The sequence below is a fragment of the Juglans regia genome, chromosome 10, assembly GCF_001411555.2.
Source record: "Juglans regia cultivar Chandler chromosome 10, Walnut 2.0, whole genome shotgun sequence".
NCBI lineage: Eukaryota > Viridiplantae > Streptophyta > Magnoliopsida > Fagales > Juglandaceae > Juglans > Juglans regia.
This window is the reverse complement of record NC_049910.1, coordinates 10,578,661-10,637,855: the sequence shown is the minus strand read 5'-3', so window position 1 is coordinate 10,637,855 and position 59,195 is coordinate 10,578,661. Positions and strand designations below refer to the sequence as shown.

The 59,195-nt window shown below is 37.2% G+C and overlaps 2 protein-coding genes and 1 pseudogene across 2 annotated transcripts; 1 reads left to right on the top strand and 2 right to left on the bottom strand.

The window, feature by feature from the left end:
- Positions 1-19,520: 19,520 nt before the first annotated feature.
- Positions 19,521-20,998, top strand: LOC118349602 (annotated as a pseudogene).
- A 9,247-nt stretch (positions 20,999-30,245) lies between these two features.
- Positions 30,246-32,440, bottom strand: LOC109007615 (ras-related protein Rab11D-like). Its single transcript, XM_018987363.2, has 2 exons — positions 32,088-32,440; positions 30,246-31,099 (listed from the first exon to the last, which is right to left on the bottom strand). Exons 1-2 carry the CDS (start codon positions 32,312-32,314, stop codon positions 30,652-30,654), a joined length of 675 nt encoding a protein of 224 aa, XP_018842908.1. The 5' UTR covers positions 32,315-32,440; the 3' UTR covers positions 30,246-30,651.
- A 12,428-nt stretch (positions 32,441-44,868) lies between these two features.
- LOC109020850 lies at positions 44,869-45,330 on the bottom strand. The gene has a single exon (XM_019003374.1). It carries the CDS (start codon positions 45,328-45,330, stop codon positions 44,869-44,871), a length of 462 nt encoding a protein of 153 aa, XP_018858919.1.
- Positions 45,331-59,195: the final 13,865 nt, after the last annotated feature.

The window sequence follows — 59,195 nt, the reverse complement described above, 5'->3', positions numbered from 1 at the left end:
GGTTCTTGCAGGCAGTGTCCCTTGCATGGCCTTAGTCATGGTCGACTTCCTGATAGTGAAGACCCCGTCGTCATACAACACCATCATTGGGAGGCTCACCTTTAAAAGCTTGTGGGCTGTCACGTCGACCTACCACCTCAAGATGAAATTCCTGTCCCCCCGTAGAGTGAGAGAAATCTAAGATGAATAGGTCTTGGCAAGAAAATGCTACATCCAAGAGTTGAAACAGAAGGATGGGGGGATTACTCCGGATGACACCTCTAGGAGAGAGCAGGCCATGCATCGCTTGGAGGGCCCTAACAGGCCTTAGTCTATAACTTGCCCTATCGGGCTCGAAGGGGAGTGGGAGGGTGCATGGCCTTAGAGGCAAAGGCAGAACGAACGAAAGCTCCCTGGCCGAAGACTCTATTTCCCTTTATTTTGTAATGTATCATTTATTTATTGTAAATTCCTGCTATTTAATGGAAAAAAAAAAGATTTTCCAAGATAATACACACGTCTATTATGAGATTTTGTGTTATCAACAAAACACTAACAAGACGATCTACGATTAATGAAATCTGCAATGACAAAATCATCACCGAATTATTGTTTACCTTTCCTACGATGTCAACGGGTGGAAATGGTTTTAGTCCCAAACTGTCTGAACAATGTACCTCCAGCGGGGTCAAAGGGAAGGGTTAGGCCGAAGGCCACTCTATTCCTTCCATGATGGAAAGCGGGTCCTGCCCCCCCTTGGGGCGGCCTGAACAACCTACCCCGACCCCAATCGCAGCGAAGAGCGGACTAGTCACATCATTGTTCATTTAAGTTACCTCCCCTGCAGAATACCAAAGGGAAAGATGGGCCAAAATGTTGCCTTATCCCTCCTGCGGCGGAGTGTGGGTTAGCCCTCGACTGCTCAAAGACAAAGAAGACAAAGACTTACCTTCCTTGAGAGCGTCAACAGGCGTAAGCGGGTCTAGTCTCAAACTGCTCGAAAACCGTACCTCCCACGGGATTAAATGGAAGAGCTAGGCTGAAGGTCTCTCTACGCCTTTTGCGATGGAGAGCAGGTAGAGCGGCCCCCCCCTCCCCCCCACGGACGGCTCGAACACCTTACCTCGACCTCGACCATCAACGAAGAGTGGGATTAGTGCTAGCTTGACCCAACACTTACCTTTCCTGCAATGTCAACGGGTGGGAGTGGGTCCAGTCTCAAATTCCCGGAACATCGTACCTCCCACGGGATCAAGGGGAGAGATAGGCTGAAGACTATTCTACCTCTCCCGCGATAGAGAGCGGGTCATGCTGCCCCGGCGGACCAGCAACGACGCTGTCCGAATTACCTCCCTCGCGATATAACATAGGGATAAGTAGGCCAAAAGGTTACCTTATCCCTCATGTGGTGGAGTGTGGGTCAGTCCTCAGCTACCTTAAGACAAAAAGAGTGTGGATCCAGCCCCGAGGACGGTTCTAGTACTTACCCCGACCTCCGCTGTGAACAAAGAGTAGGTTCAGCGTTAGCCTGACCTAAATATTACATTTCCCTACGGTGTCAACGAGAGGGAACAAGTCTAGTCTCAAATTGCCCGAACGAATTACCTTCATGTGGGGTAAAAGGGACGAGTTGAGCCAGAGGCCGCTCAGACCCTCCTGCGGAGGAGATTGGGTCCAGCCTTTTGGTTGCCCGAACACTTACCCAGACTCCCATTGCGTCGAGAGAGCAGGCCGGCCCCATGTTCGTTTGAAGAAGTTACCTCCTTAGGGAACTAAGGGGTGGGTTTGGCTTGATGCATCTCGACCGCTCCCTGATGCATCTCGACTGCTCCCTAATGGAGTGCGAGCTTAGTCTTTCGACTACCCAAAGTGATCAAAGTTTACCAAGATAAAGCATCAGGGCGACGGACGAACCACCTCGAAGGAAAAATAATGGACTACACGATATCAATGAGTGGAAGTGGGTTCAGTCTCAAACTGCCTGAACAAACTACCTTCCATCGGAATAACATGGGAGAGTTGAGCCAGAGGCCGCTCGGACCCTCCCACAGAGGAGAGTGTGCCTAGCCTTTCGGCTACCAGAACACTTACCCCGACTCCCATTGCAAAAAAAAGCAAGCTAGCCCGGGCCGCCCATTGAAATTACCTCATTAGGGGTTAAAAGGGATAGGTGCCGGCGTCCTGACCCCTCCCCCATGGAGAGTGGGCCAGGTCCTTCGACCGCTCGAATACTGCACCAAAGAACACGGGAGTCAGCAACATGGCAAAAAACAACAAGCACGTTGCAACATCGACCAAAAGGAACCGATATCGGCTGGTTCGGCATCGGTTCGAACCTGGTTCAAACCGCGTTGAATCTGCTGACTAAATAAACTAATTTTTTTTAATATATTCTCTACTTAAAACGACGCCGTTCTACTTAACTTAAAGTGGAACGATGTCGTTTTAAGCCTTAGTTGTATTTTAAACATATCTTAAAAGACGTCGTTTGGTATTAAACCAAACGGCGTCGTTTAATTCATAATGAATAAAAAAAAATTTAAGTGGAACGACGCAGTTTTTAAACCAAACGGCATCGTTTCAAAATAACTTCGTCTTCCTCCTTGCATCTTCTTCCTTGCGTTCTTCCCAGTTCTCATCCTCTCTCTCTCTCTCTCTCTCTCTCCTCTACAACATTCTCTCTCTCTCTACTCTCTCAGAGGAAGCTCGGTCTGGGAATCAACTGTGAACCGCCAAAGAAATGAAGCAACGATTTCGGCTGGTGTTTCTCCTCCCTGTCGACTGGTTTTGGTTGGTTTTCTCCCCCATAAATTAAGTTTCGGTCAGCGTCGCTTTTGCCCAAAAACTGAACCGAAGGGGTCGGTTTTCACTGCTACTTGCAACCAAGGAATAGATACGCAATGCTAATGATGAGAGCGGGTCTAATTCCAAACTGCCCGAACAGCTTACCTCTCCGTGGACCAAGGAGACTAGTCGAGTGAGAGTCATCTTTGTCTCCCCACGGTGGAAAGCGAGAACAGCCCCACAGCTACTTGAAAAAACTCGTCTCGACCTTTATTGCGAAAGAGAGCAACCTGATCTACTTATATTCAACTTCGCGGCCGTGGTGCCACTTGGGAGAGGCATAGAGGAAGGTTAGTGAAGCACTGCCTAGCCTCTCCCCCGGCGAGGCAGTGGAAATTTCCTTGGCATGACTTAACTCTTAGGGGAGGATTCCCATCCCCCCTAGGCTGGCGACAGTGGGCAAAGGCCAACGAATACTGACAACACCTACGTTCTTTCCTTTTAGCTACGTGCCAATGTAAAGCACAACAACATAAAAATGGAAGAACAAAGGGACTAGGTGGGGTAAAGCGCACTCAGAAGGCAAACAGTGAAAAGAAGAAATCAGCATAGGAAAAAGACGGAAAGGCATTAACCTTGTCAAACAAAGTTGCAAAAAGCCTCGTGGGAATGACTACTTAAACAGAGGCGAACAAAAGTAATACGGGCAGGAGAGCTGTCAGCCTACGGGGTCATCAGGAATAGGCTAGGAGCTTGCGGGGTGGACCGTGAGGCCCTGAATGGCGACAACACCCCCCCGCCTAACGCCAAGCCCGTAATTTCCCCTCAGGTTGGACAAAAAAAAAAAGGAATGAGAAAACAACAGAGAAAAATACGCAGAGACAAATAGCTGGGCACAATCCATAAAGGGTGATATCATCAACTATCGTAAGCTACAACATGAAGCCGCATAGTTACAAAGAACGCGTTACAACATAAAGCTGCAGAGTTACAAAAAACAAGTTACAACATAAAGCAGCATAGCTACAAGAAACAAGTTACAACATAAAACGACTCATTACAATAACATACAACAAAAGTCAGCTAGGTATGTAGAGAGTTGTGAGACGCAGCAAACCAAAGCCCGATCAGATCATATTCCAGTATAAGCGGCAGACAGAGATCTCCATCACTACGACGTGCCGATAACACCTGAGGTTATCACTAAAAAATCAACAGGGATGTAATGAGGTAATTAATCGAGTTGTATGGTGACAATAATTGCAAAATGCCGCTAGGAGCTGCTCACCCGTCGAGGATGGAAGCGAGGAACTGTCAGAGGAGGTGATGACAGGAGGGCGAGATGAAGATAGGCTGGTAATTTTTGAACTTAAGAAAAAGGGTTGTGTGCTGGAGCGTGCGAAAGTGAAGGCGAGGATGGGAAGTAGGACATGAATCGCCTTGAAGACAAGCTCAATAAACAAAAAGGTCGTGTACTCTTGAGTGCAAAAGGCTAGTTAATCTAGGGAGCAAAGGAAGAATTCCCCTTGAACCTATCCAAGGGAATTGGCAGGGTAACTGTAAGGGTATTTTCCCCACTTCACAAGTCCACTAGGCCTCGGCCCAATTCCCGGCCCTAGGGTCCAAGATCACCCATGAAGCAAGAGGTCTACAAGGAAAAATAATTGAGCGACTGATGGGACGAAAATGATTGACATCACTTGGCCACACTTCAATCTTGGGAACTTGTACAAGGCAGAACATAAAATACGAAGAACCCTCGATCCTCTGACATGGGAACATCAAAAGACCACCGAAGATAAAGCAAGGTCAGGGAACTAAGCTGCATTAATGGCGCCACTGCCCGAGCTATACACCACATTAATGACGTTGTCGTAGAGCCACACTACATTAAAAAAACTTTGGCAAAAGGAACAGTACGAAGGGCATGGACTCCATAAGGGCATACAAGATCTGTTCCCTTCCTAAACCCCCGTATAAATAGCAACTCTCATGTACGAGAAACTCTCTGTGATCCCTAGACTCTCTATCTTATTTACAAACTTCTAAGAAAATTTACTAACTTTGACATCAGAGACTCCCCGGCCCCAAGGCCACCCTTTCCCAGTTGTCTTCTCTATTTTCGCAGGCCCAGATTCTGAAGACCTGAGTTGCTTAAACCTGGCCCAAAAATGTACAAAAAATGGCATTAACACTGACAATCGTAGGTTTTTGGAGAATATTAATTTTTCATAATATAATCAAGGGCTATTATCCTTTCATATCATATATAAATCAATTATGATAGAGTAGTACTTATAATATGAGTCTTGCATTTTCCCTACAAATGACATCAATTTCTCATGTGAAATAAGCTGGTCTACTATTTTATTGTTTACAATACTCCTAAATCCTACAATTTTGAAGTTAATAAGTCAAGAAAAAATTATTTTATTTTATTTTTTCCATATTCCCAAATAAAGTCAAGAAGAATGCTGCATTATTGCAACAATACTAGTACTGAGATACATTGTAACTTATGTATATCAAACTAGGATTCAAATGTCAGTACTTTATATATAGTTGAGAAATGTCATCCTTAGTCATATATATATATATATATATATATATATGTTAGAAAACATAGCAGAAAATACCTCAAGCACAGCTTACTAAGTTGCTCCACAAGTTTATCTAGTTTAGCAAACCTCAAGCATCTCCTCTTAGTGGCGAAATATATTATGTAGTATAGACTAGAGTATCACTCAACACATCCACAACCTAAATACTATTTCAAGAGAGAATAAAAGGAGAGAGAGCTTTCTGTTTTCAGATTAACTAAAAAACCAATTGAGGGGGGCTATATATAGCCCACCCCACATGGCTCGAAGGCCAGCCTTCAATTGCCATTTAAATGGTAGTAACCCATGTGTTACAATCAAATGCGTTACACACAGGAGAGGAGGGGGTCAGCCCCACGTGGGCGCCCCTCCATTTAACATCTCCCACTCGCACATAGTGGGCATGACTCCAAGTCTTCATATCTCTAATGTTCTCAATCTCGTGTGTACTAGTAAATAGGTCGTGCGACCATCAAGCACATTTATAAAAGAATGGTAGGAGTACTACACCAAATCTCTCCTTGAGAAGACTAGCATAGTAACATCCCTAATATGTCTCGTCATGTCCTAGACTCATTCGATCGCATCAGATCAATCATTTTCAAACCCTCTTGAGTTCAAAAAACTCTTAACAATGCTTGACTATTTCCAAATCATTTCAATGTGTTCATAACCTTAGTCGCTACCAATGTGTAGCGTCATAGTTCGATGTTGGCAAATACAATCAAAGATACGATGTCAAATAGTTTTCCCTTTGCCCTTATGTCATTCAATTTTGGTTGAACCGCTTTCCCAGCAATGCCTTTTTGGATCGTATCAATCATGGTCATAGACAGCATGCTAAAGTAGCAAATATCACAACCTCCATCTTATGACATAGTAAAAAGTAAATAAATGACACTTAAAAAATATGAGACTCACACAGTGAGAAAGAAGAGAACCATTTACTCACTTTCTCATTTGGTTGAATAAGCACATGTAGTATGAATACATGCTACGGTAGATTTCTCTTTCTTAAAAAGCATATGTCTGTATGAATACCGTACAGATCTTAGTCTAGCCGCTTTTTAAGCATCTAAACCAAGTTTCTCCATTTACTCGCCTCCAAGGTATCACAGATGATCTCGCATCTGGCTAACCACAGACTACATAGATGGTGGGGTAATCCATGCATAGTCTTCACAGTAGATCCCATCTTAGCTTCCACTAAGGTGACATATCTTTGTGTCAACCAACTTACCATTTTGGACAAGTACCTTGGGACACAATGTCTCATCTTTAGTCGCTACTCAAGTGCTAGAGGCGATCGCTCGTGTGAGTTAGCCGACTAAGCCTGTTGACATATCTTGTGTGTGTATTAGAAAAAAAATACGACAAAGACAAGAACTGAATCATATTGTATTAATATCCCAAAGGAAAGGTTGCATCTCAATGTCAATGTCACTTGAAACACAAATTACATTTATAATCTACGTAGTCTTAGATTCCTAACATGAGCCTCAAAAACATTTCTTGCTATAGGCTTTGTTAAGGAATCAGCAACCATGCGATTTGTAGAAAGGTGTTTCAGGACCATTTCCTTTTGCGCTATCATGTCTCTGATGTAATGATATCTGATATCTATGTGTTTGGTTCTTCCATAATACTTTGAGTCCTTAAGATATGCGAGAACTGTCATGCTATAGAAGAATATCGTCACTGGATCTGAAGTATCCGTGTCAATTTTCTAAATGCTTGAGGAACCTCCATAACCAAACAGCTTATTGAATTGCTGCTAATAATAGCTTCTTGAACCTCTGTAACCAAGCTATGTATTCCTCCTCCATGGTGGATAAGGTTATACAAGGTTGTTTCTTACTGCTCCATGTAATGACTCCATTATTGAGCAAATAGACAAACCTAGTGGTTGATTTGCGCTCATCTAGGTCACATCCTCAATCAGCATCGCTGCAACTTCTCAGCTGCAAATCCAAACCTTGATAGCACTACACATAGTCTGCAGTTTCCTTGAGATATCTCATAATCCTCTTAACTATTTTCCAGTGAGCTAGTCCGGGGTTAGATTGGAACCTACTCACCAAACCAACTGCATATCATACGTATAACTGTGTACACATCATTGCATACATTAGGTTACCCACAACATTAGCATAAGGGACACGGGCCATCTTTTCCATTTCTCTTTGAATCTTAGGACACAACTCTTTGGACAAGTTATCGCTTCTTGCAATAGGGGTGTCAATGAGTTTACATTTACTCATTTGCAAGCGCTCGAGAACTTTCTTTATGTAAGTCTGTTGGGATAGACACAAAAATCCCTTTGAGCGATCTTTGTAGATTTTAACTCACATAATGTATTTTGCCTCACCCATATCCTTCATCTCAAAATTGAAGGATAACCACTATTTTGTGGCGATTATCAACCCTTTATCATTTCTAGCCAGTAGTATGTCGTTAACATACGATGATAACATAATGAAACTCTTCTTGGACCTTTTGACATAGACACAATGGTCCTTCGTGATCATCGTAAACCCATTTGAGAGAATGACTCGATGGAATTTGAGATACCATTGTCTAGATGATTAAGTCATATATAGATCGTTTGAGCTTGCACACTTTGCGCTCTTGACCTTTGACCACAAAGCCCATTGGTTGATCCATATAGATCTCCTCATCTAGTTCTTCATTGAGAAATGATGTCTTAACGTCCATCTGGTAGAGTTCCAAATCCATGTATGCTACAGTAATTAGAATCAGGCGAATTGAGGCAAATCTCACCACTAGTGAAAAAGTTTCCTCATAGTCTATACCTTCCTGTTGGGTATATCCTTTCGCCATTAAGCAAGTTTTGTACCTTTCTAGTGATCCATCCTACTTGCGCTTGACATTTAGAACCCATTTGTTCCCAATAGCCTTGCGCCCTGATGGTAGATCTACCAGATCCTAGACCTAATTTGTCCTCATAGACATTATCTCATCTTTTAGAGCTTTCATCCACTCATTTTGAGTAGAAGACGAGAGAGTCTCTTGAATTGTTCTAAGCTCATCATCTTGCAGAGCTACCACAAAAGCTTCCCATTCAATCTCAAAATGACGACGAAGAACACTTTCACGCGTGCTTCTACACAGCTGAGGCTGTTGTGGTTCATATATAAGTGGTCTGCTCCCACTCAGAGACAAGTCACTCTTACAATTTGTAAGAGTTTGAGGAATTTCTTCCTTATTCTCAACTAAACCTCTTAGAGTGTCTTCTTCTTGACCCAGAATCTCATGGAGTTCCAAACTCCTATCAACCTCACAGCTACTTGGAAACTCATCCTCAATGAAATCTACATCTCGTGACTCAGTCTCAGTAATAGTTCTGTCAGATTGTTCACCTATTAGCACATGCCATTTTGAGTGTTCTGAGTACCTTATAAAGATACACTTGTTTCCTCTAGGGCCTAACTTCCCATATTTATGAGTAACATCGTGAACAAAACCCATTGAACCCCATGGTCGCAAGTTACTCAAATTGGGTTTCTTGCCGGTCTGTAGTTCATATGGGGTGGAAGATACTGATATGGAGGGTACTCAGTTAAGAATATAGGCAGTAGTCAAACATTCATCCCCCTAAAAAGAAATTGGTAGGTTTGCTTGCGCCATCATTGACCTAACCATCTCAAACAGTGTTCGATTTCTCATTTCTGTCATGCCATTTTGCTGTGGCGTACTTGGCATATCCAATTGTTTTTTTATTCATTTTTCATCTCAGAACCTTTTAAGTTACTCAAAGAGATATTCTCGTACTCGGTCAGTTCTTAGAGTTTTTAAGCTCTTGTCTAATTGATTCTCATCCATTTTGAGATATCGCCTAAAGTACTCTAATGCTTCAGACTTATGGGAGATTAAGTAGACATGATCATAACGTGAAGAATAATCTATAAATGTGATAAAGTAGACACCTCCGTGTCTTGCCCTCACACTTATTAGACCACAGATGTTTGAGTAGACTAATTGCAATGGAAAACATGCTCTAGTGCATTTTCCAAACATTTTTCTCTTGATTTTTCTCATAAGACAATGTTCACATGTGAACAAGATGACCTTAGTGAGATTGCCTATTAGACCTTCTCTAGCTACCGAGTCATTCTATCTTGCCTATATATGGCCAAGCTTAGCATGTCATTTATATGAATCCAAATTATTAGATGCAGAAAGAAAATTAATAGACTCATTCATATTTGAATAATCCAAATCCAATATTATAAAACAGTCTGATAAAAAAGCACAACCATAAAACACATTGCCTAAATAAAAGGAAATACAATTATTTTCAAATACAATCTGAAAACCAAGTCTTAATAAACTAACTATAGAAAGTAAGTTTCGTCAAATCTCGAGAGCGCATAGCACATTGTGGAGAAATAGAGTGCGGCTACCCCGCAAGTCCAGCTTGTAGGTACCAAATCTCAATACCTCCACGCTAGCTCCATTCCCCACATTGATATCACGACTCCCAACTGGTATTTGACGATAATCCACAAAGCTAACTCGATCTCGCACTATGTGTTCAGTCGCACCTGAATCAACAGTCCACACAGAATTGGAATGAGTAACCATCACATAGCTAATTATGAAAACAATGTGAGAAAAGTCAGAGTGTACCTTCTTCGGCTTAGTGCAGTCACGAGCGAAGTGGCATTTCTTTCCGCAGTTGAAGCACTTTAATTTTAATTTGTTCTTCCTGCGCTTGCCCCTTGCTTGCTGCCCTGAGAAGTTCTTGACACTTTCTTAACTTGTCCAGCAGCTACCCATATCTTGGACTTTTTGCACTTAGGCCTAGATGTCTTGCACGAACTAGACTCAGTCATATAGGCTGAAAGTTTGGGCTTAGCAGCCTTTAGGCGCTCAGGCTTCAGCTCCAGGTGGCGGGAGACATCATCAAAGTCTTTTATATTCTCATTATGCATCAGATTCTGACTCATATTCTCTCAAGAATTCAGTAGAGATTGTATCATTGCCTGGATTAGTTGTTCATCAGTCAAGTTGTTTCCTGCCTTCCTAAGTTAGCGAATTGTGGTTGACATAGCCCTAAGATGCTGCTTCATAGTGTGGTCAGAGCACATCTTATAGGAGTCAAACCACATGGTTAATCCATGTAACCTCGTGGTTGAAGTTCTCCCCAAACTTCATCTTCAAAGCTTGCCACATGCTTTAGGCAGTGTCATAGGTGTCGAACTCACACATGAGATCATTGTGCATGCTGCTCAACATGATTATGCACGCACACCGATTTTTCTTAGCCCATTCAATATAGGATAGATGCTCTATCTTGTGTTGTTTTGAGTCCCCTCCTTCTGGCGTAGTATGGGAGTGAGATAAGGCCTCCAAGACCTCTTGTTCATCTAAGACATATTAGATCTTACGATGCCAAATGTCATAGTTCTTCACATCCAATTTCTTCCATTTGTTTAAATTAGCAACTATACTCTTGGATGTCGTTTTACTACAATACACAAAGAATGGATATTATACACATACCTAAGAATATGCCGTGTCCAACCAAGTTAGAAAAAAAAATAATTTAGACATGTTGTAAGATCGAAAAATTGCTAGGCTTCGTAATCGTTTCTTGCGCCACAATATCTAATTATTAAATTTCTAACCTAATTCTCGCGCAAATTTAAAACAAATATGGGAGATCAAATCCTCTAGAATCTCAACTATACTCCCACTATCTTAAGTAGTCATCTAGCTCTAGTCACATGTAAAGACATAACCTACCAAAACCACAGTAACCTTTTGGGCTAGTCTACAAGGATAGCTACTTAGAGTACAACAGCCTACTAGGCTAGTCTACAAGGATAGCTATTCAGACTACAACAACCTAATGGGTCAGTCTACAAAGATGGTTCTCTTAAGACCATTACAGTCCATTTTTTTTGTTCCATTAGTGCATTTACAGTTTTTACTGGGGCCACTGCAATTCTTTCAGCCTATCATTCACACTGAAAATACTAACTAAGACTACTTAGTGAGAATTATCTATTTTATCACTAAAGGAAATCAAGGCTAATGTCTAAACATTCAAACCTAACTTACATAAATGATAAAATAATCACATATCCACATGTTCAATTTACAAATACATGTAATCACATTTAATCTAAAACATTAAATAAAAAAATCAAATGTAATATAACATTATGGAATAAAACAAATAACATGAATTTAACCATATATTCACATGTAATCACATTTAATCTGAAACATTAAATAAAAGATCGCATGTAATATAACAATATATCTAAGCATATATTAAATCATGCATTTTTTTTATAATACAAAATAAATGTATAATAAACACATTTAAAACTCCACCTAAACTAAAGGAAAGTTGCAACCCAATGGTGCGCGCTACCCTTGTTTAGTTGGTGATCCTAGATTCGAATCCCAGGGGTGCCACTTCCATCCCTTATATTTTATTTTGTGTTAAAAAAAATGGGCTCATACAATACTGGGCCATGAAAATGGCCTAGACCACCTTTTTTTTTTTTAACACATAAGGGCCAAATGGCCTAGCCCAAATGTTTTTAAAAAAAAAAAAAAAACTAATGGGCTGGAGGGCCCAAACCTAGCCCAAATTACTAGCCCAAATGACTTAAAAGTCATCTTCAACCTCTCGGTAGGGCATTGTTGGAATAGTGCCACTCCTTGTAGCAAGGCAACTGCCGTCGCCATAGGCAATCACTATCACCATCTCAGCCACAGAAAAAATTGCGGACAACCGCATTTGCAGTTTACCTCATCTTGAGCCACCCATATATGGCATTATTCAGAGAAAACAAAGGTGGCACCACACCACATCTTTGGTGCATGCAGCACCACTATGGTGCGCGTTGAACCCTGCTTGGTGCGAGCTTGTTAAAACCCTAGAAAAGTAGCCCCGGGTCAAGCCTTGACACTGCCCTTGGAAGGCAAGGGCAGCACCATGGCTGGCCTACACATGCCTTGGCCCGCGCATTGACATGCACGGGGCACCCAACATGCGGGCCAACGAGGCTAGCAGTTGCGCGCCGCACATTGCATGGCTTGGCATGCGCAAGCGCATGTGCATGCCTAGGCAAACAGCCCTGCACCCCCCTTACTCAGCCCAGCGCGCACACCTGCGCACGCCCTTGTAGCCTGGGCCATTCAGCACTCACCCATGACTGGGCCATGCAGCACGCACCCATGACTCACATCAGCAGACCTTGCATTGCACCAGGCCATGCCCATCAATAGGCCTGTGCATAGCACCATGCCATGCCCATCAGCAAGTCATGTGGTGCCACCTAGCCATGGACCAACCCGAAGACCATCATGCACCATTCTAGCCCACCATGGGCTTATGCATGCCACTGCCAAGCTTGGTCAATGCCACTATCTTATTTCTTTATTTTATTATTATTTATTTCCAATAGACCTATTGGGGGTTTCCAATTTGTAACTCTTATAAATAGGACCCTTAGTCTTTTCTTTTACATCTTTTGACAATTTCCTTTTGGGACGATTTTGTTCTTGAAATCAATAACTTCGGTGCTTGGCACTTGGGCTCTTTGGAGTGCAATTCATGAATAAGTGTGATCCGGTTTATCAATCTTATGAGTAATTTTCATCCATCATCATGTCTTCCATTTACTATCCATTGTTCTTATTAATTTGTGAACTTTGTTATTAAAGTGTTCTTTGATTGTTCTTGAGATTGTTTGTGTTCATTTTATGTTCATGTTGAGACCATCATAGTGCCTCATTTGATCCATTTAAACACCTAAGTGTCGCCCCCTTGAGTGTTTTCCCTAGCCGAAACACACTCTCATTTGAATTCAAATCCAATTTTCGGCCATCACTTGCCTTAATTGGATTTGCCCTAGCCACCCACCTCCCTTTCCATATTGGAGTTCCAATAATTTAGGAACCCTAGTTGACCATATCCTTTCCCATAACCGGCCATATCCTTTCCTTATTGAAGTTCCAAGATTTTAGGAATCCTTCCTAAAATCTCTCAACCCATAAATCAAACCATCACTTGTGGTTGTCCAACCCTAGCCGCCCAACATCAAACCCTAATCCCATCTTCCATCATGCAACCCTAAACCTAAACCCTATGTGGCGCCAACCCTAATTGCCACCATTGTCGTGCGCCTCCTTCATCCATTGTAGCCCACATACTCCATCATCTTTCCCAACATTCCACACGCCAATTCGAACCTAAACACCTAACATCACCTTAACAAAGTTGCCATCTTTGTGATATTTGTTCAATAACCAAGCAAGAGAGGAATGGGCACTCGTTCATCACAAGGAGATTCTAGGTGTGAAGATCATAGTGTTTAGGGACCTAACCAGAGTCCCTAACAGAGCTGCACCTCGAGTGGTGAGGCAACACCTTGTTTGGTGCGTGCAGCACCTCACGATGGTGCGCGCAGTACTTCATTGCTCATGGCGGCTCATCCCATATTTTCAAAAACTGTGGCAACCCCACTGGTGTGCACATACTGAACGACCTTTTTTTTTTTTTTTAATAGAGGACAAAAAATGGCACCCAAAATTCAAGCATATGCAAGAAAAAATATAAACTGGGATCAACTAAAAAATAGCTCTGATACCAATGTTAGAAAACACAGAGAAAATTACCTCAAGCACAACTTACTAAGTTGCTCCACAAGTTTATTCAGTTTAGCAAACCTCAAGCGTCTCCTCTTAGTGGCGAAGTGTACTACGTAGTATAGACTAGAGTAACTCTCAACACATTTACAGCCTAAATACTATTTCAAAAAAAGAACAAAAGGAGAGAGAGTTTTGTGTTTTCAGATGATAAAAAAAACCATTTGAGGAGGGCTATCTATAGCCCACCCCACACGGCATGCCAGCCTTCAATTGCCATTTAAATGATAGTAATGCTTGGCCTTTAAGCCATGTGTTACAAGCAAGTAATCCACGGCTTAAAGCCATGCGTTACACACAGAAGAGGAGGGGGTCAGCCCCACGTGGGCTCCCCTCCATTTTAACAATATAAATATATATATATATATATAAAATAACTAACTAACACATTATATTCTAAATGATTTTCATTCAAGTGATTGATCAGAGATCGATATGAGTCACTTCAATCAGAATGACGGAAGATGATAAGATCAAGAATGAAGAGTAATATTGCTCATTAATTTGATCTATATAGTTTACAAAAGTAGGCCAAAATACATTTGCAATGTAATTCCAAATTAAAGTTTTGATACCAACCCCTGATCATGTCACCCTCCTAGTATCTAGTTCGAAAAATTAAAAGAACTAAGAATGTGATACGTTCTAAGCAACTTTCTTCTGGTCGGTCAATAATCATCACATCATGCATCAGCTCCCACCCAGCTAGGATGAAGAAAATTATACAAAAATCTTTCCTTCCGAAATATATATGCATGGCCGGTGCAATAAAATATTATGCCATCAATAAAGTGGTCCACATTAGGATGAACTCCCACCACTTCTGAGTTATGATATATATATATATATATATATATATATATATATATATATCAGTTGTATGACGCGCGTGTTATTCAATAATTATATGATCTCTATTCGATTGCTTACAATGGTCAGACCAACTTCTTAGTTATGTGTGAAGGGGATATGGAATATCTAACACATTAGCTTAATTCCAAATAGACCAATTGAATAACTCTATATATTCTCAAGTCTTGTATATAACACACACACACAAAGTAACATTTATATATATATATATATATAACATAATTTGATTTGAAAGATAAATTTTAAAATTTAAATCTTACATATTAAATTATATATATAACATTTCTCGATCTAATTTTATGGAAGTTTAATTGATAGCAAATAAACTATACTCTTAGTGGTATGTTTGGATAGATGGATTTGGGGAGAAATTTTTAATTTGAGTCTTTAAAATCTAAAAGAAAAAATATTTGCAACCGTGAATTATGCAACGCCGCATAATCGTTTTGAAAAAAATGATAAAAACATGAGATCTACATAAAAAAAATTTTATTTTTTAATAGTAGACCCCATTCATTTTTAAAACGATTACTCGATGTTTATGCATTTCATAATTGTATGTAGAATTATTCAAAATCAAAATCGATATCCTTCATTTAGATCATGTTTAAAATCAAAGGCAAAACAAATTACTTTTTAAAATTCGAACTCCAACCCAAATACAAATTCTTTTATTCAAGAATAGCAACGTAAATGAATTATTATTGTCCATGATCGATCCGGCAATGCCTTTGATGTTGTTGTCCACTTTTCGACCTTTGGTAATGATATCTTCGGCTAGGGTCTAAAATATTATAAAAAAAATCTTACATCATATATTTTTATTTAATTAATGTGTGATTTATTATTTTTATAATTCTAAATATATATATTTTAAGAGAAAATATTAAAAATAATAAATGACATATTAATTACATAAATATATGGTATAAGGCTTCTAGAATCTGTCATCTAATTCTAACTAGCTAATTATATTTACTTTGAGCCCGAAAATGGAAAACATGGGTCGGCCAAGCATTGGATCAGCACCCCGGAATACTTCAAGAGATCAGAGGCAGATTGAAGAACAATTCTCTTTTGAGTTTTAACTTTTACCGCCCAACTTGAATGGTTCATGCAGCAATAATTTGCCACGTAGGCAAACCTTTTTGGATAAGAGATCCCCAATAAATAAAGTCACCGATATTGGACTTGTCCGTATCCTATAAAGGAAACAATCAGTTTTCTTTTTGTTTGTCAACTCACCAGCTTTCCCCTCATAAAGCTTTTGTGTCGGGCGGAAAGATAAAAGAAAATAACATAATCGCTCATGAGATATCCCACTATTTTAAAAGGAAAATTGAAAAAAATGGGTCGAACAGTCACAAAGCACGATATGGAAAAGGGCAAAGATTCCACGTGAATGAGTTTAAAATCTAATTTTATACCTAATTAATAGATGAACGACACGTAAGCACTATAAGAAAATGAAGGTTGACCCCGCCTACATCCAATTTCGCTCTCCTTTTTCCATCTCTACACTCAAGCTTTTTTCAAAAAAAAAAAAAAAAAAAACCCCACGACTCACGACGACGAACCATTTATAAATAGATTGTTAGTTTATTACTACTGCTCTAAAATGAATACATTGAACTTTTTATGAAGATTGAATTGAGTCTCTTATAAAATGATGTCTCACTAAACACATGCACCCCTACAAACTCAACGGTAGGGTAGTGGTGATGAGGTTGGACTGTACGTAAGAGGACAAAACAAGGAGAATGCAAAGGTTTCGTAAGGACATCTGCAAGCTAGTCTTTCATAGAAAGGTTGTGCACAAGCGGCTGTTTAGAAGCAACTGATCTATCACAGACGAAGTTAAAATTGAATCGGATATGTTTTGTTTGTGCAGATGCTGGATTGGAAGTGAAGTAAAGTGATGGTGGTTGAGGAAGAAAAACACCAAATTCACCAAGATGACTTCTGCAACTGTTTGTTTTGATTCCGTGTTTGAGTTTGCTGCTTTCCAGAGGAACAAGACGACTCAATTATATGACATCGTCATGAGTCATAGAGTTATTTTTCTAGGTGAAGCTCAAGTGCAGAGATGGGGAGGGAGAGCAAAATTGGGTGTACGCGGCTTCAGCTTTCATTTTCTTGGAGTAGCTATGTGTCGTCTATCTATTGGTTAGGTGTGAAATTGGGTTTTAAACCCATCCGTTTGGAAGCTTTTCCCTATAGAAAAGACTTTCGACCTAGTTGAATGAGAGTTTTTTCTTCTACTGTAATAAAAGTATTGGGATATAGTTAAGGATATATAAATCTGATAAAAGAGTATATAGCAACTACAACCATCTCCAACATTATAAACGTCACACCAAGAAGTTTCTTTAAAGCACAAAGAGGACTAAGATAAGGCAATCCGATTTTGCCATTTCTCTTCATACTAGTCACAGATGTATTATCAATAATTCTGTTAAAAGCTTAAGCGCAAGGTACTCTTGAAGGAATAAAAATCAATAGAAACAGTCCACCCATCTCGCACCTACTCTTCGCAGATGACAATTATTTTTGCAAAAGCGACAGAAAGATATACTCAAGTTATCTCTTAAAGTTTAGCAAAGTATCAGTAGTGGTTAAGACAAAAAATAAACTTGAGCAAATCCTTGATCTTCATCACAAAGAATACAAATCCAGCAACCAAATCAACCATAACTCAATGGCTTCCTTACAAAGCATCTTCGACGAGAATGAAATATTTGGGCTTGCTAACTTCCTTTAGTAAGAACAAAAAAGAAGACTATAAAGAAATGCTGAGTAAAGTGGGGAAAAAACTGGAAGATTGAAAATAAAAACTTTTATCACAAGCAGGAAGAACAATAATGATCAGATCAGTAGCAAGCACTGTCCCATCTTACCATCTGACCTCTTTTCAACTCTCAAAATCAGTATGCAAGGCTCTCGACACTAGCTTCAAAAATTTTTGGTAGGGATTCCCAAAAAGCAAAACCCACAACTTGACTCTAAAATCATTGAAATCAATATGTTAACCAGAAAAATAAGGAGGGATTGGACTCATACTGATAGAAAAAATGAATAAAGCTTTATTAAGCAAAAAAAAAGATGAGAAATAAGTGAAAATGGTCTATGGTAGGGGTGCTACCAACACTGCACCCCTTCCTTGCCCCCCACCCCACACCATGTGGGGGGGAAAGTTTCCAACCCCGTCCCGGTACAGGGGGTTGGGGTTGACACCGCCCTCCGTCCTGCCCCCGGCTCAACCCAATAAAGCATCTTCGACGAGAATAAAATATTTGGGCTTGCTAACTTCCTTTAGTAAGAATAAAAAAGAAGACTACAAAGAAATGCTGAGTAAAGTGGGAAAAAAACTGAAAGATTGGAAATCAAAACTTTTATCACAAGCAGGGAGAACAATGTTGATCAGATCAGTAGTAAGCACTGTCCCATCTTACCATATGATCTCTTTTCAACTCTCAAAATTAGTATGCAAGGCTCTTGACACTAGCTTCAAAATTTTTTTGTGGGGATTCCCAAAAGACAAAACCCCCAACTTGACTCTAAAATCATTGAAATCAATATGTTAACCAGAAAAATCAAAAGGGCTCGGACTCATACTGATGAAAAAAATGAATCAAGCTTTATTAGCAAAAACATGATGAAAAATAAGTGAAAATGGTCTATGGTAGGGGTGCTACCAGCACTGCACCCCCTCCTCGCCCCCCGCCCCACACCATGTTGGGGAGATTCCAGGGTTGGGGTTGACACTGCACTTCGTCCTGCCCCCGGCTCAACCCAATAACCTATTGGTTCTATAAATTCATTGAAGTTGTATTTTGGATTACTTTGACTCCCTAAACCAACTTTTATATAAGAAGTTAATGCAATACAATAGTCATACTTAAGCAATATGTGACTTACTGTATGATTATTGTATTGTCCTGACCTCCTATATAAAGGTTAGCCTAAAAGATCAAGACAATCTATTAACTTGAATTCAATTTCAAGTTTTTAACAAATTGTATATATCTATATATAATATATTTATATAAATATTAAAAATATAATTTTTTATATTAAATATATATTGATATTATATATTTTAACTAGTTATCAATTTAAATAATTGATGTGCAAAATAATTTAAAATATGTTACATCAACATAATTGATTAGAAATGATAAAATTTAAGATAAAAAATAAAGTGCTTTGTATATAACTCATGTAAAAATAGTTTAAAAAAAAAGTAAAAATATATTTATTGAATATATTCTATTGGGAAAAGAACTGACGAGATTTATTTATTCATGTATTTATTCATTTGTGCAATGCGATATATCTGTCTGGGTAGTAATTGACTTATTACTCTATTACTATTTATTTATTATTCATAGTTCATTTCTAATTTTTTTTATTTATTTATCATTTTTTTACATATTTTTTTAACATTTTTAATTATTAAAAAAAATTAAAAAAGTATATAATTTTATTAATAATTAACTGTTAAGTAAAAAATATTAAAATAAATAAAAATAATAATAAATAAATAGTAAGAACCTGTCATTTTCTTATCCGGAATAAACCCAAACCAAAACCCTGACCTGAACCCAGCGGCAGCAACTCACGGTGTGCAAAATGGGAGGTAAAGGAAGAGCTCGCACGCAGAGAATGCATTTCAAGGAGAGTAGAGAGAACGTTTGGAAGCGCCACAATTCAGACCCGTCGTCCGACAACAGCAAAAACCCAAACAACAACAATGACAATGAGAATTCGAATAGGCAGGCAGCCCTTCGCCACCCAAAACCCGCATTTGATGCATACTATAAGGTACTATCTCTTTACTTTGTGGGTGTTATTCATTTATTCAAAACGGGTTCTGGTCGTGATATCATTTATTAGCTCTTTCTGTCGTTTTGTTTTCGGAGATGAGATGAGATGAGATAAAATTAAAGTTAAAAAATAAAATAAAATATTATTAGAGTATATTTTTTAATATTATTTTTATTTTGAGATTTGAAAAAGTTGAATTATTTATTTTATTTTATATTGAAAGTTAGGAAAGTTGTAATGATGAGATGAGATGAGATGAGATGTTTGGAGAATATGAATACTTGCCTTTCTCCCTTCTTTTGGGTGATGGTAGGAACAAGGGATACTGTCCCCTGAGGAGTGGGACTCCTTCATGGAAGTTCTTCGGAAACCATTACTTAATAAAAAATAAAAATAAAACAATCTTCGGAAACTATTGGTGCTGCTTTTAGAATCAATTCAAGGTAATTTTAAAATTGGTGTGTTTTGATATTCTATTAACAATGGCCATTGAAGTGATTTATATCAGATAGCAGAGAAGTTGGAATCTCTGTATTCGTTTAATTGTGCTGTTATAGGCCTGTTTTCTACTATATAAAAACTGTAGAGAATGTTTGCTAAGTGGTCGAAAACAAGTAGCCGGCAATGCATGTAAGCAGCCAACATCCACCGAAGCCTTTCAAAGAGTTAAAATTCAGGTTAAGATACCCCTCCTCCTCCATCCCCCACACCACATTTATAGGAAATATAATAAAATATATGTTATATGACAGTGGGGCTCCTGCCTCTAATGAGACCAAAAAAATTAAAAGAGTGGAAGTCTTTTGCCTTTTCCCATGCTATGCAAAATCTTTTGGAATCATGATTAATCTTACAAGATTCCATTAACATTTATTTGATGACCAGGTCATATTTTTCCATACGTTTACGTTTTGCAGTAGCCAGTTTTTTTCAGACATCCGATCACAGTTAGAAAATGACTTCATGAAATCTCTTCAAGCTTTGAGGCGCATAATTAACTTTGCAATTGTAGTGCAGTGATGGATGACCTTGCTACCATTGTTGGTCATTATTTTTGTCACAAGCTGCTGTGTTTCTTTTAATTTTCATTCTTTAAGGTCACTGATGGCAAAGTGGAGGCTATTAAACATTGCCTTGGTACCTCAATAGTTTAGACATTGAGGCCTCCTGCGCACATGCAATATTATATCTATGGAAATCCTTCCTTGAGGGTATTTTCGTCGCACAATAACTCATGCCAGAATCTAGTCCTAGTGTATTCACTCACTCCAAGCCTATTATGACTATAAAATCTATAATTTAAGTGCGCTTTGTCTTTCTTGTCTGTCTTTGCTACAGTATATGTTAAATTTTAGCAGGAATTGGTTTCTTCCAAACTTAGGTTCTGCAATAAATTCAGTAACGACTGACTTTATTTTTTCTCTTTTCATGATAAGAAGTATATTCAATGTATAGAGACTACTCAACACAGAACTTCTGACATTAAGCAATGGAGAATTCTATATACTACATTGCCATCCCACTTTCATCCCACTATATTTCTTTTTTTTTTTTAATTTTTTTTTATAGGTAATCAAGAAATTTTATTCATAGAAGTAGGCTAAGCCCAAGTACACAGAGTGTATACATGAGAAAAAACCTGATTAGAGTTTATTATCAGAAAAAGGAGATCATGGACATTTAGCCCATTACAAACAATAGCCCCTGCCCATAAGAACAAAGTTTTAAAAAAGAAAGCTTTAAGCTCATCCATTGTTCTCTCACAATTTTCGAAGCTTCTATCATTTCTCTCCCGCCAAATGCACCAGCACATGCATATAGGAACCATGTTCACAGCATCGCCCACCTTGGCATCCGTCTACTCAAGACCAGCTCATTTGATCTATATGCTTTCTCAGATGTTGACTGAGTTGGTTGCCCTTCCACCCATCGGTCCACCACCGGGTTTTGCACCTTGGCAGGAACTGCATCTCCTTGAATGCTAAGAAACATGCCACTATTGCTCATTCTAGTGCTGAAGCTGCCGTTCCATGGCCTTTGTAGCTGTTGAGCTCACTTGGCTTTCCTTCATCCTTTGTGACCTCGACATCTTCCTTCCTCGGCCCCCCAATCCTTCACTGTGATAACATCAGTGCTTTACATGTCTGTTAATCCCGTATTTCATGCCTGGACTAAACATATCGAGCTCGACTATCATTTTGTTTGTGAAAAATTTTCCCTTGGCACTTTTGAGACTCGCTATGTACCATCATCTCATCAACTCACTGACATTTTTACAAAGCTATTTTTTGTGACTTACAATTCAAACTTGGCCTTTGTCCATCTCCCTAGACAAGTTTGAGGGGGAGTAATAATCATTCTTCTCAAGATGACGGCATACGCCACCAAAAACCTGTCTAATTTTCTGAAATTCTGCTGCATCCCTTATTTACAGCTTGTAATCATTTTATTCTTGGCATGTACAACTTTGTTTTTGCTTGTATAACTCATTCCTTTTTTTGTAAGTAAACGTGTAATACTCTTCTATAAAATAAAAGATGCTCTCTTTGTTCCATCGTGAGACAGAGTTTTCTCAAAATTCTTTACGGCCTGCGAGTTGATCAGAATTGCAGTTAAGTCATGAAGTAGCCTCACCCGAAACCATGTCTAGTTTTCTTAAGTGTAGAAACAATCACCTCTTTCTTATTTAGAAACCATTTTCCAGATTGCTGCCACTTGTGAGTTGCCTCGGAGGCCTCACCAATTTTCTAGGAAATCCATCAGTCTAAGAGGCATGACCCATAACAATCCAGTTCTCGCGAAAAAATCACCCCACATGGTCCTGGCCACCTCACAGTGTAAAAACAAATGATCTACTGATTCACCATTCTTCTTACAAATACAACACCAGTCCAACACCATTACCCAAAGTTTCCTTAAGTTATCTATAATGAGTATCTTGTCCAGAGATGTTGTCCCTACGAAAAATGTTGCATGTACAAGATTCTCTCCAAAGTTTTGGCGAATCGATTGAGCAAGGTGATGGAGAATTTAATATTGAAGCCCCAAAATGTCTTTGTCAAAGGTAGGGATAAATGACGAGTTGAAACTTCACCTGGTGAAATGGGCCACAATATGTCCTCCACTTCAAGAAGCAGGATTGGGTATTGGAACTTGCAATCTTTCAACAAAGACTTGCTTGGCAAATAGCTATGAAGATACCACAATGAATGGGGGGGCCTTGTGGAGGATATTTATCGAATTGAAGCATGGAGAACCATGAGGAGGATGGTGCTCCAATGAGTTGAGTGGGCCTTATGGAGTGGGTTTATGGAAGAATATAACTTATAAGAAGAGGGTGAGACACATATTCAAGAAATTTTCGCTTTATAGTGGGTGATGGATCCAAAATTAAATTTTGGCATGATGTATTGTGTGGCGATAGGGCATTTAAGAAAACTTAGGCCTTGTTTGTTTTCACAGATGAGATGAGATAAGTTGAGTTGATTTAAGTTGAGATTAATGTTAAAAGTTGAATAAAATATTGTTAGAATATATTTTTTAATATTATTTTTGTTTTGAGATTTAAAAAAATTGAATTGTTTATTTTATTTTGTGTGAAAATTTGAAAAAGTTATAATGATTAGATGAGATGAGACGGGTTGAGAGGAGTTATGAAAATGAACGAGGCCTTATTCATAAGTTTATGATATATCAAGAGTGAAAGAAGCTTGGATTGTGGACTTATTAATCATCTCTAATGGTATTCCCCAATTGAATGTTACATTTTTTTAGAGATGCACAAGATTGAGAAATTGACGTTTTTTCGAAGTTCAATGGCATAGTGTACTCAATTCGCTTGTTGGGGGGAGTGGAAGACAAGATTTCTTGGTGCCCTTCTAACTAAGGTAAATTCACAGTCTGCTCTTCTACCAAGCCATGACAATGCACAACACAAATCCATTTCCATAGAAAAGTATTTAGAATAAAAAGACACCTTTAAAGGTAACATTTTTTGTATGGACACAAATCCATTTCCATAGAAAAGTATTTAGAATAAAAAGACACCTTTAAAGGTAACATTTTTTGTATGGACAGCACCTTGTGGAAGATGCTCACTCTAGACAACTTAAGGACATGTCAAATCATAGTTATGGATTAGTGTTGTATGTGCAAGAAGAGCGGAGAGTCAATTGACCATCTACTATTTCATTGTGAGATTGCCATGAAATTGTAGAATGAAGTCTTTTTCTTAGATGAGTTAGCTTGGGTGATGCTGAGAAGGGTAATCGACCTCCTAACTTGTTGGAGAGGCATTCGGGACAATTCTTAAATTGCTTCGATATGGAATATGGTTCCAATATGTTTATGGTAGCAATGTTTTAAATTTCGTTTCGATGTTCATTTCGGTTTAGAGCAATGCTATATAACCTCCCAACCTCCACATTCTACATTTTTTTAAAATTTTAATTTTTTTTGAATTTATTTTTTTTAAACTAATTCAATTCTTCTATTTATTATTTATATATTAAATATTTGATAAAAAAAATAATAAAAAATTAAAAAAATGTGGTGTGTGGAGGTTGTGTAGATTTTTTCATGTTGATATAGTGGTGGAATATGTAAGTATCGCACAATCCTTTTGAAAAATAGTGATCTATCATTAAAAAATTAATTTCTTTTACATATTTCACATATTTGCTCATTTTTTTCGTCAAAAAAATTGCGCGATGCATATTAAATATTATTTCTCTAACTATATAGATATATATTATATATATAATGATAACTAATAATATAAATACATAATATTATTAAAATAAATGCATCATATTATTACTGTTAACTTTAAAATAGAATAAGTCATGGTATCATTGATTCATTACTATCAACAATTTTTATTTTTACTTTCATTAAATGGTGGGAGTAGATGGGTAACTTTAACATTTGTTGTTGGGACTAGACATGCGTGCTGCCCAATGCGGTGATGGAGATGTTGCATTTATGCAGATAAATATGAGAAGTCGGATGTGATTAATAAAATGGTAATGTTATGTATAGTCGTAGAATATGTAAGTATTATATAGTTATTTTAAAAAAGAATAGATCTATTATTTAAAAATTAATTTTTTTTTGTGAGTTTTATATTTATTTATTTTTTTTAAAATGACTGCACGTTACTTACGCACTCACGACTGCAAGTATCATTTCTCTTAATAAAAATGATAATGTTTAAGCCCCGTTGGGGCTTTTGCTGGGAGTTCTCGTTGGAGGTATGGTGTTATTTTATATGTATTTTATTTAAGTAATTTTTTATATAAATTTTTTATTATTTTAAAATATTTAAAAAAAATAAATTTAAAATATCATTAAGAAAATACTTTTTTAATCAGAAAGTAAAAAAATATATATTAAAAAATATTTTCTTAATCATGAAGTAAAATAAAAAATATTTTTAAAAAAATAAAAAATATTTTTAAAAAATAAAATAAATTTAAAACATTATTAAAAATATTTCCTTAATTAAAAAGTAAAAAAACAATCATTAAAAAATATTTTTTAACTACAAAGTAAAATAAAAAATTATTTTTTATGATTTTTTATTTTATTTCGTGATTAAAAAAATATTTTTTAATAATATTTTGAATTTATTTTAATTTTTTAAAAATATTAAAAATTATAAAAAAAATTTATATTAAAAATAACTTAAAACAAAAACACATAAAAAATACATTACTAATCCCAGCGAGAGATATAACATTTCTCTAATAGTAAAAAGAAAAAAAAAGGCCCAGGTTTCCTTTCTCACTCACTGACACAGCTCTGAACATTGAAAGGAAATTGAAGAATTGCAACTTTGACATGATTGGAGACGTCTGCCACTGCCAGCAAATGGAGGAAGTAGGAAATTGAGTAAATTACGAAAATGCCATCAGATTCAGATTGTTTAAAAAAATGCCATGGTTTACGGTTTCGGATCGAAATAGCCGTTCCGGCCGGAATGACCTGAAATGCACCGAGATGATCAGAATTTCATCCGGTACGAAATATTCACCCACACTGTACTGGTTACTGTTTCAGCCGGAACGGATTAAAAACTTAGTATGATAGTGTATTTGGAGGAAGATGAATAAAAAAAGTTTTGAAAATCAAGAGCGGTCAATGGATGTATTTAGAAACTTATTTTTCAGTACTTTATTCTATTAGTCAATGGAAAAATATTTGCATCAGCCCCACACCAGCACACACTCAACCTATTGAGTGTAAAAAAAAAAAAAAAAAAAAAAGTGATGTGAAGTGTGTGCTGGTGTGGGGCTGATGCATAGCATTTTCCCTAGTCAATTGTAATCAATTTTCATGGCATGACATTTCATGAATTCCTTATATCACTAAATTAGCACGCTTAGGCGTTACTCATGTCTATGTCTCGCAAACTTGGACTCTTGCCTATTCTTATGATCAATAAAATCTTGTTTACCAATCAGTAAAATAATCTAGTAGATGAAGTTAATGGTGAAATTGAATATGGTGCATAATGGAAGCTTGCCTTTCTAATTAAATTTAGAGGATCTTGTTCTACTCTTAGTTTTGTCCATTCTTTTCAATTGCCTTTTTTTATGGATTTGGTGCAATGACCAGCAATTTAGTCTACTAGAACCTTTATTTTTTGGACGGGAAAATGTTTGCATTGGTTATATCGATAGGTTAATATTGAAGTTGTTGCTTTTGGCATGTGATCGCTTGTTATAAAATCAATTGAAAATTTTCGAATTAATAAAAAAAAAATTAATCCTTTAGAAAGTTAGTATGAAGCAAGTGATGTTGTACATGACAATTGACTGGGTTCAAATTGGATATTTACCTGGAAAATAGCTTCCTCTACCCAAATCAAGAGCAAGAAATTGTTAACCTTGCATGATTGCAAGGCAACGATATAAGAATGTGGTCTAGCTTGGCTATCTGCATGCTGCTTTCAAATATGAGTCTTCGTTCATTCACTTGGACATGCTGGTAAGTGACAGGGAGGGGCACCTAGTTAGTATCCTACAAAGATGTCCCCTTGTACCGCAGAAGTGTGATTATTCCCAGCATGTTTCCTTCTGGCAGAAGTTTTGTGGAGTGAAATGAGAACAACCATGATACAGAATTGGGAGAAAAGCTTGAGAATGGTGGTAATAGAAATTCTGAAGATGGGTTCCAGCCGTTAAGAGGATCCTGTAGCTCTGACTGATGACTTGGATGAGGAAGTTTGTAATTTTACTCTTGACTGCTGCATGAGGATAATGCCTCATGATCAAAACAGTAGAGCATTTTTTTATTGCCGTCTTCCACAAACTTTCCCCTCTTCCAGGTAACTTCAGATGGTATCAGGCCATCAGTTTTTAGATCCAAGATATTTGAGGTATCAGCATTGGTATACAAAAGTGATAGAATGCATGTGCCTTACGGGGAAATGGATGTTGCGTCTTCTCTGTTTTGCTTTGTTTTTATGAGGAGAAGATGATTGTCTTGATACCCTTTCGTAAATGCAACATGTTATATGATATGTTAGTTTTTTAAATTTATGATTTGCATCTGGAGTAATTCTTGTGCTCTACATTCTGTTTTTTATTTCCTCGGATGATTACTTTGCGATATTTTTTCCCCCCACAGCTATGCAGGAGAAGCCCAATGTCCGCTAGGAGCTAGCCATGCGTAAAACTACCGAATCAGCTTATTGAATATACCAATGGGGCGGGGGTTATTTCAGGAAGAGGATGAGAAATGGTACAGATGAACCCGATCGGGTTGCTGTGGAAACTTTACAGCTCATAAGACGATACCCAACTTTAGAGGCAAAAGAAAGTTACAGATTCAAGGCAAGTGCAAAGGGGTTGATTCTGTTGTTTTCTTCAAAGAATAATCCATCATCAATAGTGTTAGTGTAAAAATAATATGTTGGCATGTTTTTATGACAAAACTTAGTCCAATTGAGTTATAAATATGTTTAAGTAGAGTTTAGGTTGCAATTGGAACAAAAGGTGTAACTATTGCAAATTCGTAAGACTTGATGAGATCGATCTAGCCTGATTAAATCAGTCATAAATTTTGATTTCAATATCGAATTGAGGTGATATTGGTGTTGTTGGAACGCTAACTCAATTATCTACAAATCCATGTTTCATAAGAATCTTCAAATGCCAATATTTACGGGGTCAAAAGAGCTTGACAATGTCACAACCAAAAAATCGAACAAAAAGTTTGTTTGAGTGAAAATCTCGAGAATCACTTTTTCACTAGAGTTTGGACTTTCTAAGTGGTCTACTCAAATCCTAAGTATATATATAAAACAATATGTATGACTTCATCATATTGTGCTCGTGTTCAAGTGTTGTTGAGTCCATTGGTGTGAACTAGACATAATGAAATTTGATTTCGGATTGTGGTGTATTGGGTGTAGGGAGGAGAAATTTATAATTTGAAAATATGTGGCTAAAATATGAAGGCTTTGAGGAGCAAGAAAATATAATGTTGGTCATCATATACATTCCAAGCAACTCCTAGTCATGTTTTGGAATGTAAACTAAAAGCATTGAAGTTGGATTTTAAGAAATGGGATGAGGAGGTGTTTTATGATATAGGAAGAACAAAGAAAGATCTTATGGAAGGTTGAAAAAACATGAACGACAATCATCCAGAGAAGGTAGATCCGCATTCCGGGTATCTTCTTAAGGATTATCACCGACTCCCCTACAGTACAAACAGATCCTGTACTCAGCCTTAGTGGACTTCAAGCATCTTCTGCAATATAAAACTATTAAATTTGATGATTTTGTTGATGCCGAGTTTGGACAGAAGGGATCAAACCTAATGCTAGGCTATTGTGTTATTGTTTTGGGCTAAGGTATACATTACCAAGTTGTCAAAATGATCAGTGTTCCTTTACGTGAGTGCCTAACGGTAACTTTTCTTCCTGTAGGTCCCAAAGCCTCATTGGATTCTACCCAAGTGGACGAGTCAGCAATAGCCACTGGATGCTGGAAGGGTAGAAGCAGTTTATCTGTAATGGTCACTGCAACTGACTGCCAAGAACTACTTGAAAGGCTCTTAATTCACATGGAGGCTGGAAATGGCTCGAAATAGTATGTTGAGATAGAAACTAGCAAACTTGCATCTGAGAGTTGAAGTTATTTAATTTAGAAACTAGCAAACTTGCATCTGAGAGTTGAAGTTATTTAATTTATTTTTCTTTCTGTATTATATTATAATTGTGTAATCTAATATTGGATATTATCATGATCATTCTGGTAAAGTTCTTTATTTTGCTAGTTTAGATAAACTGATTCTTTTTCATTGTGGACTCCGATTTTCCTTGCCATGTCATGCTAACGCAATTCCCTAGAACAAGTAATTACAAGTTTGTTGCTGAAAATTATTAGTCTAGAAATAATTCTACATACCATATTCCTGGATGTTTGTCATAGTTTTGCAGCACAAAGCATTATACGTGGCCTCTTATTGAGATGGCATGGAATTTGGAACTTGTTTGAAAAACAACGCGATTCTAGAAGAACTTCATAAATCCAGCATTTGGGATATAATCTACGACCTGGTCCATCACAGAATTCGAGTTGATCTTTGTCGCAATACTCTGACTAGATGTTGAAAGTCCTAGAAGAATAACTTCACAACTAAAGAAACAGTTGAAGATTGTTACGATCTCACATCGACTAAGTATGAGATTGGTTGGTGGTTTGTAAACCTCTAGGCATCATTCTCTTGTAAGCCAGTTTTCACGGGTGAATTCTACCTAGTGAGTTCATAACAAATTGTATTAGAACCACCCCATGTATGCAATCTATGTTGACACGGTTGCAATCGTGCAGTACGAGAGATGATGCTGGCACGACAGGTTCGTCCGGAGCTAGAAAAGACCTAGCGCACAGCCAGCCCATGTGAGCGCTGGGACAGCCGTGGACGTCGGCTGCGGAGCGTGATGGTTGTTATGATCCTACATCAACTAAGTATGAGATTGATTAGTGGTTTATAAGTCCCTAGATACCATTTTCTTATAAGCCGGTTTTCAAGAATGAATTCTACCTACTGAGTTCATAACAAAGATGAATGAGAATATTTTATGTTATGCTAACAAAAGTAATACACTGAAGTTAAAAAAAAAAAACTATTTATTGTTTCTTGATATGGCATCAAATTATTAGTAAATAAATAGAAAATAACTAAGAATAAATCTTTACAACTTCATAACACTCCATATTTTTTTTAATTTTTATTATTTTTTTCTTTTATCAAATACTTATTATATGAATAATGAATAGAAAATTTGAAATAATTTAAAAAGAATAAACTCAAAAAAAAAATTTAAAAATTTAAAAATTTAAAAATTTAAAAAAATATAGAGTGTGGTGGAGGTCGTGTAGCAAAACTCAATAACTAATACTTGTTCAATCATTTGATGCCACGTAAAAAATAATGATGAAAAAGACAATGAATGACATTACTGTGGATGGTATATCATGGAAGAGTTGGAAAGTCGCTTTCTATATTATTCACTACGATGCTTGAGTATCAAACTGTCAATGTAATTTTGGAGCCACTCCCTATGGAAACTAAATAAACAGTATAAATGGCAATGGGGTAATAGCTGCCATATGTTAGCGCTAACCCTCTGGCCTCCATGAACAGGTACTTCCCATCCCCAGCAACTTTCTCAGACAACAAATGGGTAACAAGCAATCTGCAACTAGGCTTATCTTAAGTTCTTTCTCCCATTTCACAACATGCGAGTAATCAGCTGCCTGTGCAAACACACGGAAGCACTGCAAAATATACAAGAGATACACCAGACACCCCCTAAAAAAATCTCTGTGATGAACACAGGACGAAGATTCCCATATTTTGAAGCCTCAACTCAATCAAATCACAATAATCTACAGCACGTACTGCTCTTAGTTGGGATCTCTTGTGCAGGACCAGGGATAATGATCTTCTTGCCAGCAAGGGATGTAGGGTTCCCATTACTTCGGTTTTCATCTGCAACTAGGCTTTTCTTGTTCACAATGTTGAAGATCTCGGTCAACACAGTTAAGAAGGCAGATTCAACATTGGTTGCTTCCAGCGCTGAGGTCTCCAAGAAAAACAGACCTTCATTTTGAGCAAATTCTTTGGCATCCTCTGTGGGGACTGCACGCTGATGCTCAAGATCACTTTTGTTCCCTATCAGAATGATGACAATGTTCTTGTCCGCATGGCTACGCAGCTCTTCCAGCCAACGAGGTATGTGATCAAATGTCTGGCGTTTGGTTATGTCGTAAACCAGCATTGCTCCAACAGCTCCCCTGTAGTATGCACTTGTAACCGCTCTGTAGCTGCTCAATCCACCAAAAGACATGATCAGATTATCGTCAGTTGAATTAAGGCCTCGGTTTATTCAAAATAACTTAACAGAGGATTCAATCATGATCCATACAAAGCCTACTCACAATAAAAATACCGCAACAAAGTTTGCAAAGGGCCCCGCTCATTGAACTGAAGAGTATAAAGCTAAGCAATCTGGAGTCTACTAACGATCCAATTTCTTCGGCAATTGTGTTGCTATTATGTTCTTAGTGGAAAAAAAATACATCCTTAAACCATACCAAAAGACATATGGGAGGCATGTACCAGAGAATGGCGTAGGAAGGATTCACACACACTATACACAGCCGTTGTTCATATAGGAAATATAATTAACTCTTCAAATAATATATCTGCACAAATGTCGAACATATTTTGGGCATTTGAATTCTATCCCTCAAAAAGGAATATTGAAGTTGAAAAATGTAATCACCTAAACACCCCAACTTCCAAATATAAAATGTAGCCTTAGTAGAGGGGACTGCTTTTGCATTCAAAAAGATTAATCAGATATGATAAATTATAATACACCCCAATTATATAACCGACGGTCAACCCACTTCTCTAAACACCAATTTCTCAACTACAAACATCTTATTTTCTTTCGATCCTTTTCTTTCATGTACAAAAAATATGCAACGATCTTGATTCTGATCGGGAATTTAAGCACCTAACATGAGTAACAAATTTTTTCGAACTTCCTATGTATTGGGTTGCGCCTTTCGCACTTAATAATAAAGATTCATAAAACTCGACGTGGAAATAGAAGTGATGATTGGAATTGCATTCCATACACAAACCAGTATTATCAAAAAAGAATATGCACAAATTAGTAAACTCAAGAACCAAGTCTCAAAAGCAAGATCGATCTCGAGCGAACACTATCGGTGAACTAAATCAGAATTCTAGGAAGCTAGAAAAGTTGAAAGCGGAAGTTTCTAGAGAGAGAGAGTTGAGCACCGTTCTTGGCCGGCGGTGTCCCAGATCTGGGCCTTGACGCTCTTGTGCTGGATAACGAGGGTGCGAGTCTGGAACTCGACCCCGATGGTGGCCTTGGACTCGAGGCTAAACTCGTTGCGAGCGAACCGGGCCAGAATTTGAGACTTCCCCACCGCCGAGTCCCCTATCAGCACCATCTTGAACACATAGTCTATCTTCTGGCTCGCATCGCCATACGCACTCGCCATTCTGTCTCTGTGTCTTTGAAAACGATGAAGGAGATCGATGTGAAAAAAGGTTGAGAGATTTTATGATCTGGTTGGAAAAATATTTTGAAGACGAAATTTTATGGGATGCGGTGAAAGTTGTGAGCTCCAAGGAAAATACGTAAGATGTTTTAATTAATATTTTATTATTAATTTTTTATCACTTTTTTATTATTATTTACAGTAGAGATGGGCATCGAAAGATTCGAAACCTCGCAATCTGTTGTACCCCTGCATGGGCGGGGCGGGGCTCCATGCAGCTAGATGTGGGGCGTGGGTGGCCCCGTCAACATCTGGGGCCTTTAGCTGAGATGAGGGTTGGAGAGGGCCAAGCCTGCCGTTTTTTCCCCACCCTGTATATATATATATATATATATATATATATATATATATTATTTATATTATATATGTTATATAAGAAAAAAAAACCTCAGCTATAGACGACGTCGTTTTATGGTTTAGATTTTTTTATAAAACAACACCCCATACCAAAACGACGCCGTTTTATTTTTGCACGACTCCCTTTACCTCATTCTCTGTTCCCTCAGCCTCTGAAAACTCTCTCTCTCTCTCATCTCCATCGTCGTTCATTCATCGTACGCATTACGCCATTGTCATTCGCCTGCATCTCCATCGCCGAAAGTAAGTTAATCGAATCCGAACTCCGAATTATTATTATTATTATTTTTTTTTGAGTTATGGAGATTGGAAAAATATTGGGATTAAATGGAAGAGTTGGAAGATGATATTGTGTCTTTATGAATTGTGTGCTATGGAGATTTGATTTGTGCATATATTTTGATATTTGTATTAATTTTTTTGTGTATTTTGATGACTTTAAGATTTCATATTAGAATCCTAAATCAGTTTAGGATGCCAATCGAAAATTCTTAATTATGTAAGGAGTTTCAAGATTATTGACATGATCTAGCTAGCCTACAACATTCATTATCTGCAACAACTTCTAAAACGTTGTTGATTACAATGGCAACAACTAGTAGGTGGTAAAAACAGTAAAAGAATGATGAGGATTAAGCTGCTTTTTCTTATTATTCCACTTTAGTTTTTTTTTTTTCTTTTTCCTTATTTTCATCCCTTTTTTGTCATCTTGGATCGTGGGTATCCTAAAAAGTTTTTCCTTTCAAAAGCTATAGGGTTTTGCACAGGATAAATTAAGTTTTTTCCTATAAAAAAGTTGGGTATCCTAAAAAGTAGGATAAATCAAGTTTTTCGGTCAGCATAGGATCGTGGGGTATCCTAAAACGTTTTTCCCTTTCAAAAAGGATTTCTGTCACTTCCTTTATAAATTAATTTAGAGATTTTAAGATTAAAAATTGAAATTCTTAAATTAATTTATAGAATAAGTTATAGAATGAGTCATAGAATGAGTTATAAAAAGTTTCAATGCTATAAAATATAAAGAATTTTGATCATTATGAGAATTGGATATCTTTACAAGAAATGGTGACTTTTATTGCAATTTTTTTTTGAACTAATTGTTGGAAATCTTTTTTATTGCAATGGTGACTTTTATTACATGAAATTGTGACTTTTATCAATCTATTTTATCTAAAAGTTGGTAATCTTTTTTATTGCAATTGATTGATAGATCATGATCTTTTTCACTTCAATTATAAAGCTTTCACCTCTGGTTTAAAATTAGAATGATGCATGAGAGGTTGGGACGGATGGAATGCTTTTTTAATTGCTGAAAATTGATGAGTATACATTTGAATCATTGATATTAGTGGCTGTGAATCTGTTTATATTAGTGGTCGTGAATCATTGATGTTATGTCATTATGTGAATCCTTGGTGTTGTGTGAATCTGTGGTGTTGATTGTTGATGTTAGTGACATGTTTTCATTTCTGATTTTTGACTGTTTTGGGGAATCAGTAATGTCTAGTTCGGTAGATTTTAATGATAGCTCTCCTACTCCTACCCCAATACCTAACCTTACACCTGGCACTGACCCCACGGACCCTAGTCCTAACCATACGGAGATGGAACTTTGCCCTTTCCCCAAGCCCACACAAACCAAGAAACTTGTTTCCATAGTTTGGTCTCACTTTACCAAACTAGAGGTGGTGACCTCAATAACCTCCAAGCAAAGTGTAACCATTGTGGTAAACTCTATGAATGTCACACTAGGAAACATGATAGATCACAATTAAAGGTCCACTTATAAGAACAATGTAAGAAGAGTCTAATATTAAAATCATTACAAGAGAAGAGTCAATCTAGACTAGAGATTGGATAAAAAAAAAATGTTAGATGGGAGTAGTGGAGGTTCAACATTGAAGGGGTATACTAAGTATGATTCCGACGAGTGTAGAAGAAAGTTAACTCGTATGGTTATCACGGAAGAGCTACCTTTTCGGTTTGTGGAGGGGAGATGGTTCCAAGAATATTCTAATTGCTTGAAACCTAGATTTAATCTTTCTTCTTAGCACATAGTGGAAAAGGATATTAAAAAACATTACAAGAAAGAAAAAGACTTGTTGAGGGGAAAATTGGCGGGTCAAGTAGTTTGTCTCACTACTGATATTTGTCTCACTACTGATACTTGGACATTCGTTCAAAATTATAATTACATGTATTTGACTGTATTTCATTGATTGTGATTAGACATTGCACAAAAAAAATTGTGAAGTTTTGTCAAATTTTCGATCACAAGAGCGAGATGGTTGGGAAGACATTGGAGACCGCAATAAATGAGTAGAGGTTGACACGGGTTTTGAAAGTTATAGTTGATAATGACTCATCTAACGATGTCGCATTAGGATATCTTAAGACCTATCTTAGAGAGGGAAATAAGACAATCTTAGATGGTGACTGTTTGCATGTTAGATGTGCTGCACATATTTTGAATTTAATTGTGACTGATGAGTTGAAAGATGTTGATGACTCGGTTGCACGAGTCAGAACGACTGTGTGATTTGTGAGATTTTCTCTTGCTAGATTGGAGAAATTTAAGGTTGCTATGAGAAATGCTGGCATAACATCCAAGAATGGTCTTTGTACTGATGTTCCTAAAAGATGGAACTCAACCTTCTTGATGTTGGATGAGGCTCAAGAATATAAGACAACCTTTAAATTATTGAGTGATAAAAATATTCAATATGTCAAATATTTTGATGAGCACAAGGGATCAATATGTCAATATGTCAAATATGTTAATTGGGAGGTTGTTACTACTTTTGTAGATTTTTTTTTGCTTTTCTATGAGGTCACATTGAGGTTATCTGATTCTTTGTACCATACATCCAATGATTTTTGTTAACAAATATGTAGGGTGAAAGCAGAATTGGATGAAATGTGTAGGGGTGACCGTATTAGGATGCGGGAGATCGCATTGATGATGATGGTCAGATATAACAAGTATTTGGGAGATTTGAGTAGGCTAAATATTTTATTATATGTGGCTGTTGCTCTTGACCCTCAGATCAAGATTGATGGCATGATATATGGTTTGAGACTTGCGCACTGGAACACATGAGCTGAGCTTATTGGGACAAGGGTTAGAGAAACCCTTTGTAAATTGTTTGATGAATTTACAGTGATCAGGGGTGGTAATGCATCAACACCTACATCTACCCCACCACCTCCTCCAGAAGCCGGGGCACGGAAAAAGTATAGGTTGGCGTGGGGTGAGAGCCCCTCATAGAACCCCTTACTAGTCCGTCAATCTTCTGAAGCGAAGCCAAAGGTAGACATATATTTGGCAGGGGATCTTCTCCCATATACACGAGAATTTGATATATTAGCATTGTGGAAGACCAATGTTGTGAAATATCTCGTCCTTGGAGAGATAGCCTGTAGTATTTTGGTCTTCCTTATTAGCATTGTTGCCTCAAAGTCAGCCTTTAGTACTGGAGGACGCATATTAATATCTCGTCCTTGGAGAGATAGCCCGCAGTATTTTGGTCATCCTTATTAGTACCGTTGCCTTAAAGTCAACCTTTAGTACCAGAGGGCGTATATTGGATTTATTCTGGAGTTCATTGTCTGCTACCATTGTTGAGGCATTGATTTGCACACATAATTGGATCAACATAATGAAAATTCATGTTTCAGATGTTCTTGACTTTAAGGAGATAGAGGAGGAAATGGTGGTGATCAGCCTGGATTTGGTAATCGTTGATTTTATTTTATTATTTTGATTTATTTATATTTATTTTATCAGTATTAATTTCAAATTTAATTGTTGTAGTAATATATGAGACGACGTCTACCTCCGCTGCAGTATAACTTCATGGTATTGGACCCACCATTGCCATTTTCCATAGGTTTGTACAATTTGTATTGTCCTTTAATTATTTTTTGTGTTTATATAATTTTTGATATTTAGTTATTTTTCTTGTATTTTTTTAGCTTTTATAAGTTTATTGTCATATTCGCAGCTCAAGCCTAAAGTCTCAAGCCTTAAGCCTCAAGCCTAAATCCTAATCAGAAGCCCAATGACCAAAATTCAAATGATCTATTCTCATATATTCTCATCTTGATCCCCATCTCATCTTGGTTAGTCAGATTTTAGTTTTTAATTTTTTCATTTCTAATATGTGTTTGTAATTTTAATTTCTTGTTTATAATTCTAATTTATTTTCATATTAAAGTGTTAATATTTCAGATTTTATGATCTCACAATAGGCATAACTAATTACATGTCTTTTCACCCTAGGCCACCCGCCCCAAATGTCAAACAGCTCACTTAGTTCAGTTGTATTCAGTGATTTAGTTATTTGTAATGTTGATACAATGTCATATGTTTGTAATCTTGATTAATTACACTCTGCCTCCTCGAACTTTCACTCAATTCATAATGTGCATCCGAAACTAATAATTGCATCAAAGTGGAATCTCGAACTTTCAAAACTTCCCAATGCCCTTTTCCGTCTACAGTAGTGTCAAATCTAACAGAAATTCACTGTAAATATGTAATTTTCATCTAATTTATTATCATTGACCATATAAAATATAAAATAATATATGTTATCAATTAATAATAAATCATTACTCATTAACCATATATAAAATTATTTTATACTTAAGTTGCAAGCAAGTATGAATAATCTATGTACACAATGAAATTATTTGATATTAATTAACCATATATAAATTAATAAAAAAATTCTTTAATAATTTATTATTTATTATTAATTGATAACATATATTTTATATGGTTAATGATAAAAATTAGATGAAAATTACATCTTTGCAATGAATGTTATGTACATGAGCAGTATGTGCAGTGAATTTCCTTAGATTTACTGCTGTAGTGTAATTAACCCTTGTAATTTTGTAATTGTTTTATCTTAATTTGTATTATTGAAATAGCTTAGTTATTATTATTAATTTATTAGGTAGTAGTACTTCATTTTTTCTTAATTTGTAAATTATTTTTATTACTATAAATCCATTTTTTTTGTTATTTGTTTTTTTTTTTGGGTTAATTTCTGGACCCAAAATGGCCCAGGGCCATTTCAGCTGTTTTTGGGCCCATAATCATGTTCTGGGCCGATTGCCCATTTGGGGGGAGGGTGTCTGCCCTAGCACCCCGGTACCCGGACGGGTACCTTGCCCTCGCACACAGAGTGCGGATTCTGAGGTGGAAAACCCCACCACCCCGGTGCCCATACGGGGGCGGGGAGGGGGCTACCCCACCCCGTAGGGTGCAGGTAACACCCCTAATTCACAGATCATCTAAGATCACCTTACTACTCAAACATAGTTTTAGTTACATGTTACCATTTAAAGTTACCGCTCTAGTATTTTAATTTTTTATTTATTTACCTAGTAATTAAAGAAGTAAGTATTAGTAAAGTTGCATATTTTTAAATTTTTTTTAAAGATTAAGGATGTTAAAACAATATTTAAAAGAAATGAAATAAAAGGAACAACAAATTTGTACTAGCGGTATGCCCAGCGGTAAATGGTGGGCAGCACACTAGCACAGTCCTTGTATTTATTTTTTCTTTGAAAAAGGGAAAAAAAGAAAATCTAATTTGATAAACTCTAATTTAGAACAAAATTAAAAAATATGATTAAGGTGCAATGGTTGGGCGGCATCAAGCTCCCCACCTAGTGACTTACCAGAATCGGTGGGTGGCAGACGGGCCGACCCTTGGGGAGATCTAAATCGGATAGCTTGAGGGGTGTTGATAGGACGTAATCCAAGGATCAAAAAATTAGAATCGGGTAAGGACAAATTCAATGAATCGGACGATTCATGAAAATTTTGAGTTGGAAATTTCAATATTGACAAAAAGTATTAAAAATCATATTTGATGCAATTTACTCATCTTATATCATGTATAAAAGAGTATAAAATATAAATTCATTGACTAGTTTCAATAAAAATATGATATTAATCTAAATAGTTTCAATAAATATGTAATTTATGTATTTAACCTTAGTTGTCGACATTTTGTTTGTCTAGTACATGAAAAAAATAAATACCATTAAGTTATAAACAAATGGCAAATGTAGTATTTTATTTACAACCATAAATTTAATGTAAAATACTTGTTAATACCGTAATTTGCACAACACACTGGAAGGGAGGAAAGAATCATCCCTGGACCACAATGGTGATGCGGGCTCTCAATACAATGATCTTCTCGTTCATCCATGAAAGTAAATAATAAATAAGTAAATAGAAATAAATAAAGGGAGACACAAGGATTTACATGGATTTGCATAAAAGCCTACATCCACAGGTTGTTTGGGGTAAAATCCACTATGATGGGTGATTTTACTATCTCTCATAGCTTCACATATCTCTCAATACAACTGAGAAATTTAGGGAAGATCCTTTGGAGTCACTATGTATGGTGGAGTTTGAATGTATGGAGCTTTTGTTGAGAGCCTGTAATATTTGTGTGGATCTCCTCCTTATATAGAGGTTTATTTACTTGGAGTGATTGAGTCCAACTTGCCTTGAGATACTCTTTCCTCTCAGGAGTTTGAGTCAACTTACCTTATCTCTCCTTAGCCTTATCTCTTGACATGATTTTCAGTATTATCCCAGGGCTAAATTATAGGCTATTTATATGACTGCCAACAGATGCCCGCGATTCCAAACGTCGATTTGCTCACAATAAGAAGACATTGAGAATCTTTAAGTCAATAATTTGCAAAATAAATTTTGAAAATTGTTTCTTGTTTTCTGTTTGTTTTGTGCTAAGCAGTGAAGAGCTCAACTTGGAGAGATAGGCAAGGGATGTGCTCGACTACGTTAGTTGCGAGTGCAAAGCTCTGCTTTGGTGAGAGATGTACTCGACCACATTAGGTGCGAGTGTGGAGCTTGACTTTGAGTTTGTTTATTTGCATGAATGTTTGCTTGAGAGATTGTTTATTGTTAGCGAATAGTGCATATTCCCATGATTAATTTTTTGTGTGTATTTTTTGTGATTATTTTTGCTATTGTTGGTAGTAGTGGATTTTCTACGCCTCGGTATAAATCGTTTTGATGTTCCCATCTTGGAGTTTATGTTAGAGTTTGTTTATAGTAACCCTCGCTTAAGTGGTCAGGAAGCCTATCGACTTCCTGGATCCATCTTAGGCAGTTGCCGAGCCTGTTGACTAGTTTCTGAAGGAAACCTGCGTGAGGTTGTTTTGGAGCTCGAAAGCTCTTTCCTGAAGGTACCGCTAGCACGGTTGTGGCATGAGTGTAAACACTCGACGTTTGCTAAAGAATATATTGTGCTTGTATTGTTGTCTAGGTGAGAGAGGTCGGGTAGTCTAGAGACTCAACCGCTTGTTAGGCGTCTGGGAGGTCAGGCAATCCTTGATCTTTCTTGCCTGTTGGCTCATCACGAGGGAGGTCTGGCAATCGAGGGACTTGCTCTGCTTGTTGACTCTCGGCGAAGTATGAGTAAGGTTGGGCGGTCCTAGACTTTTCTTGCCTGTTGGCTCGTCACGAGGGAGGTTGGGTAGTCTGATGACTTGTCCCGCCTCTTAATCCTCGGCGAGAGATAAGTAAGGTCAAGTCGTCATTGACATTTCCTGCCTATTGACTCATTACGAGGGAGGTTAGCTAGTCTGATGACTTGTCTCGTCTCTTGATCCTTGGCGAGGTATGAGTAAGGTCGGGTGGTCCTTGACCTTTCTTGTCTGTTGGCTCGTCACGAGGTAGGTCGGGCAAATTGACGACTTGCCCTGCCTCTTGATCTTCGGCGAGAGATAAGTAAGGTCTGGTAGTCCTTGACATTTCTCACCTGTCGACTTGTCACGATGGAGGTCGGGCAGTCTGATGACTTGTCCCTCCTATTGATCCTTGGCGAGGTATGAGTAAGGTCCGGTACTTCTTGACCGTTCTCGCTAGTTGGCTTGTCACAAGGGAGGTCGGGCAGTTGAGTGACTTGTCCCGCTTGTTGACTCTTGATGAGGTATGAGTAAGGTCGGGCGGTCCTTGAACTTTCTTGCCAGTTGGCTAGTCATGAGGGAGGTCGTGCAGTCTGATGACTTGTCCCGCCTCTTTATCCTCGGCAAGAGAAAATTAAGGTCAGGTGGTCCTTGACCTTTCCTTCCAATTGGCTTATCACTAGGGTGGTCAGGCAGTCTGATGACTTGTCCCGCCTCTTGATACTTGGCAAGAGATGAGTAAGGTCGAGCAGCCCTTGACCTTTCCCACCTGCTAGCTTTTGTTCGAAAGAGATGCTTAACCGTGCTAAAAATACAAATATGGTTAGTGTCTATAATCCAAATCACAAATGTGAGATTGACAAACCTGAATCGCTTTGCTAGAGAGTGGTAAAGGTTCGGGGTGCCTGCGATACTGAACGGTCTATTCTGATTATAACAAATTAAGATGTCCAAGTGTGCTTAAGAGGGGTTTCGTAGCTAGTTTTTTGTGCCACGCATGTAATTTCTAGTGAAGTATATTCATGGGGCGTAGAACAACTAGGTTTGTCGTGGGACCCCGAGGAGTTTTATGGGGGAAAATCTTTCAAAAATAAAATTTGTTAGTAAAAATAAAATAGCAAGTTTGAAAGAGACAAACCAGAACAATTTAGTTGCTGCTTTCAATTCTTCCTTGATTGAGACCGTTCACTGTTGAATGATTTTTGCACGGAAAATTGTTCATCCTTGAGCACTTTTGTAGCAATGAAAATTGTTATGTCTCTGGATGATTTTTGTTTGTTCACTTTCTTGGAGGTGAGGCAAGTTCAACTTCGAGTCAAGTAGCTTGAATCTTTTTTTTTTTTTTTTATTAGACTGTATCGCCAAGCAAAATTCACGTGTATGGCAAGTAAAATACTGTGTATGGTGAGGGACTCTGTGGGTGAGCAACTGGCAAGCAGCACTCTGTGGGCAAGCAATCGTGGCGAGCAACCAGTGGAACACAAGTGTGGCGAGCAAACCATGGACTGAAGTCACTATGGTGAGGAACTTTAGTGGTGGGTACTCGTGGCTAGAAGCTTTGTAGTGGGGGTTCTGTGGTCGGGGACTGCCAGGCTGGGACAAAAGACTCCGGTGAGTTAGGTAGTGGCTGTTATTGACTTCCCTAGCTCAAGGCGATGAGGAATTGCTGGGAGGACCTATCGGGAGGAGTTACTGTGGTTGAGGAATGCGTTGCTGTTGAGTAACTCATGTGATATGATGGTGGAGAGGGACGACTGTGAAAAAAAAAGCCTCCATGGTTGGAACCATCTTGCCAGCACTGTTGATGAGCTAGGTGATGGCCAGTGGCTGGCTTTGGTTGCACGTACATGGCAGATCGAACTGTGCCTCAGTTAGCTTCTAGTGGTCGAGCTTGCCGGTGACTTATGGGTCTAGGGGCGCCACAGCGGATCGATCTACAGGGTAGAGGACCACCGTGCTAATGACAGAGGCTACCTACGAGTCTTGTGGTGGTCGTTGATGGCCTTGCTAGCTACTGAGTTGTCGACGGGTGGCACTGCCCTCCTTTGTTCGTCAGCTCCGGGCATGCCATCTTGCGCGAAGCACCTCACCGGCTACAGACAACGTCAGTAGGCCCAATCATGGCCACTAGCAGCCTTAACTGTCCCTAGGCAGCTGATGGGTGGTTTCCCGCATGCTAATAGGTTCCTGGCGGTGAGATACTAGCGAGGTACAGTTCCATTAGTATGAACTTTAGGCCGCACATTGTAGGCATTGAGGAAGGAGCTTCTAAGTTGGCAGAGGCAAGAGCTGACTACAGGGAGGCCTTTGATTAAAGGAAGAAGACGAGACAGGAGCTTGCTGGGTTGGAGCCGAAGGTGAGCAGTGGATGTTGAAGCTGGGCTAGGAGTTGGTACTTGTAAACACATTGGTAAAATAGCAAGTCATTGGGCCATAGTAGAAGTGGAGGTGGATTGAGCTTGTTGGTCACGAAAAGGAAAGCGAGTTTCCTCAAATATCACATGGTGTGATATGTAGGTTCCCCCACTTTTGAGGTCCAAACATTGACAACCTTTGTGAGATGAGTTGTTGCCCATGAAAACACATAATGTAGACCAAAAATCCATTTTTGAGCATTATATGGTCTTAAATTGGGCCAACATGCTAAATCAAAGGTTTTCAAGAAGGTGTAATATGGTTTGTGATGAAAAAGACAAGCTAGTGGATATTGGTTTTGAATAACCGGTGAAAGGAGTTGATTAATAAGGAAACATGCGGTTTGGAATGCATGACTCCAATATTGTTTTAGAACATACGGGTGAGCTAAAAGAAAAAGACCAGTTTCCCCAATATGCCGGTACTTTCTTTCAATGGAACCATTCTACTCATGATTGTGTGGACATGTTAAATGATGAATAATGCCTTGATTGCAAAAATAAGTGTTAAGAATTCGAAATTCCCCTCCCCAATCTATTTGGATGACCTTGATTTTGCGCCCAAATTGACATTTGACCAGATTTTGGAATTGATAAAACATGGACTCAACATCAGATTTCTTTCATAAAAGGTAAAGCCATGTAAATTTACTGAAATCATCCAAAAGGTTACATAATAACGATACCTTTCAATGGGAGAAGACCCCCAAACATCAGAAAATATTAGATTGAAGGGATTAAAAGAACACGAAGGGACAAATGAAAGGACAGATTGTGACTTTTACCATGTTGACAAGAGTTGCAAACAATAAATGTCTTATTTTTTTATGACAGGAAGCTTATTAGAAAATACATGGAGTTGACTAAATGCATAGAAGGATGACCAAATCTGTTGTGTCAGATGTCCAATGAAGCTCGTTCAACAATAAAGGTAGTTTTGAATGAGGAACTAGATAATGGAAGAGTGGAGAAGGTATAAAGTACATCTTTAGTTGGTCGTTGGAGGAGGATGTTCCACGTATTGAGATCCTTCACACAAAAGAAATCATGATGGAATTAAAAGAAAACATTATCTTTATTCTTTTGTAAAATCATGAATAGACAAGAAATTTTTCTCAATGGAAGGAACATGTAACAATTGATTTGAGAACAAGGATTTGGCAAGAAACTGGATGAAGCAATGTGATTAATGGGCAAACTTGCACCATTACCCATAAAAGAGTATGGAAATATTCTTTTATTTTTCTTGCAAAATCTTACACCTATTATCTTATATTTCAGAACGGTTTTGTCGAGTTGGTTTCAGCTCATTTCGGCTTCTGGTATCGTGCTATGTTCTGCGATGTAGAAAGAACGAAATGCATAGAAATGAGATGGTCCCTGGTGGCGCAAAATAAAAGCAAAGGATTAAAATAAGTAAGGGCAAAATAGACATTTCATTATTGATGACATGGCGGGTGTGTGTTTCGTGCCTCGTGATCGGCATGCTTTCTAGCATTTTTCTATCTTATGTGCATGTTTAAGATTGCGGTGGAAAATATAACTTATAACTTTAGGGCTTATAGGTTTAGGGCTTATAGCTTATAACTTAAGTAATAAGTTCTCTTATTAAAAAGTTATTTACTATTTGGTAACCATATGTTTAAAATACTTTTCAACACGTTATGTTTATTTGGAAACAAATTCAAAAGGTGTTTTCTGAGGTAGAAATGATGATTATTTGAATTTTTAAAGATTATGACTATATTTTTAAAAGTTTGAAAGTTATAATTATCTGAAATTTGTATGGGTATTTTCATCCGTTTACAATATTTTTAAAATTCGAATTACGTTCTGCATTATCCAGAAAAGCACGTTTGAGGAAAAACATCAAAATGATTCCTCAAACATGTTTTTCCTCAAACGTACTTTTTAGCTTATTTGAGATTAAAAATGCTTTACTATGTAACACCCAAACAACCTAAATTTTTTTTATTAAAAAACTTTTAAAACTATTTAAGCATTTTTAACTTTGCAACCCGATATATATATATACACACACGCGTGCGTACGCGGACAATCAAAATAAATGTGCTAGCTTGCTACATGCAAGGCTCATGGACTTATGTTACGATCACTATGACTTGATTGTTGTTGATTATGAATACAAGATTGACTTGAGCTGGAGGCCATTATTAACTCTACATTGTTGTGGACATGATCTTTACTTTTTTTTTTTGAAAAGAACATTCGAATTTTATTAATTTCCAAACATGCTTACAATAAATGAGCAATACATTGAGGAACTTCTATATCAAACATTGAATTAGCAATGCTTAATGCACTTATTGCCAAAGCATGAGCAACTGAATTAAAACCTCTTTGAATATGAGCAACTGTCCATTGTTGAAGTTGAGCCAAGAGAGATCTAGCATCTAATATGAGCATACTGGAACTGTCCCATCCTTGAGCACCATTTTTAATACCCTCCACTATATTTAGAGCATCCCCTTCTAATATAATCCGTTGGAAACCAAGCTCCATAGCAAACTTTGAGGCATAAAAAACAACATAAGATTCTGATAGATGAGGATCAGGTAACAGATTTTGTTTCATCCTCATGGTAGCCAAAACATGACCCTTACTGTCCCTTACCACAACTCCAAAACCAGCCAAAGAAAGATGTTTATCAACCGATGCATCCAAATTAATCTTGACAATACCTTGAGGTGGAGGCATCCAACAGGATGAAGATATAGTAGGAATAGAAATCCTAATCTGTTGAGATTGATAACTGGTGTGTATTTCAGATAATCTTTGGCTAGCTTGATTAAAAAATACTAAAGGAGAAGATAATAGGTTTTCAAAAATCACTGCATTCCTTCTTTTCCACAGCTTCCACATCACCACAGTAATCTGTAAGAGCTCCTCTTCTTCAAATGTATCAAACAGATTAAACAACAATTCCTTAATGCAATTTTTGCTTTTTTTTTAAAACCTTTTTGAGCTATAAAACCAAACATATCTAGCAGCAACATAGGACCATAAAGCATGCTCAGCTGTTTCCTCATATAGATCACATATTAGGCACATGGGATTGTCAACAACCTTTTTCCTATAAAGATTGAGCTTGGTTGGTAAACCTTCATGACATGCCTTCCACAAAAAAACTTTCTCAGCATTAGGCAGCTTAAGGGACCACAAAATTCTCCATTTAGCTTAATTAGAGTTATGAACAGAACACTGACCTTTCTTACTTTCCTCAAGCTCAACTTGCATATGATAAGCAGATTTGACAGTAAAAATCTCCTTCCTAGTATAAGACCAGATCTGTTTATCTCCAATTCCACATTGGCTAACTGGTATCCCCAAGATCATCTCAGCTTCTTCTTGGTAGAAAATTTGTCTCACAAGCTGGTACTTCCATTGACATGTTGATTCATCAATAAGAGTTGAAACTGGAGCATCGTAGGTAGGACAGAACACCTGCTTTGGACTTGGAAATTAGGAGCTTAAGGTAGCCACCTATCAAATCAGATTCTGATATCCTTCCCATTTCTTACCCACCAACAGAGACCTCTCATGAGAACCGGTCTTGCTAGCAGGAGACTTCTCCATAGATAAGAAGGATTTCTGCCTAATTGTGCATTCAAGAAATTGCCTGAGTTATAATACTTTGAAGCCAAGACTTGAGCTGCCAGAGAGGAAGGATTTTGCACTAGCCTCCATGCTTGCTTGGCCAACATGGCCAGATTAAAAAATTCCAAATCTCGAAATCCCAAACCCCCCACAACCTTACTTTTTCCCAGATCAAATCTTGGAACCCACTGAATCCTCCTCTCATTTGATTTCTGCCCCTGCTAGTAAGCAAGTACAACCCTATGTATTTCATGCAAGATGCTTATAGGGATTTTGAAAACCCCCATACTATATGTAGGTTTTGCTTGAATGACAGATTTGATTAGAATTTCTTTTCCAACTTGAGAGAGATATTTCATTTTTCATTTTGAAAGCATTGCTCTTATTCTATCCGTAATACCATTGAAGGAGGCAACTCGAGATCTTCCCATCATTGCAGGAAGACCTTGGTACTTTTCGTAAGATTCAATGGCTCTAACCCCTGCAATTCTGATCAAAATATCTTTCACATCTGCTCTTGTATTTTTACTAAAACAGATTGAAGTTTTGTCTTTATTAACCCTTTGACCTAAGGCCAATTGATAGATAGACAAAAGCCTTTGTAGCCTACTCCATTCAATAGAACTTGTCTTGCAAAAAATCAAACTATCATTAGCAAAGAAAATATGATTTACATGAAAATGACCCTTGCTAATGAAATGCCAGAAATATAGCCAACTGATTCAGCATGATTCAAAATGGAAGTTAAGGCTTCAGAACATAAAATGAAAAGGTAGGGTGACAAATTGTCACCCTGCCTATTGCCCCTCAAAGGATTAAAATTGTGTTGGAGAGTACCATTGATAAGTAGAAAGTATGACACAGTTTACACACACCTCATGATCCAATTAATCCATTTTCTGTCAAAGCCCAATTTAGACATAACAACTTCTAAAAAAGACCACTAAACTCGATCATAGAATTTACTCATATCAAGTTTCAAAGCCAAGTATCCATCATTTCCCTTGATTTTTTTCTTCATTGAGTGTAGGATTTCATAGGCCACAATAAAATTATCTGTGATCAAACGACCAGGAATGAATGCACTTTGAGTTGGAGAAATGATAGAAATAAAAAAAACACTCCAGTCTATTGGCCAACACCTTTGCTATAATCTTGTAATGGACATTACAAAGACTTATAGGCCTGGATTCAGTCACGTTTGTAGGCTTAGCAAATTTTGGAATCAATGCAATAAATGTTTTATTAATATAGTCATCCTAAGAGTTGGATTTGAAAGTCTCTTTCACAGCATCACAAACTCCCCTACTAACTATGTGCCAGTGTTGTTGATAAAAAATAGCTGGGAAGCCATCTAGTCAGGAGAACCAACCCATTCATCTGAAAAATAGTTTTCTCAATTTCCTTAGAACTGAGAGCTAATTTATCAAACACTGCTGAAAACCCTCAGGATTAGAAGTAGTAAATAAATCTTTGAAAAAATCTTGGAACTCAGAGCTAATTTCTGTAGAAGAATGCATCACACTTCCATCCATCTTAGTAATGTTTTTAATGAAACTAATCTTCATTCTCTGGCTAGTACATTTGTGATAAAAGCTTGTATTTTTGTCTCCCTCCTTGAGCCATTGTTGCTTAGCCCTATGCTTCTAGTTCTAGTCTTCTTCTTCAAGCAGCTTATTAACTTCCTGCTTAAGCACACGAATATCATCACCAACAGTCCCTTGATTATCATTTTGTAATCTTTTTATCATTTGTAACTTTGAGTTAATAAGTTTTTGTCCCTTGAAAGCTATTGAAATCCACCTTTGTAATTGTTCCTTACATCTGGTCAGGCCCCTTGAATTATCTGAAAGAGTATTGAGATTAGGGAAATTAAAAAACCAAGCCTTCCTCACCACCTCAGCACATTCTTCTTTTAATGCCCACTTAGCTTCATATCTAAAAGGTTTGCTGCCTCTAATATTAAGATGGTCTCTAGAATCAAACTCAATGAAGATTGGACTGTGATCTGAAGTGTTAGCAGCTAGAGTATAAACCTTAGTGCAAATGAAATGCAGCAGCCAACTTGAATTCCCCAAAGCTCAATCCAACCTTTCTTTAGTGAAAGCAGTCCCATCTCTATTATTACACCAAGTGTATTTCCCACCCTGATAACCCAGATCATTAAGGTCACAAGAAAGCAATCCCTCTCTAAAGTCTTCCATCTATTGGTAAGGTCTGTTAGGGCCTCCAAACTTTTTACTTTGTCTAATGGCTTCGCTAAAATTACCAAAACAGATCCATGGCAGATTATTAATAGGTTTAAGAGTAGCAAGTAACCTCTAACTCTCATACCTCTTTGTTGTAACTAGATTTCCAAAAAAACCAGTCAAAAGACAACTGGAACTAGTCTCTTTGTGAGTTACTCTTAGGGAAACATGACATTGGGTATGGGTATCCAACACAACCTCAAATAGATCATCCCAAAAGAAAGCTAAGCCTCCACTCCTTCCTAAGCAATCCACAACGAAACTATTTTTGAAACCCAATTGATTTCTAACCAACTCAGCTTTACTTCTCTTGCACTTAGTTTCCATAAAAAAAATAAAATTTGAAACCTTAGTTTTGACCAATTGGCCCAGCTCATGAACTGTAGGAGGGTTCCCAAGCCCTCTATAGTTTCAACTTAGGCAATTCGTTGGAGTTGGTGGGGCTACTTAGCAGCCACCACCAATGATCCTTGTGTTTGACTCGGGCTGCTTAGCAGCCACCACCAATGATCCCTGTGTTTGACTCTTTATAGGACTGAGTTGAACCTTTTGCTTCATAGGACTTTGTTGATCCATACCACCTCTGTCAGATAAACCAGCTCCCCTTTTCCTTCTACCCATACTAGTATCCATAAGGGATGAACTAGTACTATTATCACCTCAAGCTCTCCTTTTCCAACCAACAGGTTTTGAAGTTTTAGAAACCAAAGAAATAGGAGACTTATGATGAGAAGCTTTCCCACGAGTTACCCTCTTACCCTCCACAAAATTAGACTTAATACTAAGGACAAAAGTCAAAGAATTCATTGGAGTAGAGGGTAACTTACTTGGATGAGTGATGACTTGATATGCCACGTGGGAAACTGCATCCTCCTGTAATAAAGATGCAAAATATTCCATAACAGCTTTATGACAGGATGGACCTTGAATATTCTCCATGCCACTAACTGCATCTTTATTGACCTCAGAACCATTATGTATCTCCTTCTGTAACTGATGAGAATCAGCATTGAGTTCCTTAGAAAATTCCTCTCGAATAGGATCTTTACTGACAGAGGGGAAATTCCAGATGAGGAGGGGGGAGATGGAGGGAGGCATTACCTCTCACCTTGCCGACGTCGATATGTCCATCGCTGTCAAAGTCCTGCCTTTTCTTTTCTTTCCTTTTATGGGATGTTATTTCGAAAATCCAAAACCTTAGTGATCATTGTTACACCTAGGGCCCCAACAATTCATAACGACTAGATCATACGATTATAAATGTATATGATTTTTATATATCTATGTATATATAAATTCATAATGTAATGCAGTAGGAGTTGGACGAGATGAAGAAACAATTGAAGGAGATGGAAGAGGAAGCCGCTGCTCTTTGCGATGTGTAGGCGAAGGTCGAGAAAGAAATGGGTGCCATTCAAGGTTTAGATTTTTTTTTTCTTTTTGTGGTTTTCCACTTTCTTTGACTCCAATCCACTTCCGTGTGTTTTTTTTTCGTTGTACTTAGGGGTGCTACCTGCATGGTGCAGGGCGGGGGCACCCCCTCCCCGCCCCCCGCTGCCCACCCCTAGTTGTACTGGATGTTTAGGTTGAGGATTGATGAAGGGTGGCGAGTGATATTTATTCTGGTTAAGATGAAATTTGCTCATGGTTGTTGTGGTTCTAAGGATGTAGCAATTCTTAACCGTATGTGAAGTGATGTCAATCTAAGCGTCTATTTGGCAACACGAGTGTTGTCAAGTATTTTTAGATATTTTATTTCCAAACATCACTAAAATACATTGTTGTCATGCCTCTCCTTCAGAAGTTGGATATGGTGTCCACAGTGTGGATTTTTTTGATGTGTTATCTAGGACCTTTCTTGGCTTTTAACCACAACTTTAAAATTATTCTGAAATTGCTGCATCTTATGGAGGAAAATGAGCTTATATCTTTTTCATTTATTATTTTCTCCTTGTTAATTGTCATTATTTTATGCATTGTTGTCTTCATAAAAGGTCTTGTTCACATGGTCTCACATGTTAATGCATATGTTGATTTTCCTACAAAAAAGTACATGGAAGCCAAAGAAGGCATGACACGATTGAGATAATTGAATAAGCAGTCCAGGATAAGACTGTTCATCCGGGCCGGAAAAAAATCGGGCCCGGTTCGGAACCAGGATAACCGGGTTCCGGTTACCGGTTCCGGCCCGGATTTAATCTGGATGGGTATCCAGATGACCAAACCCGGATATAGCCGGGCTGGTACCGGGTTTCTTTTTTATTACTCATAAGCTACGGTTTCAATTCCTCTCTCTCTCTCTCTCTTTCTCTCTCTCTTTCTCAATCCGAAGAAACCCTAGCCTCCCTCCGTCGACGAAGAAATGCTAGCCTCCGTCCCTCAGTGCCGACGAAGAGACCCCGTCATCCTCGTGACCCCATCATTGTCATTGCCGACTCACCTCATCCTCGTGACCCAAGGTTTGTTCTCTGAGATTTGGGTCTGTTTTATTTTGATTTGGGTCTGTTTTGTTACGATAAGACAATGCTATCTGCTGATGTTTCTTCTCACCCTCGATCTCTCTCTCTTCTCACCCTCTCTATCTTGCGACTTCAGATACCTTGGAATGACGACAATGAAATGCTACGGCTTGTGTAGCATTTGTGCTAGTGTCATTCTTCTTCTGCTACAGCTACGACATTTTGTGCTAGATCTAGGTTTTTTTTTTATACTTTGTTAAACATGGGTATAAAATATATGATGTTAGTTTGATAGATCTGGATTTTTTTTGTTATTTTGCTAGTAAAATGGCCTCTCTGCAACTTGGTTTTTTTTTCTGTCTGTTGATTTTAGGTTTATTTTGATGTGAATATTTGAATGGAGTAATCTTTGTGCATTGTTTTTATGGGTTAGACTTGGATTTGTGAGACCTAGAAGGGGAGAAGAGTGAAAATATCCATAACCACAGAGTCTCCTAATAAGATCTGGATTTGGATTTGTGAAATCTAGATCGTGGGCATAAGTTTTAGATGATGTTGAACCCATTTTCTTATATAACATATTTGACACTAAACTCGTATAGAATTTTAGTCCTTCCATTAATACTTGAATGATATTAAAAATATGAGTTGATTCTCTCTTTAAATGGACACTGATTTATTTGTTACATTAGTTTTATGTAGCCCTTTCTTTCACTTGCCCAAAAGAAAATTGAAAAAAAAAACATGTTTCAAATGACGTTTATCATGATGATCTTTTGTTTGATATCAATTGCATTATTGATCGTTTTGTTCTTATTAATTTATGTAGCATAGGCCCTTGCACGCTTTAATTATCTGTGCTATTTCATCCTAGTATGTACTTTTATTTAAAATCATGATAACTCTTCCAATCAACAAGAGAGCTCTGTAGTAGAAATTGGTAATCATTATTTTATATTAATTTCTAGGAGGTATACCGTATTATTTCTCTGTCTCTGTTTTCTCCTACAAATAGTGTTGAAATTGGTAATCCTAGGTTCTTTCTTTTATATTTCTCTGTCTCTGTTTTCTCTATTCTAATTATTCACAATAATTAAAGAGTTCAAGAGAGTGCTGACAATTTATATATGGAATTCTTTATGTTAATACATTAATTAGAGTTTAAGAGAGTTCTAACAATTTCTCTATTCTCTATTCTTTATGTTTTCTCTGTCTCTGTTTTCCAATTGACTATCTACGACGATGGGAAGCAAACCAGGAGCTTCCAATACGTTTCTGATCTGGTAAGTGGTAATGCTTTTTTGTAAAATAATAATAATAATAATAAATAAATAAATATCTATATATTGCAATATTCATATGGATATCCTCTTCAACATTTTTTTTAATGCCTTAACTTTCCTTTATCATATTAAACCAAACTTTTGCATATAAGAGTCTAAGAGGCATTTCCAAATCAGTGGTTTGTATTTCATAACATAACATGAACGATAGGATAGTACATATCATTTTTGTAATGTGCATCATAAAGATGTTCAAAACCAGATTTAGAATTTGCAAATTAAAGATGTTCTTCTTTTGATAGAAACAATAACGATGGCACTTCTCACCTGTATGACATTTTTTATTTCTGATTTTTGTACTTCTGATTTCGGATTTCATTATGTTTGTAATTAGGTTTAAGGATGCCGATTTAGCCAAGAGAGCTTGTCAAGACTCAAAACCACTATTCTATGATTGTTGGAAGAAGAGCTAATTGATGGAAAAATTTCTGATTTTTTGCATACAATTTGTTGTGTATTAGAGTTTGATTAAAACAATGTATGTGTTTTGTAATATTTTAAGAAAATTAGTTCAAACAATGTAATATGTAGTGAGTTGTATCTGTATGCTCATGCATTTTAATATTGATTTTTTTTATACATGCATTTAGTTATAAAATTAATTAATTGTTTATAGGCCTGTATTCAAGAGTAAAGAGTTGAGTTTTTTCTGTTCTTTTAAAGGCCATTCACTGATTTTAATTCTCAGCCAAATGGAGACAAAATCTTTGTAACTAATAATAAATTAGCTTTTGTTAAAATATATATATATATATCCAGGTTCAACCCGGAACCCGGAATCCGGGTTTTGAAAAACTCGGATTCATCCGGGTTACGGCCTTGGTCTGACCCGGACCAACCCGGTCCGGGATCCGGCCCGGTTTAAAACCCGAGTCCCGGTTTGGGTATACCGAACCCGGATGAACACCCTTAGTCCAAGATATATGTTAGAAATATTTAGTAGCTTTTGTAAATTGGTTACACATTGTTTGGATTTACTTCCCAAAATATTGTTTGAATTCACCTTATGTTGGCATGAACAACTTATTTCCCATGGTCAAATTAGCAGCATGAAGTTCATAGATGTTGCAACGATTTCTGGGTTGTTTCTGGCTCTTAAGTTTCTCATAGTATTTGGTGATCTCCTTGTAAATCTAACAAATGATTTGGAAGAAATCTTTCAATACTGAAATGTTTGCTCTTATGCTATAGAATGGCATTTGCAATACCAACAAATTTGGATAGGATTTGTGCTATGCACGAGTTATGGTTTGGGCATGGAATCAAGTTTGTATTTTACAATATGATCCCATTATATAATTATGGGATGACAACACATCCATATGGTCAAAATATAAACATATGGTAAGTCACTACAACAAAAATTCGTTTTTGGGATGATTTTTGTTTGGGACGAAATAAAAATCGTCCTAGAAAATAAAATCTAGGGATGAAATTTAAATTTCATTCCTAAAAAACGTTGGAAGGTGTATACCATTCGAACACATTCGAACGGTATATGAAGGGACAAAACCTAATAAAATAAACATTCGAAGATCCAGAAAAAAACGTTCGAACAAAATAAAATGAACATTTGAACGGAAATTATATATGATTGAATGACAATTTGGCGTGTTAAGTGATAAAATTTAGCGGGATATTGACTTACCGTTCGAACAACATACAACAACGTTTGAATGTCAAGGTTAATCAATGTTTGAACAGTTATTATATATGATCGAACGTGAAATTGACAGGTTAAATCAATAAATTTAGCGAGACATTGACGTACCGTTCGAAAAACATACAAAATGGTTGAATGTCAATGATAATCAATATTTGAACAGATATTATATATAATTGAACGGAAAATTGGTAAGTTAAGTCAACAAATTTAACAGGACATTGACTTACTGTTTGAACATATTACTATATCGTTCGAACTAATAAGTTATTAATGTTTAGACGTAAAATAAAGTTTTCAAACGGAGACTAGAAACGTTCAAAAGAGACATATTCTGTTCGAATGGTTACAAAATTTTTACAATTATTGATGGCAATAAAATACATTACTCAATTATGGATAAACATTTAATTTAAATAAAAGTTAGCAATGAAATAATATAAATAATATAAATTAATAATTAATTTAGAAAAGACAAAAAAATTAATTCATAATTAAATTAAATTTACAAAACACCTAATATTGTTCATACAAAAAAAAAATGTAAATAAAAAATAGAAACTACTAAGATCTGAACTCTCTACACATCCTTGCCTGCAGCTAGGCATGTCTCTAGCTGTGTCAGTCAAGTACTGATCGTGACCTGAGTCTCAGACATATCATCAATCTCTGTACGTAATATATATATGTTAGCATTAATCTCTGTACGTAAGTCAGAGATGCTAGCATTAATCTCTGTATGAAAGTCAGACATGGTAGTACGGATCTTCGTAAGCACTGCATCGATTACCGCTGATGTTTGACTGCTGATTTCTACACGCACTATATTAGCCATCTCCTTACGAGTAGCTGTACATGATGCCTCGGCCTACGTGGATGTCTCACCTACCGATACTCCACGATCTCTCGGGTGTCCATCTCTCTGAGTATCGACTAGGTCTGGAGTAGGACCACGAAGATGAAGTCTCGAGTGTCCCGTGCTTCGTGACTGGGTGGAGTTGTTGATCGGTCTCATTGGCTCCTAGACAATCTAGACAATATCTGGCAGGACCTCAGCATGTAGCAGAAATCGAGTGATCAGAATCCTAAATGGAAATATATTTGTCGTAATGTACCAGGTCTCTAATCGAATCTTATTGAATATATAACTCACTAGGTCGATAGGAATGCCATGAGCGACGTGTGTCATTAACTTCACCCAATCCATGCTAACCTCTATCTGGTGTTGCAGAGGATCAATATTGTCGGCGATGATCAAGTTCATGATCTTAAAGAAAGCAAATAGATTCGTCTGCTTTATGCTCTTCGTCCCATCATACAGAGGAGCATCTAGACTAACAACCAACTCCCTCACCTTATGATCAGCGAGGGTATCGAGCCCATTTGAATAAATTGATCTCTCATCCTCAACTGTCTCCCCATCACTCGAAGCTGGAGACTCTCTAGCCACCACGTTCGAATATGCAGTGCGCAGTTTGGGAATACCAATAAAATTAGCGAGTCTGTCTGCTGAGAATATAACTAAAGCTCCTCAGATAGAGATCATGTATGCCCTTCCATCATCTGGGCTGGTACCACCGAGCTCTTTATAAAACTCTGAGACAATGTCAATATAAGACATGAGGTCCCATGCTTCGTCCTTCGGATCGAGGATTGGTATCCAACCACGATCATTGAAGATTGATGTCAAAGAATGACCCTCCCAGATAAGAGTCAAAAAGTTAGAAATCTTCACCTGATGCTCTAATAAGATAGTCCTCTCTCGAATTTTTTCGATTGAAGGTTGTCTTGGTTTGCCACACTTACATCCACGGTCGAACGTGAATTACATATGTTTGAACGTAGATATTAAATTTGGTTCGAACGTATGGTGAACCATCCAAATGTTCGACGTTTGAGTTCCAACCATTTGAATGAATACAACATCGTTCGAACTGTTTTTGGATCGAACTCAGTCAACTCAGTGACCATGGAAACAAACGAAACGAAACATTTCTTCCACAAATATCAAATACACAATGATGGTTAAACAGTCTACGGTGGATTTCTAGTGGCTATCGACCGAAATAAACTTTTCTTATTTTTTACAAATAATCTAACAAAACTTACTTAAAATAACCCAAACGAGGTATAAAGGAGCGTACCACTTGAAAGGAAGGAGTTTTCGACAGTGGCGGTGACGACGACGACACTCGACTGTCTATGGGGTCCATTCAATGCGAGTTTGAATGGTTGTTTGGGGCGACAGTGGTATTGAAAGGCCTCCCCTAATAGGTTATATGTAATAGAGTATTAGGCATAGATAAGAGTTGTAAGCGAGTTAGAGATCGCTTAGGTGAGAATTACAATGTATATATTGAAGATGTTAAGCAATTCTTGTTGTTCGCATCTTGTACAGTTGATAGTGATGGGCGTATTAGATGCCTAAGCTGACAATGCAAGAATTTGAGTCATCCGAAGTATCTTTAGATGATGAGAGCGAATCTACAAATGAAACTGATATAGATGATTGACCTATTTTGTGCTCACATTACACATTATGAAAAAACTTTTATGTAATGAATGTATTAGTATTTCGAAATTATGCCACTGAAGAGGAAGGAAGTTCACATCTCATCTCCACCTGTTCCTAACTCTCCATCTGACTCACTACTAGAGATTAACTCTACAGAATAAGGTAAAAATTTAATAGTCACTTTGTTTCAATTAAGGTCATTCATAAATATTACATCATTTATAACTATCATTTACTTTATTTCTACAACGAACTAAATATTTATAGAGTTAACAGTACAATCTCGTTAAGGTTTAGGCAGTACTAGAGGTGTGACGTTGAAAAATATCGTAAAGTAGGTAAGATTAAGGTTAACAATCCTTACAAACATACCAGAGGCGAATGACAACAAGTAGCTTTGCTTGCATCGCATGTTAGTGCTCTTACACAAATTTATGCACATTTGGCTACAAGTTCATGGCAAGAAGTTTCCAAAGATGTGAAAGAGCTTATCAAGAAACATTGTTTGGTAATGTTTAAATAACTGATTTATATTAATATTGTTTAACATATATGCAAAATTTAGTATATTCTATGTGATAATATCTTTGTATATATATTTTTTGAAGGATGAATTTGAACTAAATTTTGGTTGGAGAGAGGAGCGTAAGACTGTCGATGAGCTTATGTGTAATGCATTTCGCAAATATAAGGCGATGTGTCATGGGCATTATAGTAAATTTGAAAATAAGGAAGATGCACGCCAGCATCCTTTTTAGGATGTCTGACCTTTCGATTGAGAAAAATTTTGTGACATGTTTGAGGATCCATCATATAACGTAAATTAAATGAATTTTTTTACGTGTCCTATTTAATTTTTGCTTCCTAATATTTACAACTTCTATGCAGGAGCAAAATTCTATAAACAAAACAAATAGATCGAAGTTGAAAATTCATCATCATGCAGGCTCAAGATCTTTTCATCCCCTCTCTAAGAAATTGGTAATGCTATTTTTTTATTGTATATAGTTTGGTATTTGTAGGTATTCTAATGAATTTATATCTCAACAAATGTCTCTTGTAGCAAGAGTCAGATACTAATTATGATCTGACAAAATTATATGCTGCATTATATACTGATTGTAATGGAGAACGGACTCATCCTGTGAAAATTATGTAAGTATTAGAATCTATTTTAATTAAAAATATTTGAATATTTGTGACGATATTAATTATTTTTCTTGTATCTAGGATAAATTAGTTTCCATACGTGTTGAATCTGCGTCAGATCAAAATTCATCAACAATGGATGTTGAAATTTTTAGACAAGTTATGGATCAACGTTCACGATATTTAAGAGGTTTGGGTCATTGTGTAAAGCCTTCTAGCTCTTCCTCATCGTCTGGCTTTGCCTATAATACCTCTATAGCGTTAGACAAAGCGAATTCTAGGATCGAAAAATTGACCGCAAGGCAGCATGAGTTAGAGGCTTAATTGGCGAAACAAGTAGACATGGAGATTCGCATGAAACAACAAGAACAACAATAAGAAGAGTTTATGAGCGATGTGCAACTCCAAGTACAGATGCTTATGTAACAGTTCAAGCCTCCAAGCAATTGATTTATATTATATATATACAGATTTTGGGATCTATTTTTGTATGAAGAACGCTAGTACTATTACTGTTTTATTTATTTAGTTCGCACTTATTAGACTAGTTTTATGGGTATTGAACAAATTATAATGTATTTTTTAAAATATTATATATGTCTATTTGGTTTTTAATGATTGGGTAAAATAAAATAGTTACCATTTGAACAGGAAAAAACCATTCGAACAAGATGAATAAAAACCATTCGAACATTGATACAGAACATTCGAATGTAATCAGAATTAAACGATCGAACAGTACGTGAAACCGATTGAACTAATCATCAAACGTGAACTAAACGTCGTTGAACATCTACTAATATGAAATCGTTTGATCTTATAATGGTCCGTTCGATCGTCTTATTGTTCGACCATCAAATTGTTGTTTGTTCAAACATTTTCTCATGCCTATTTGGTCAAAAGGACTAGTATCGATCTACCACTTATGAAAGATGCGTTCGAATATGCAATACGCTAGAACGTCAATTTTGTAACGTTCGAACGTGATTCTAGGACGAAATTCAAGTGTGCCGAGAAAATATTATATTCGAACGTGATCGAACGATTTTGCTCAATTTTGTCCCGAAAGATATTTTTTGGGACACTTTTATTGCAACAACCTTGGGACGCTTTTTTTTGTCCCAAGAAGTATTTTGGGATGAAGTCTCAGTTTTTTTGGACAAAAATTATTGTCCCAAAAAACCAAATGTTGTAGTGAGTTACTCCAGGGAAGATGGTATTTCTGCCTATTTTTTGAATCTTTGAAGATTGGTTGGATGTCACATGATGCATCAACTTTTGCACATTACTTTCCAAATGTATACATTGAGTTAAAGTATGTAGATGGCTTATGCAGATTTTTTCTACAAAAACTAACATGCATGACATGCCTTAAGTAGAACTTACAAACATAAAAAATATTGTGTAAAGATTAACCTCTTACGAAATCCATCTATTAAATGTATCATGAGTATTAATGACCTTCAATATAACATCAAATTTAAATAGGTGTTTCCTCTTGTGTATACTTCTTGTGTACACTTCTTGTGTACTTGGGCTACGTACACTTATTCTTTTGAATTATAACCTCAATGTGGCTTGGATGTG

Excerpts from the sequence above, each read along its gene's own strand:
- LOC109007615 (XM_018987363.2), bottom strand. The coding sequence starts at position 32,314 with ATGGCGAGTGCGTATGGCGATGCGAGCCAGAAGATAGACTATGTGTTC. Across the intron at positions 31,100-32,087 it reads GACACCGCCGGCCAAGAACG|CTACAGAGCGGTTACAAGTG; the intron begins GTGCTCAACTCT and ends TGGATTGAGCAG.
- LOC109020850 (XM_019003374.1), bottom strand. The coding sequence starts at position 45,330 with ATGCCTCCACCTCAAGGTATTGTCAAGATTAATTTGGATGCATCGGTT.